Here is a 72,089-nt window from a genome sequence, read left to right as displayed (position 1 = left end):
TATTGGTCTAGCAAATGTTTTGTATGCTCTAGTTAGTAGTGTGATATTACCAGAGAAAAAGCTACGTAGGATTAGGTTAACAACTTTTAATGCCTTTTTGGCTATCTAGTTACAGTGGGCTCTAGCACTGAGATCATTAGAGATGAGTACTCCAAGGTCCTTGACAGAGTTTGGATCATCAACAAGGTCTTGACTATTCAGTTTGTATTTTATTTTCTTATATTTTTGCCAATATGTAAGACAGAGCATTTATTTGTTGAGATTTGAAGTTGCTATTTGTTTGACCATTCTGATACATAGTCGAGGTCTTTTTGATGGGTAGCTTCCCTTGCTTTCCCCACAGTTATGTTACCCAGGCTGTAGATCTTCCTCCTGCCTCCCAAAGACATTCCCACATACCATAATATTGGGAGACTGAATTCTAGTGTTGCATTATATTATAACTACGACCTGGATGACTGAAATTCTTTGTTACATTTAGTGTTGCATTAGGCACAAAGCCAGCTGGTGGATCTTGAGTCTTTCTCTCTCAATCCTAGGAAGAAGGCAATGGTAAAAATCATGTCAAGAAAAGTGCAAGAACTAGTCTTGGCAGTTACCATGTCTCAACACTGAATTGAAGGCACCAAAACAAAACAAAATTCGTAACCAGGAGATAAATTAAAAGTAAATGTTTTCCTGTCCAGTCGTTTCTGACTCTAAGGGGCAGTGCTCAGGTCTGTTTCTTAGCCGAGGGAACCATCAAAGTGGTATTTATCTATCTGCATTTACATGCTTTCTAACTGCTAGTAGGCCAGGAGCTGGGGCAAGTAAAGGGAGCTCACCAGTGGTCGGATTCAAAAAATTTTACTACCAATTCTGTGGGTGTGGCTTGGGTGGGCATAGCAGGGGAAGGATACTGTAAAATCTCCAGTCAGATGTGGTATTTGCCAGTTTTCTGGATTACTCAAAATTTCTTCTACCGGTTCTCCACAACTGGTGAAAACCTGCTGAATATTACCTCTGGAGCTCATCCCATTGCACTGTGCTTGGGTCTTGAACCCAGGCACAGTGTACTTTAATGCTGAGTCATTGCACTCCCTTATGTAGTTAGTGGCTATTAATTTGCATAGCTCTTAAGGGATATTGGATAAAATTTGGTGTCGGCAAATACCTCCCAAATATTAGCAGACTAACAAAGGTGAAAGACAACCATGGTTTCATTTCTTTAATTTCTAGAGAGGTTAAAGCCAAACTATCAAACTAAGAAGGGCCTTGGTTTAATTCAACAAGGTGATTTTTGTTTCTTTCATACTTCTCCAAACATGAAAAGGGCAAGGCTAGTTAGCCAGCCACATGTTGCCTTTTTAAAAAGGGACCTGTTTCAATATAATAGAAACAGTTATTAATTTCAACAAAAAATTAAAAGAAGCTGACTTTGGCAGTGACAGGCCTATTGCTTCTTATTCCCTATCATAGTGAAAAACTAAATTTTAAATGTTTCTCTGGAAAAAAAACTTTTTTATTTTCTTACCTCTATTCACATCTAATTTAAAATTGACTGTAGGTAAGGAGTTATAGAGGAACATTTTAAAAAGCTTTAAAATGCATTCCCTAATTCTACAAAGAGCTAGCATACATTTTATCAAACTGATATTCATTGAGTCATAAATATGCTCCATCCCCCCTAATTTCCAGCCTGTATGATTAAGAGCTGGTTAGAACATGAATCACATGAATTTCTAAATAACAAATTTGTCAGGTAAGCATTGTTCTTTTATTTATTACTTTTTCCGGAGCAAGAATAAAAATAAAAAATAAAAATAAAATAAATTGCTACATGTTACAAACAGTACTCAGAAATGCTATTCCTTTCCAGCATATTCAGTGTTATACTAAGCACAGAAAAATAGTATGAAGTCATGAATAAATGAAATTAAAGGAAGCTGAGGAGATAGAAAGAGATCAGATCTAATTAAATCTAGTTAAATGGGAGGGAGGAATCCAATTGCTAATAAAGAAGTCTGTGATAGTATCACAATTGAAAGAATACTTAACAGTTCTTGATTAATCAGGGAAGCAAGTTCTGAATTTCTTTTCATTAGTCAAGATAATCCTAGGTGTAGCCCAAAACCATTAAAAGATTTTTTAGTCTTTGTACTAAAGCAATGAATTGACCCTGTGTCTGTAGACTTCTTCAACATTCTTATTCTTGTCATTTCTTGTTGCAGTTATTTTTCCCAGCCAGGAACTAACTCATTATCTTATCTAAACTCTCACCATAATGATTTGACTTTTGTGAACCAACAGAATATTTGCTTTGTACTGGCATTAACTTCTGTTTCCAAAACCAAGTATTTCATTTCTTTGTTGACCTGCTTTTTTCCCTTCCTGTCTATATAAATGTTTTAAGTACTGAAACAAATTGCAGTTCCACTCCTCATGACATCACTTAGCTGTGGCTTCTTTTTTCAAATTCTTGGGGTCAGACCTAAAGCACATTCTTTGTTAAGTTTTTTAGCATTGAGATGAATGGATTTTAATGCTCACTGCTACAAATTATTGCTAGTAAGAATAAACTAATTGTGTCTTTTAACTATTTTAATCAAAATAAGGCTTTCAGGGAAGCATAATAACAATTTACCCTCCGCTGTGTACATTCAGTTAAATTAGGCTACGGGTTAGGGTTTCTCCAGGGTAAAACTGAATGCTGATTTTCCATGTTCTTTTGTTTCATTACATGTGCATAAAATACACTTATGTCATGCCCCTGACGGAGTCGAGAGGGAGGTCGAACAGCTGACAGGGAGTGGAGTGTGGCTCCATTGGCTGTGGAAGAAATTGGGGAAGGGCAAAGTCTGGCTGGGCAGAGCAGGGGAGAGGTAGAGCAAGGGAGATGGAATTCAGAGGAAGATCCAGGCCCACCCCCTCTTCATCCTAGGGCATGAACGGAGGAACGGAGAAGGCAGCAATGTGAGTTGTGTGACTTACGGGGGAGGAAAGGGCCCTGATTCCCTTCATTATCTGCAACTGGGAACACAGTGCTTAAAAAGGGAATCTGCACACAACAAACTGTTGGGAGCAAATCATGAATTTATCTGGTCTCATCATGGCTTATCTGTGTTCCTGGCATCTTCCCAATTGTGTGAGTTTTGCCGTGCTTTCAAGTTTGAAATTCCTTCTCCTGCCCTGTCAAGTTAATTACTGCAGCTTGGTTTGTTTGGATTTTTAGTTACAGTCTGTATGTATTTTGTTTTGGACTGAATTTTCTCTAGCCAAAGGTAACCTGGACAATGGGGTCAAAGTTGTAGATAATAAAGGGACTCTTCTTGCTTATTTGACTGTGTTGCCTTTGTCCCACATCCCTTTGTGCCATGACCCTGAGTCTGTAGGGTCATCACAACTTAATTCAGCTGAAATTTAACATTTGTCTGGATAAACTATTCCTCCATTGCTTGGGAGTGAAAGAAGAGCTGTTTCTCATTGTGTATAATCTGATCCAGCTGTAACAGCTGTGTTTCAGAAGTATTTTTGAAATAACAAAGCTAACAGTACATAAATATCATTAGCATATCACATTTTTAGCTAAAAGATGATATCGTAGTCATTGCTAAATCTCTATCAATAGTGAGATAATGGCAGTGGAAATCTGCTCTCTGATTGTTTCTATTGCAGTCCACAAGCTGAATGGTGAATGACTGCAGCAGACAGACACACCTACTTACAAAGGGTTATCATATAAATCATTTAACTTATTAATGCATTTTATTCAAATGATTGAAAAAATAAGAGGAAATACAAAACAGATTATAATCATTAGTTAAATAAGTGAAAGCATTTTAAATCCATAAATTTAATACATTCAGCACTCCAATGAATAGAAACTTTTCAACTCAACAACTCAATTAATATTAATGTATATTATATAATTAAATAAATTACTTTAATCATCAAAGATATTAAAGGTAACCAGATAATTCAATCCAAATTTCTAAAAAGTTTTCTAGTTCAGACTGTTGATAGTAGAATATTCATTCAAATATAAGAAGGTAAAATCTCAAATTCTTGTAAATGAATTAGCATCTATTTTGTTTGTAATATCTCTTTCTGTCTATGAAAGTATGCACTGTCCATTTCTATTTTTTCTTTTTAATAGATAGCATATATAGTTCAAAAGAACATAAAGAAATTCAAGCTAATCAGTGTTCCAAATAATTAATGCATGAAATAACTTCTCTTTGAGAAACCAACCGTATTGAACATGACCATATTGTACAACCAATATTACATTTTGCAAACCAAAAGCTAGCAATTAGGTAAACCACCAATTTCATCCTGAAATAGAATATATTAAATCTTCTGATGTAGAGGAACTTTAAGCACCAGAGTTCCTGGCCTAGATGTAAACACCAAAAGATATTTAAAGAAAAATATAGCCATTTTAATTTTTCAGTCACTTAATATTTATACTGCAATACCTCAAAAAGAAAAAAAACAAATGAACAAACAAAAATGCATGACTAAAGTCTAATATTAGCTTTAAGGTATATGTTTTATAATATACCCAAATTACCTAAGAAAGGGAAAATTGCTAAAGCTATAGTAATTATAGATTATTCTTGATAACATAGGATAATGAGCAATTGAACGAACACAAAATAGACCCAGAGATTACGGCATAATATAAGAGATATTTCCTCCTAAATAAGAAGAAAAATTATCAAAATTATCCACTCTCAACTGAAGTTAGCACCAGCTATTGGGTATTGGACTTACGGTATATCCACAGTATGTACAGTAAGGACTTGATATCTGTTTCTGAGATCAATTTCATATTAGTCATGAAGAGACTATTAGTATGGCTAATAAACTGCCTACATCATCATATATTCACTGTCTCACTCAGGTTAATACTGGTCATTTAAATAATCATTAATACTATTCCATAATAACTCAATAATAATATTAATTACAAATGATGTGAATCCACAAGTTTTTAAAATTATTATTTTATTGTATCATTTCAGTTTTACAAAATCTCTTGTGATTATTATAGCTGTTCTAGAGTAGACAGATAGCAACTTTATAATTCTAGGTGAAATCTATATTTCAGTGACAGAACTGGGAAAGCTTCAGTTAAATTTATGGTGTATAACTTCACAGTATATCTTACTGAATGATGCTGAACAAATGTGTATCTATATTTGCTACTCAGGGAATCCATCTCACTATTGACGGTATAATTTTACAACTCAGCTGTGAAATGCCTGCCTCTATAAGTCTTCCATCTTTTTTTAAATATATGCTTTTGAATAAAATTTTATTATCTTTAGTTAGTAAATAATGTGTGTATAATCTTCAAATTTCACTAACATCTCTCTGTGTGAACTTTGTGCAACATAAAAAGATCCCAAAATGTATATCATTTCTGCTTATGGAATTGAAGAGTGTCATATAGTTGAATTATTTGGAATAAGGAGACATCAGTGGGTAAAGGTACAAGAATATGCAACTCCAGCTTGCAGTGTTTGATAAACCTAATATGGCCCACTACAAATGACTTTTCGATTTCACAGAAAAGGAAAAATACAACAGTTCCAAAAGGCAGTATTTAGCAGTAGACAAAATGCAGATAACTTGGAGTGAAGCCAGGATTTAACTGTCAGGTCTTGAAATCAACAGATGGATATTCTACTCAATGCTCAGGTGTAATGCAAAGCAATATGCTTTTACTTGATTGGACTTCAAAAGACAATTCTCTAGTAAGAGCACTGATGGGGAAAAAATGACTTGGCCCCAACTCATTACGCTGATCAATAATCTATTAATGTTAACCTTGTTAATACTGAGAGTTAATATAATTTATAACTCAGTGTTCCTTTAATTATTTCTCTTTTCTCCTCCCAACAAAATAGAGTAGAATTAAAAGTTATGACAAATAGGAAATACATCAACAGACCCAAAAATAATCAGCCTTCTTTGTAAAAGTTCCTATTAACTTTTGTCTATCATTTTGGGGGGGGGGGGGGTGTTCCAATTCTGGAGATAGACAACATTAAATTTCTAAAGGCTCATCAAGTTGCTTTTCATTTGGTTCAGTATTGATTGTTAAGTAAAGCTGTGGGTAGAAAGAGTTGAAAAGAGTAGAGAAAAGCTGTTATCTTTAAACTAGAAAAGTTTTTTGATCATGCTTTTTCAAAGAATTTTAGGTTTAAACAGACTCATTAACTACTATGTCATATTGAACAAAAATTATATCTACAGTTACAGACTGAATCACAGAGGTACTATTTAACCATTTTGGAATCATAGCAAGTGCTGGCTTCTAAATACATAAAAACTTGATTGTGTTTCCAAAATTGAAGACAGATATATTTAAACAATACTAGAAAATAAATTAAAATCTGATTTTTGTTCTCATGAGAAAATTTGAAAAAAAAAACATTTATTTCAAAAAATGGCATTTTTAAAAAATGACCTAAAATGAGATGTGCCCCTTAGTCAGCTAAAGATAGTTTAGGAAACAGCCGTGAAGCAGGTATTAAGAAACAATTATGGAAATAAAGTGAACAGAAACATTCCTTAAGTCCTGAAAAGGAAGATCAGAAGATACTCAAGATCAGGGATATCCAATCTTGGCAACTTTAAGCCTTGGCAGACTTCAACTCACAGAATTCCTCAGTCAGCTTTGCTTCCAAGCAATTCTGGGAGTTCAAATCCGCCAAGGCTTAAAAGTTTATTTATTTATTTTATTTATTTAATTATTTTGTCAAACGCTTACAATATAATAGAAATAAGAATAAACATAAGTTTAAATACATCAAATAGGAACTCATAATTGGGGACAATAGGACAGGGTTGGTAGGCATGATTGTGCGCTTATGCCTGCCCTTTACAGACCTCTTAGGAATGGGTGAGGTTGATAGAGGTTAGTTTGAGTGTAAAAGAGTGGGGGTTTGAGCATGTGACAACAGAATCGGGTAGTAAGTTCCAGACATTGACCACTCTGTTGCTGAAGTTGCCAAAACTGAAGAACCCTGCTCAAGATGACTTCTTCCTGATTTATTGGGAGGGGAAGAGAAGCAAAGTCACAATTGCAAGATTCTATTATTGCATAGGTAGTCCTCATTCAGCAGCTCCCTTGTTCAGCAATCATTTGCAGTTATTACCATGCTGAACAAGCAACTATGCGACCAATCATTTCATTTATAACCTTGACAGAAACATAAAGGAAAGGAAGGCTGAAGATCATAAGCACGTCTACAGCTTAATTAGCAACTGTTTCACTTAAAGATCAAGTTGCTGGTTGTGATCACTAAACAAGGAATACCTGTAGATTCTTTCAATCAAGTTTAGCTCTGTTCTTTCTATGGAGTGTGTTTCCTGATCTGGTATGCTTCAAATGACTGATATCAGCTAATTACTTTCAAAAGCTGATAAAGAAACTTGCCAAAATAGTTGAGTGACAATATATTCAGCTAAAACATTTGTTGGATTCTTAGTTTGGACCTTGGATGTCTTGGAAATCACTATAAATCTATTAGATAAAGATTTCTAGAGGCAATAGCAACAATTAAGTTTCAGTGAGAATTCAAAAAGATATCCTTGACTTACAACCATTCATTTAGCAGTTATGTTGGCACTGAAAAAAATGACTTACAACTCATTTTCACACTTACAACCATCACAGCATCTCTGTGATCACCTGACCTGATTGAAATTCAGGTACATATTTACAAAGATGTAATATAAAGATGGTAATATCACACTACTAACTAGGGCATACAAAACATTTGTTAGACCAATATTCGAATACAGCTCATCAGTTTGGAACCCACATTACGTATCTTATATTAACACAGTTGAGAAAGTCTAGAAATATTTCACAAGAAGAGTTCTTCACTCCTCTACTCGTTGCAGAATACCTTATGCCAACAGACTTGAAATTCTAGACCTAGAAAACCTAGAACTATGCCACCTTCGGTCCGATCTAAGTATAAAAGTATAAAAATCATACATTGTATGATATCATACAATGTATACATTGTATGAAATCATACATTGCAATGTCCTACCTGTCAATGAATACTTCAGCTGCAACCATAACAATACAAGAGCAAACAATAGAGACAAATTCAAGGTTAATTGCACCAAAATTGATTGCAGGAAATACGACTTCAGCAACAGAGTGGTCAATGTCTGGAATACTCTACCTGACTCTGTGGTTTCTTCCCCAAACCCCAAAAACTTTAACCTTAGACTGTCTACTATTGACCTCACCCCTTTCCTACGTCTGTAGGGGGCGTACATAAGCACACCAATGTGCCTACCATCCCTGTCCTATTGTTTCTTTTTATTTTTCTTATATATATTAATTTCACGTATTCATAACTATGTTTATCCTTATACCTATTACCTTGTAAGCGATTGACAAATCAAATAAATAAATAAATAAAATGATAGATTAGTTTGATGAAACACATAAAGTTTTAGCTTTTGTCTATAGAAGTAAAATTTGGAAATATGATTTGTGTTGTCAAAAGTTACCTTTTTTTTACCATCTGAGGGATATCAATTTTCCTGCATATGTAATTAGTATTGCATAGAATTTCTATATGATACAATTTGAATAAGTTTGGGAAGGTTGTTTTATTTTTGAAAGAAATGTGTTTTCTTTTATTTGCATGCACATATTTTGCAGTATTTTAAAATGATTTTAAAAATAAAAAATGCAATTATAAATTCAATTATCCATGCAGTGTTCATAATAGTAAAAAAAATTCAATTCACATTTAATAGATGGTAGTCTTCTATTCATTTTGATCTGAGTATATCAAGACACCTTTTAACATAATTACATTAATTTTTCAGCTACATTGGATAAGATGAGATTTGTATGATAGAAGAGACAAAACATTTCATGCTAAAAGGACAAAAATCATTTAGAACAATAATTCAAAAAATAAAATTGGTACATCAAATAAAGCCATCTGCTACTTAACTAAGAAGACTGAAATAGCTGAACTTATTAAGTTGTTTGGGCAGGAGATAGAGTTTAAGTCTGGTTCTGGTATAGGCCTAGACCATTGGGGAAAAGAGTTCTAAACTCTAAGAAATTAAACCAAACTTTATACTTAAGCATCAGCTAAATTAGGTTTATTATATCTTTGCAAAAAATCCAAATATTTTGCTAGATGGTGCAAAAAGTTTTCTTTTTTTAACTTTAAAAATAAACTTTATTAAGCATTAAAAATATATATACATAATACAAAACATTTTGTAAAATACAAAACCAAAAAGCTGTACATAACCAATAAACATAAAAGCATAAACATTTCTAATTACTTAGACGGTGTATTCTTATCAAACAATTTTCCAATACTTATTTCCTATATCTGTTAAATACTTCTATCATAACCTCTTTAAATTTTCCCTTCCCTATCTGCTTACTAGATAGTATCTATCCTTTAACCAATTATACCAGTTTCCCCAAACTGTAAAATATTTTGAGTCTTCCTTATCTTTTAACTTTTGGATGAGTTTATCCATTTCCGCGCAGCCGGAGATATTCCGGATTATTAAATTATCTGTTGGCATCTAATCACCCTTTCAACATTGAGCTAATGCTATCCTTGCTGCAGTGATTACATGTAGAATTAAATATTTTATTTCTTTTGCAATATCACCTTTTATTATTCCCAATAAAAAAATTTCAGCCTTGAGTTCTAATTGAATCTTTGTGATTTCTCTTATTCATATTCATATTTTTTCCCAATACTTTTTACTCTTCAGCAAAGCCACCAAGCATGGAAAAAGGAACCCCTGTTTATTTACATTTCCAACAGAGGGGGCTTAAATTTGGATACATATTGGCCAATCTCGAAGGTTCCAGATACCACTGATAGCACATTTTATATTGGTTCTCTTTATAGACCACCAATTTCGTTAATTTATAGTGCAAAAAGTTTTCTATCATACTTTGCTCCCAACATGCTCTGAAAATCAAGGTAAACTCAACTTAAACTCAGCTAAACCTTTTGACACATGTTTGATCTTAGCCCTGCCAGACATTTAAGAAGACAGGGTATTAGCTTTTTTTTTCCTTTGGGTTTCAAGGACAGAATGACCAAAGTCACCAGTAGATAAAACTATAGAGAATTTCTAATTGTAATTTTATTATTTTAGTAGATTTTAATAACATTGAAATGATAGTTTTCTTCATCGTCTTCTTCCTTTGTACACCACATTTCCCAGAGTCACATGGCATAAATTGGGTGGATTAAATAAATAAATAAATTCTAGTACTGAATTAACCAGTATTTTATAGCACTGGTTTTTATTCTTTTCTTTCATTGAAACAGCTTAGGGATCTAATTAAGAGTGTCCAAATATGAAAATATAAAAATAAATTACTACTTGAGCTCTGTCTCCATTTTCAGTGAGAAGTTATTGGTTCTAAAAATGAGAAATTTAAATGGAGCAAAATAAGGTGACTTTATATTACATTAACGAGAAATAATTGCCAATGCTGTTTTTTAAATCACTAGAATTCCAACCAAGCAGTTTAAACTGGTTTGTGAAAAACAAGTGCTAGAGAAGATCAATTGTAATGGCTCATCAGATTCCCAACAGTAGAGGAACGAATAAAGGGGTGGAATTACACTTCCTGACATATTTGCAATAATAACAATTTTGTGCATTAGGAATTCTCAGGAAATAATTTTTAGAGACAGACATGAAGTGTGTCTTGATTGGATTTAGGACATAAGACTGGTGAGATGGAACAAGTTCTAGATGGCATTACAGCTGCTTTGAACATTTTCTGCTCATTGACAATTTCCTCAATATTATGTGGAAACTGTGGGTAATAACCGATAATGAAGCAATGACATATTATAATATTTTCAAGCCTACAGTTATGCATTTGTAAAGCACCTTGCATGACTGCCTCTCTAAGCACCAGTAATTCATTTGGAATACCTTGTTGAACTTCATTTTATTTTAGATTTTTTTCCCACTAAAATGCTTTTAGCTAAATAGTGATATTAATTGCCAACAGAACTCTTATTGTGAACCCAACATTGCTTCAGAATTATTCAGTGGCTGAGCGATGTTGAGTTCTAACATAACATAAATATAAATAACACCTTTGTTGGCAGTTAACTCAACTGTATAGCCTTTTGTGGATCATAGTTTACTCATCACTTTTTTGTGATTGTATTAAAAAAAATTAGAATCCTGTCTTAATGATTTGATGCAGTATCCTAGCTAATATGACCCAGAATGTAAATAAGATTATGGACAGGTGATAAAAAAAAAATCATGCTGCTCCACCATGTTTTCTTAAGGCTCATAAGAACATAGCCATGATGTGCTACCATACATAGTTTCACCATACAACAGTTAGGCCCAGCGATTTTCTGCTGTTGAAAATCTAACCCTTCCCAATATCACAAACCTTGGTAAAAGCCATACCAGTTACTGCATAGAACACAGATCAGTGTAGTATTTATAGTAACCAATAATTCTTTTTTTCCTGTTTTTTTACATAACATTTTACTTATCATCCTATATGAGATCAACATTTCTGCCAGCATAAATTAGACTAATGAAGTCCAGTATTATAATAGAAATCTGTAGTAATCCTATTAAATGTTTTCAAAGTTGCTGTCATCTAGATGTTATTGAAAATTGAAATAAAAAACAGGTTGGTAACCTACAATAATCTATATTATTGATGAAGTGAAATGTGTGTCATTTAGTCAATGTTGTCTTTTAGCAATTACCTGGATGAATCCCTTCAATTTTGTTGCCAATATTCAGGAATGGTTTGCCATTTCCTTCTTCCAAGAGCTGAGAGTGTGACTTGCCAACCATCATGCAACTGATCTTGGGTCTAAAGTGGGACTAGAGCTCAGCATTTTCTGGTTTCTAGTATGGTGCATTATTCACTGGTTCTTACTTGACACTTAGATCATAACAGTTATAACATCATTTCATAAGACCAGTGACGTAATCAGTATCAAAGTAAGGAAAGATCAGCATATCACCTCACATAAACAGTCCCAAAAAGTCTGTCCAAGTGATAGAGAGTGATGATCTGGAATACTTTTTAGATGTATTTTATTTTCAAAATCAATATGAAAGACTCATATTTGATATCCCACAAAATTGATATTACGTGTTCACCCATGCCCCCAAAATTAAACAGGCTACACAAGTTAGGTATTTGGTCACAGCCACGATACAGCTACAGATAAACTTGTGATTATGGAATAGAAGAATGAAATGTTTTTAAGGAACTAGAAGACCAAATTCAACAAAATATTATTTATAATATAAATTGAACAAATCAAAGCCTTATTATGGTTACAGAATTATAATGGAAATTCTGGACATTCCTTCTAAAACTGTGGCGATGACAGCAGCATCTTGAATGCTGCTATGCGTAACTAGTTATTTTGCTTCCTATCTTAGATGGATGATCTAATTGACAGCATCTTCTTTCTGTTACATTGACACTAAAAAAGTAAGAACCATACTAGTCTTGCATCAACAGTACCTTCTGCTACTCTCCGAATTTGGCTTCCCACTCAATCTTAACCAAATGGACCAACCATTACTATGTCACATTACCACTCAGGCATATCTTCAGTAGAAAATGATCCCAGATGGCAGTACTTCACATAACAGGCTCGGACCAGCTCAGCTATTCCATCAATTAAGGAACAAAGTCTGCTTTAAGTACTCTCATTTCAGTCCCACTATCTTACATCTGCATAGCAGAGTCTAGCAAGGGCCTTTCTTGCAGTGACAAGTGACTGAGCAGGCTATCCAAAAGGCTATTCTCTCTATCAAGTGACATATTAGCAAGATTGCATTCTATTTAAGTGGTCCTTATGCAAAGACTTTTGGTCAGCTTAATTTATTGACCTACAGGGAAGAAATGTGTATAGAATCCCAGATGGTCCAAATATTTGTTGTACTGTGAATTTTGATACAATGGTTGAAGATTACCCCTTTAGGAACAGTTCAGAATGGATGAACTTTGAAAGAGCAGTCTAAAAGCCCATTGGGAACACTGATTAGCAGCAGACTGAATGAAGGTCAAAATGAAATATGCATAGCAAAGTAACTCCAGTGGAACCGTTGGAAGTGCAGTAAGAATAAACTTGGCTAATGCAAGCTAATTCATAATTCAGTTTGGAGGTTATTCAGTTTATTTTAGTCTGGAGGCTATTTGAGAGGGGGGGAAATATTAGGATGGCAGATGGTTATGCATTTGCATCCAGGAGATAAGAAAACGAGGACAGAGGAAGGCTAGGTTTTTTTAAGGATCCTTTGAAACATAAAATGCTGTGTGTGACAAGTAGCCGTTCAAAGTTTAAAATAAGCCATTCCCCAAACTTTTCCAAGATTACTATATAATCCTTCCATCATTACTTAAACATATCCATATCTACTCTATACTATATCAAGTATGAAAACACTTACTGTTACAAATGGCTGGTATAAGAGTTAGGATAATAATTTTAATATGCCATCATTAGGTGGCAGAATGGAAAAAGGACAGCCAAAGTACTACTCAACACCAATGATGAGGAGGCACAGCATGCATGTTTTGTCCATCAACATAAGTGCAATAGTATAATCATGGTAATGTTACTGAAAACAGTGGTACTGTTAGCATGGGAATCATTGGTATAAAAGTGTTGATCCTAATCATATTTTGGCATTGCTTGTAGCACAGCGGTGAGCAATTTGTCTCATCTCTCTGTATCTCTTTTCAAATTAAGCTTGGTATAAATGGAAATATGTCGGGTGTTTTTGCTTATTAAATTGAAATTATTTTTGTTAAGACATAAAGAGCATTACATTCTGAAGGTTATTGTATATGGACATTGGCATGGATATCTTTGACTAAATGTTTCTTTAGCAGGACATATGAATACCAAGTGACATAATTATCACCAATTAGAGCATTATAATACCTACTGTACACTTCAGGATTATTGTTGTAGAGAAAAATGGAAGAGGAACAAAAGGGTCTACTGCTCTGCCCACTATCAAACTGCAGACTTTCCCCTTTTTTATCTAACTATTCCCTAGACAGCATCCTTTTGCCCTGGGTCCCAAGGTCTTTCCCACATATCATTGTATCCTCCTATTCAGACCTATCTTATGGAGCTGAGTTATTTTAATAGCATAGCACCTAGACTTATATACCACTTCACATTGCTTTGCAGCCCTCTCCAGGCTGTTTACAGTGTCAGCGTATTTTCCCCAATAATCTGGGTCCTCATTTTACTGACCTTGGAAGGGTGGAAGGCTGAGTCAACCTTGAACCAGTGAGCCCCAAACTGCTGGCAGCTGGTAGTCAGCACAATTAGTTGCAATACTGCATTCTAACCAAGGCACCACCACAGTAAATGTTCCTATTTTTCTGTCAGGATCCCCACTTGTTTATAGAACAGAAATAGCATTGGCCACTCTGGTCAATGACATCCATTAAGACCTTAATAGAAAGATGCCCCTCTCCTAATTTTATTAGATCCCTGGACAGCATTCACTACCATTGGTCATAGAATTCTTCTGTCTGAAGAGGTTGAGAGATGGGGGCACCATTTTATGAGCATTCCAGTCCTATCCCTGTGAACAATTCCAGTTGATGGTCATGGGAGGCAGTACTTGTGCACTTCAGAATTCCTATGTGGAGTTCTTCTGGATTCAGTGCTTTTTCCCATATAATTTAGTATCTATGTGAAACTTCTAGGGGAGTTATTCAGGGCTTGAGACAGAGATATTACTGAAGTTCTGAACTAGAGTCTGGAGGATGTAAAAATCTGAATGAAACAAAACAAGTTCAAATGAATCCTTCTAATTCAGAACCACTCAATTGCCTCAGTAAACATCAAGGCAATCCAATTCTTGATAGAGTCAGATTCTTCTGAAGTGGTTCACAATTTGTTGTCTCCTTTTTTCTAAGAAAAAGTGAAAATTCAGGAGACAATTAAAAACCGTTTCGTCCTTGACAGTTTGTGGGATCTTATTTTCAACCTTATTTTGTACCCTCTATACAATTACTCCTTGTGTGAATATGTATGTATGTATGTATGTATGTATGTATGTATGTATGTATGGTATTCAGCTTTGTTCGGGTATTTTCCCACATCATTATAGTTGTGCTTTTAAGTTGTGCTTTTAAGACCCACCTGATACCTCCAGCTCAAACACACCCCAACCAGGCACCCAGATAAAACCTAGCTTCCTAATAAATTTTAGCCATCTGTTTACTCGAAGCCAAGCCACACTAAAAGCCTCCAATACAGGAAACACAATGTTGCTAGCCTATCAAGACAAAAAAAAAACAGACAGAAGATATTAGAAACACCAATCATGCAGAACACAGCAAACTCCAAGACCAATAAACACAGACCAAGACTCCCAACCAATCAGGATGAAGAAAAAAACCATTCTAACACAGCAGTAAGCTAGCACCAAATTTAAAACAGAAACGGCTGTGAAAGCCTGACTCACTGACGAACACAATACAGAAGGCTGATGATGGCAGATGAGATTCTGCTGAAATATCGCTACAACTTTAAAAGCACAAGTATAATGATGTGGGAAAATGCCCGAACAAAGCTGAATACCATACATATAGATACCCACGAAAACTGAATATATATATATATATATATATATATATATATATATATATATATATATATGTATGTATGTATGTATATATGGCATTCAGCTTTGTTTTAGGCATATTTTCCCCCTCGCCTTAAACATAATAGTGGGGCTTTTAAAGTTGTAGCATATGGTGCTGCCTTTCAGTGCAGAATCTCATCTGCCATCATCAGGAATTTTGTATGTATGTATGTATGTATGTATGTATATATATATATATATATATATATATATATATATATATATATATATATATATATATATGTGTGTGTGTGTGTGTGTGTGTGTGTGTGTGTGTGTGTGTGTGTGTGTTTTCTTAAGTTTTCACAGGTACTTACATGTATGGCATTCAGCTTTGTTCGGGTATTTTCCCACGTCATTGTAATTGTGCTTTTAAAGTTGTAGCAACGTTTCGGCAGAATCTCATCTGCCATCATCAGGCTTCTGTATAAATTCTAAACATTGCTACAACTTTAAAAGCACAACTACAATGACGTGGGAAAATACCCGAACAAAGCTGAATGCCATATATATATATATATATATATATATATATATATATATATATATATATATATATATATATATATATATATATATATAGTCACACTACTACGATTATAACCTATTTTCTTTTGCCCTTTGTTGTTTACTCGATCTTTGTTCCATCCATTCGTATCAGCAGTTCCAGCTATCATAATACATTGATGTATCTTTTCCTTTTAATGCCAAAGTTAATCTGTCCATCTCTGCACAGTTTGCTATTTTTTGAATAATCATTTCCTCTGATGAGGTTGCTTCCAACATTGTGCAAAGGCCAGTCTGGCCGCTGTCGAAATATGTATTGTTGTGTACTTCACTTTTTTTGAGAGTTGTTTATTAAAAATCCCTAATAAAAAGAATTCTGGTTTAAATTCGATCTGTTCTATTGTCATTTCCTCCAACTATTTTCTAATTTTCTGCCAATATGTTTGAGCCTCTATGCAAGACCACCACATATGGAAGAAAGTTCCCTCCTTTTTTTTACATTTCCAGCAATTCGGACTGATGTTGGGGCACATTTTCACTAATCTTGAGGGGGGAAGGTGCCATCTGTATAACATCTTGTAGGCATTTTCCTTGTAAGCTGCCAATTTTGTAATTTTGTTGTTTCTACTCCAGACTTTTTCCCATTCTATTAAGGTAATACTGCATCCTATATTCCTACTCCAGGATATCATATTTCCTTTGACAATTTATTCCTCTAATTCTGCCTCTAGTAAATAATTATAAAATTTTATTATATTTTTTTTTATCTGGGCCTAATAGAATTTTATCTAGTTGCTGGAGTTTATTATTGATTCCAAATTCTTTCTTATCCTGTTTATATCTACTCTGAATTTGAAGATATAACCATCTATCAATTTGTACTTCCTTATCTTGAAGATCTTGACACAGTTTCAAATTTCCTTGCGCATCCAATAAGTCTTTATATTTAATCATCTTAGTAATATCCAAATTATTTGGGTGGATCATTGCTTCCATTGTTGAAATCCAGATTGGTATCTTTAAATAATGTTTTCTCATTATTTTCTTCCAGTTGGTCAGTAATGCATCTCTAATTAACTGTCTGTGAAAGTATTTCTGAGTGGTTTTCCTGATATCCCATAAAAAAGCATGCCATCCCCTCTATAAGTAAGTGGCCTTCTAAAGCTAATGTTATATTGTTTGTTAAATTCACCCATTCCTTCAACCATACTAAGGAGGCCGCACTATAGTACAACTCCCAGTTTGGAAGGGCCATCCCCCCACCCCGCTCTTCATATCTTGCATTGCCTTTAAATTTATTCTCAGTTTTTTCTTTTGCCAAATGAATTTTGTGGTTATTTTGTTAAGTTCTTCAAAATACTTTTTGTGTACTTTAATTGGTATCGTCTGAAATATATACAGAAATTTTGGGAGAATAGACATTTTAATCGTAGTAATCCTACTTAATAATGAGAGTTGCAGTTTCTAAATCCTTCTTTACCTTTTGCAATAGTTTGTCATAATTATTTTCCTTTAGTGTTTTGCAATGTACTGTCAGCCATATTCCCAAGTATTTAACTTTCTTTATCACTTGAAATCCCATGACCTTTTCTAATTCTAACTTCTGTTTTCCTGTTAAATTTTTAGTCATTAATTTCATTTTTTTCTATTAATTTTTAATCCTGCAACTACTCCAAATTGTTCTAATTCTTTCATCAGTTTTTGTCCTTTTCAATTGGCTCTTCGATAAAAAAAAACCATGTCATCTGCAAACGCTTGCAGCTTATATTCTTCTTTCTTAACCTTTAATCCTTTTATGTCTGAATTTTGTCTAATATATGTTAGTAATGTTTCCAATGATAATATGAAGAGCAGGGGTGAGAGTAGGCAACCCTGTCTGACTCCTTTCTCTATTTTAATTGGGCGGGTATATTCCCCATTTATTGTGATGTTCGCCTGTTGTGTATCATAAATAGTAGTTATAATATTTTTGAATTTGGTGCCTAAATTCATATTATAAATTCTTTGGATTAAAATTGCCAATTCAGGTTATGGAAGGCCTTCTGTGCATCTAAAAACATAAGGGCTATTTGTTTTTTGGGGTGGGCTTCATAAAATTCAGGACATCTAGTACTATTGTTAAATTATTTGTCTGTTCAGGAGAAATCCATTTTGGTCTTGATGAATAAAATCATTAAAATTATTTATAATCTGTTTGCAACAATAGAAGCGAATATTTTATAATCCGTATTTAACAAGGAAATTGGCCTATAGCTTTGTATATATCAGGGGTCCAAATCTTCCTTCGGGATCAACAAAATCAATGCACCCCTCCATGAGTCCAGCATTCTGGCTGCCAATAAGACATCGTTAAAAACTTCCACCATAAGGAGTCCTATTAGTTCACCTATTGCCTTATATAATTCCCCTGGAATCCTATCTGGTCCCAGAGATTTACTATTTTTCTGGTTCTCTATTTCTGTTTTCAATTCAGACCAAGTAATATCTTTGTTTAATAATTCTTTCATCTCTTCCCCAATTACTTTATCTTTCATTTTATCTAAATAGCTTCTTATCCTATCCTCATTGACCTCTTCCTTTTTATATAAGTCTTCAAAGTACTTGTGGGCAATTTCTTTTTTCTGTTCTATCCCCTGTTGTATATCTCCATTTCCATCTATTAATTGGTAAATCAATCTTTTTTCTTTCCCTTTTTTAAGTCTATAGGACAACCATCTCCCTGGCTTATTAGTGTGCTCAAAATAAGTTTGTCTAGTTGAATTCAAATTTATAATCATTCTTTCTTGTTCAACTAAATTCAATTTGTGTTTAGTTATTGTCATCTGATTTTGCAATCTTGAATCCTTTGGGGTATTTTGTAATTGAATTTCTAATTCTTTAATTTTTTGTTGTAGTTTATTTTTCTGGGTGTATTTTTCTTTATTCCTCTTGGCATTATCAGAGATTGTTATACCTCTTATTACTGCCTTCATTGTGTCCCAAATATTTTGTTTCGTAGTTACTCCATTGTTATTTTCTTTTAAGAAATAATTTAATTCCTCCTTAAGTTTGTTCATATATTCTTTTTCTCTAATTAACTGCGTATTTAGTGTCCACCTTTTCCTGGGTTTTTTTCTACCTTTCCAAATTATCTGAATTGGATTGTGGTCTGCCCATTCATTAGATAAAATTTCAATCTCTTATTTCATTTGCTATTTTCCAATTCATCCATGCCATGTCAATTCGTGTCCATATTTGGTGGGGATTTGAATAAAATGTAAACTGTTTTTTCTCAGGGTTTAATCTTCTCCATATATCAATCAAATTTAACTCCCTCATCATTTCCATACATGTTTTTGGAAGCTCTCTTTTTTTTTCTGTTCCTCCGCCCAATACTGTGGTCTTTTTGATAATTAGCAATAGCATTAAAATCCCCTATGATACAAATATTTCTTTTTTCCATTCCTACTATTTTTTCATGCAAAAACTTAAACTCTTTTTGCTCTCCATTCGGGGCATAGATTACCACTAAAATGATTGGGATAGCATTAATCCAGATCTGCAAAACCAGAGTTCTTCCATCAGGGTCCGACCATATTAGCTCTACTTTCATATCCTCTTTCACATACGCTGCAATCCCTTTCTTTTTCCCAGCATCTGCCAGTGCAGCAAATAGTTTCTCTAATTTCGGTCATTCTAAATATTTTTCATCAGATTTCTTTATATGAGTTTCTTGTAGGCATACTATGTCAGCGTTTTGCTTCATTAGTTTAGCTATTGTCCTTTTCCTTTTTATCATAGAGTTTAAACCATTTATGTTAATTGACAATATTTTCCTTTCTTCTTCCATTATTTAGTTTTGTTTCGCTCTTTGTCTTGTAACTACTCTGGTTTCTCTTTGTGCCTGAGAGTGTATCCTATCTTCTTCTCTCTCCTGGCATGATTGACTGTTTCCTTGATTTCCTAAGGCTCAATATCTATTCTTATGTTGATCTTGATCTTCTTGGGATTTCGATACCAATTCATCCTTACTGCTCTGTTCTTCCAGGCCTACCAACCATTCATAAAATTCCTGGGCCTTTTCCATAGTATCTATTTTAATTTTCCTTTCCTCCCATGAAACTATGTTGTCTCCTTCTTTAGCAGCAGGTAAGGCTCTGTTAGTTAAGCCTTTGCCCACTTTCAGAAAAGTTATCAGTTGTAACTCCACCTGAAATGTGGTTAGGCAACATTACTTCATGTTTTAATCACACGGTGTTGGACTAATTACAATGGGCAGAAGGAAGAACCTTCAGGAGCTGCCACAGCCAAGACAAGCTGATGTGGTTTAAAAAAAACTGACAGAAATTTGAGAAAACATGTCAGACATGACCCTCTTTAATTGTCCTGAAGATAAAGGGATGAGAAGTGAATCCAGACTTGCAAGGTGTGGGAGGTGTTTTACTAGGGTTTATGTTTGCTGGGTTGGATGTGAGTTTTTTGCTTTTGCTTGGGTTTTTTGTTGTTTGCTTTTGCTGTGTTCAAGTCAGTTTTGATTCCTGGCAACTGTGTAAACTAGTTTCAGCAGTTTTCTTGGCAGGTTTTTTTGGGAAGTATTACAGTTTTGTTCAGAATTCAGATTTCTTTTATCTTACCATTGCTTTGGTAGCAGCTCTTTTTCCTTTGCCTGGAGGTCATTCTCTTCTCCCACTATACCTATGAGATTATTGACTATTTACTGGGTTATTTAATAAATATATGATGTATTCTGTATGTATGCGCATGCCTGTGCAAGGTTGTTGTACTCTGCACATTTCTTGTGGATTGGATAGCCTACTGTATAAAAAAGTAAAAGCACAAAAAGTCCAAGATCAAAAAAAAACACAACCCAGTGCTTTTAATATGGAAAAAAATCAAGAAGTATAGATATGCAATATTGAAAATTTTAAATAAATCATGTTGAAATAAATCTACAAATAAAAACGATGTTATTTAATAATAAAATGCATTTGAATCTGAAATAGTTTAAGGACATTCACTTCATTAAGCAATGAAGAATTAAATCTTCAATGCAGGTATAAGAGATTTAAGCCTATTATACTAAATATGAATTGTTCAAGAGCTAAAATATAAACAGAAGGTGTATTTATTCAAGGTTATCAAACTCAAAGCACACAAAAATCAGATGATTGTTGAAGTAAATCACTATAGATGAAATATGAACAATATGCCACATGAAGTTCCAGGCCTTTGAAATGAAATATTTACTAAGGCTTGAAAATTTGGGAAAGGGTAAATGCAACACCTCTCTGCCTTTCACTAAAATAACATGACTTCCTCATAAGCCTTAAAGAAATATCACTATTTTAAGAATTACATTAACAGTAGTGTGTGTATTTCATAATGTATCAGTATTCTTTAACCAGGCACAGGAGAAAACCTGTAAAATGCCAGGCAAAACAAAAACTGGAAAGATGCAGCCCTAGCTGATGTCCAATACACTTTTCCAAATCATTTTTAAGAATGAGTGTTGACCTCATATTCATCCTTCCCTTGGTGGATGTCTTTGGGACGTATAGAGAAGAAAAAGAACAAGGAAGAAACTCTTACCCAATCCTACCGTTCTGTGGTTCTAACTCCTTCCACTATCTATTCTTCTAATATATTACCCTCGAAGAAAGCAGTCCTTAGTTGAAAAATTGCTTTATTTCTACTGTCTAGGAACAATGCTGTTCTAGCCAAACCATTCATCATTTTGGCCCCAGTGCACAATTGAGATGAGATAATGGACTCACCATGAGGCCAATACCATCATGCTGAAAACTAAAGAACCTGTAACATGTCCAGATTATATTTTTGAATCCTAGTATTTTTATTTTTTAAATGGCTGAAATCTCATGTGCTGACGAATTTTGAAAACATTTAAGTAAACAAAAAAAAAAGATAAAGTACAATTTTTTAAAAAAGTTCATAAGTTCTGGGGCATGACTTCTGATAGTGAAATAGTTATAATTTAAGCTACTTATCTTTATCCTATAATTAGTGAACCATAGAAAAAAACTTTTATTAACCATGCATATCTTGGAATACTTCATACAATCCCATTGTCATCTGGACTAAAGGCTGGATTTGACTATTTCTTTTGGAAGCCTCCTATTTCCTTTGAGTTCTTATAAAGCAATCAAAGTTCTTAGCAATGCTCTACCTCTCAAATTAAAATTTTATTTCATTTATAAGGATATAAGGCCATGCAAATTATAGGGGAGGGGGAAATGTCAGGTTAATTACATGAAAGCAGAGGTTCATATTTTAATTAAGCTTTAAGTGGAGTTCCTTAATTGCTGTTTGATTTTTGCCTTCAGATATGATGATATCAAGCTGTTTAAAGGATACCTTTACTGATTAAATAATAACAATAGCAGCTTAGCAATGATTCAAGAGCCAGAGAAGCTTAATGATGTGCACATCTTTCTCCTTCAGAATAGGTTTTAGTAGACTCAATTTCATCATCTTATTCAGTAGTATTTATGTGCAGGAACAACCCAATACCTCTGCTGCCATAGGTGCAAATTTGCATGACAGCGCAGTCCATGAATAGTTCACCAATTGCTTTTTCATTAGTAGTAAATTATCAGAGTGACCATGAGATGGGAGATCAGAGGTTGAAGAAAAGTTTGAGATTTTAATTGAGGAACCACTAATTTGCCATTCACCTTCTTAACCACATCAGGCCAATCAAAGGGAATTGACTCTAGTTAAGCAGAGCAGCAAACAGTTTAAGAAAAAATCTGTTTTGGATTTCCAAGAGATGTACTGTATTTCATTCATTGTTCTGTTTCTTTCCTGCAGTATTATCATTTTTCATCCTTATCCTGTTTTGTAATATAGAAATTTCTGAAGGTACTTGGGCAAGATTTTGTTATTTGTATTGTGTAACAATCAATTAAAAAAGCAAAAAAGCAGATTGCTTAATAAAAACTTACCATTGAACAGTTGAATCCTTAACATTTACATCATTAATGTTATTCATCTTCTAATGCCATTCATATATTTAATATTTTATTTTTCTCACAAAATGTTTGTCATTTTCCATGATTTTCAAATCTTGATTAAATATCAGCTGATATTTATACAGATACAATATCAAAATGCACTATATCATGAGATTGTGTTCCCAAGACGAATAGGGTTCAGTGCTTCTGGGACATAAATGAGATATATTCCTCAATTTACAACAGTTCATTTAGTGACCATTCAAAAAAAAATTCAACCAAAAAGATAGTACTTAGTGAATTTGCTATGAATAAAGATTGATACAGGTAGCTTACAACAGTTAGTGTCTGTTCAAAGTTATAATGGCACTGAAAAAGTGACTTATAAAAATGCTTAATAAAAGTTATTTTTTAAAAAGTGACTTATGACCATTAGTTACACTTACGACCTTTGTAGGATCTCCATGATCATGTGATCAAAATTCAGAAGCTTGGCAACTGGTCCATACTAATGACTGTTGCTGTGTCCATAGTCATGTGATCACCTTTTGCAACCTTTTGCAACCTTTTGACAAGCAAAATCAATAGGGAAGCAAATTCGTGTAACAATCGTGTGACTAAATTAACAAATACAGTGATTCACTTAACAAGTGTGGCAAGAAAGAACTTAAAATGGGGCAAAACTCACTTAACAAATGTCTCACTTAGCAACATAAATTTTGGGCTCAATTGTGATCATAAATTGAGGAGCACCTGAATTCTTATATTTATTAAGTTATGAATAGTCAAAGCTCAGTATGTAGTTATGAGTTTGTATGAGTATCATTCTTCAGTCATCTCTCCAAGAGCATGTACTGTGGTCTCCCTTCTTTCTTGATTTCAATTTAATCCAAAGAGAAAATATCCAAAAAAATCTTCTCTTATGGAACTTTTTCAGATCAGGAGCCCAAAGGGAAATCCAAGCGCAATTAAAAAATATGTAGCAGAAAACAACACAAGCAATAGCACCTCCTACAACTTCCAACAATAAAATAAATCAAAATAAAAAAGTGTTATCACTTTGAAAACATGGTAGAAAAATATATCAGATGATTTAGAAACAAAAACATTGGAAGTCACATTCTTTAATGAAATTAAAGTAAAACTTACTGCTGCTGGGAGGATGTCCTTCTCACAATGTGCACTTTGCATGGAAATATTCATTAATGTGTGCTATGCACATTTATAAATACAAATATAACAATTATGCCTCCTTGATATCCTTAAAAATTATATTTCTGCCCATTTTGTTTGGGTGTGAAAACTGTATCACCTTCCGAGGTTCACTTACATTTATTGAGCAAAATACAGATCAAATTGGATTGCTGTAGCACAAAGTGAATAACAAAGACCTTTTCAAATTAGAAAACCTGTATTGTATAATCACTAGGCTTTTGTGGAGGTTTGGGCTTTGGAAGATAGCAGAATGGTAGAAACTGTTACCGGAGAAAAAACAATTTATATTGCTTTTGTGTTTGTAAAACCTCTAAAATAGAGACCAGAGGAAGGTCTACAATTCCCAGACCGTGTGTGTGTGTGTGTGTGTGTGTGTGTGTGTGTGTGTGTGTGTGTGTGAGAGAGAGAGAGAGAGAGAGAGAGAGAGAGAGAGAGAGAGAGAGAAGAGAAGAAAGAAAGAAGAAGAAGAAAGAAGAAAGAAAGAAAGAAAGAAAGAAAGAAAGAAAGAAAGAAAGAAAGAAAGAAAGAAAGAAAGAAAGAAAGAAAGAAAGAAAGAAAGAAAGAAAGAAAGAAAGAAAGAAAGAAAGAAAGAAAGAAAGAAAGAGGAATGGAGAGAACGGAAGAAAGAGCAAGAAAGAAAGTATCTGGGAGAGCACTGCATGGTTGCTTAGCTAGCCAGCCAAATCCTGGGACAGTAGGGAGGAGCAGCTAGGTAGGTGCCAGCCAGCACTGTGGGGAAGCCAGTGGGGGAGCCAGCTAGCCAACCCCAGGGATGGTAGGGGGGGCAGGTAAGTAGGCCCCAGCCATCTCCGCCGGCAGGATGGGGCTGCACCAGTGGGGAAGCCAGCCAGCTGAACCTGTGGATGGTAGAGGCAGGTAGGTAGGCCCCAGCCAGTGCCATCGGCAGTATGGGGCCATGCCGGTGGGGAAGCCAGCTGAGCCCAGGAATGGTGAGGAATTGCTTCCTATATGGATGTGAATCCTGGGTTTTGTATCAAAGCCACATCAAACAATGGGAAACATTTCACACGCAAACTTTCCATTCCATCCTTGGCATTCTTTGACAAGAGTGCATCTCCAACCTGGAGGTCTTGGCCATGTAGAGTCCATAAATAATGAGTCTCTGATTATCAGAGCCCAAATGAAATTGATGAGACATGTCATCAGAATTGATGACCGCTCTATGCTTCATTAGTTGCTGTATAGTATAGTGGAATCTGGGAAGAAACCTCAAGGTTGAAAAAGTTGACTACAAAGACACTGTAAAAGTGTCTTATGCCAGTATGACATCCATCTAATGAAAATAGAACCTGCAGCTACTGACAGAACCCGCTGGTGTTCCCAGTACATGAAGCCTCCACCAGCTAACAGTGGACCACTAGTGCCCCTGCTGTGCTTCCAGATTGGAATTGCAAAGCCATCTCCATGTCCACAGATGAACTGCACAACAGAGTGTCTTCTTTGAACCTGGATGACTACCATATTAAAATATATTTTTTAATGTTCACCTCAATCCCATTTATATTGAGCTATTTTGTAAATTGCACCCAGACTAAATCCCTTAGTCACTATGTGGTCCTAAAAGTAACCATTTGCTGAATTTTCCTGTGGCACAGAATTTACAGTAAAGTGTGAATGTTGTCTTGTGTTGTGTTTTTTTACGGAACATGTTCACTTATATCCCCCTGCTTGTTTGTATATTTTTTTAGATAGTGGTTAAGTTGAATTGATTTTGTCATATTCTTCTGCACAGTTTCTTGGGAGAAAACAAAATTAGAGGGAAAAAAGAATTTGCCACCAGTATTGTCACAGCATTGCTTTTGTACCAAGTCTTGGCATTATATACTACCTTACACCCAGAGGCTGGCATGTACTGAAATTCTTTGTAAAAGATTAGCCAAAGGTAAGAACTGCCATGACTATGTGAGTTTATTTTTATTACGTTGTGTCTGATAATGACTGCTAGCATTAGTCAGAAAAGATACCATACTACTTAGTGACTTCTGGTTCTTTTCCATTATTATAGACTTTTTTCTAATAATTTTTAGGGTTCTTTTATTATAATTTTTAGGTTCTAATATTTTAGGGTTCTAATAATTTTCCTTCTCAGTTCCCATTATAGACTTTTCTTTTTAGGGTTCTAATAATTTTTAGGGTTCTAATAATTTTTCCCTACAATGTCAGTCATACTTTTATGCCTGATAATATCATAATAAATTAAAATCAGTGACAGTGGTGGGATTCAAAAATTTTACTACCAGTTCTGTGGGCATGACTTGGCTTGGTGGGCGTGGTTTGGTGGGCATGGCAGGGGAAGGATACTGCAAAATCTTCTTTCCCTCCCCACCCCCTAACCTGCTTTCCAGTTTCATTCTCCTGTGCAGGGCAACAAAAGAAGACCCAGATGATCAGCTGAGACTCGGGACGCAGACAATAGATGGGGGCAGGGCCAGTCGGAGGTGGTATTCCAAACTACTCAAAATTTCTGCTATGGTTCTCTGAACTACTCAAAATTTCTGTTACCGGTTCTCCAGAACCTGTCAGAACCTGCTGAATACCATCTCTGGTAAGTGAAACAAGAAATTAAAGTGTTCTGCAGGTTCTTTCCCAAGCAGGTTCTTTCATACAACCCAAGTACTTTTAAATTGAGACTCTGCTGTATTTTTAGACTATTACCAAAATAAGTTAGCTAATAAGCCTGTACTCTAGGAGATCCTCTTCCACAGCAAACAGAGTAAATCTGACCCCAGCAAATCCAGCAGAAATTCTGATCACAAGAAAACAGAATCGATAAAAGTGCATCGCATACATAAAATCAAAACAGATTTACTTACCAAGATCTGGATTTGTGGTATTCCATCTTATTTTTTTTAATTAATTTAGACTAATTTAATTTCTTGCAAAGAACTGCTGTATTTTATCTGATTCTCACTTTTAAAATCTTAGAACGACCTCATGTGATTTGATAAAATTAGTCAAATGGGAGAGGCATTTTTCAAGAATCTGCCAACATTTAATACGGGATGATTGTATCTAGACAACTTAATTATCTAACTCTACACATTGTTCATCTAGTGGTTCTAAATAAAATTATACATCAAGATGAAATGAATATCAATTGTTTGCTATCTTCATATTTCAGCAACCTTCAGCTCATTTAGGATTTCAGAGTTGCCCAGTATCATGTCAATGTTAGCAAAAACATTTACAAAAATAATGGTATGTTGTTATGAAAATCTATAGCAGTCTTGCTTCTGGAAGTGTGAAGGGTATATACAAACAGAAAAGGATGTTTATATTTTATTTATATTTTTTGCACAATAACCTGTAATGAATTTCAAAGGCCTTGTGTGAAAAAAATAGCAGAATTACCTATTCAAAATCAGAATGCATCATCATCATTATCTCTTCAAAGAATAATCCTACTAAATTGATTTTAAATTTATCCCAATCTATTTGTGTATTGCCCTGATGAAATCAAACATAATCTCCAAGTTTTGGGGGTTTTCTTCAAGATTTTCTTTGGTAGGAGAAAAAAAAGTAAACTGAGCTAAAATATGCAAACAGAAGAGACCTTGTAAGCCTCTTAGTCTGTCATCTTGGAAGTATCATTAAATGCAGGGATACAGGATTTCTTACATTTAGAGACATAACCAGTCTCTACTTGAAAATATCCATAGACACGGTGCACCAATACCCTAGTATTGCAAACTCAGGTTTGCATATTCTAGAGTAATGTACTGTATACCTTAAGAACAAAATCAGATTTTGAGCAGTCTTATCTTTACCCTTGTAATTATTCTTAGGAAGGCAGCATTCACTTTGCTTTACAGTCAAAAAAATAAGAAAGCCTCGGGGGAAATAAAAAATTATCAATAATGTTCCTCCTTTACTTCTGACATACAGGCATGCCCACCCAAAGTTCACCTTCGCTTATTCTTTCAGCTTCTTCTTTCAGTGAATAAGTAAATGAGAACATTTTGTTGTTTATCTGCTAGATTGCTCTTGGGATGCTTCCAAACAAAAGAGATACTGAAAAGCACGAGATACCAATGGTGTAACAATTAGACTCTTATACCGGAAAATTAGGAAACCAAAGTTTAAATTCCCACAAAAGAATTTACATCCAACCCTCTCATAAAACTCATTGCAAAACTAAAAATGGAAGGTCATACAATTTGCTCTGCTTAGAACAATAAATATAAGATATTGAAGAATATAGAATAATTCTCAGGAGAATTGAAAATGGAACCTATTATCATCTGTACATTTGATAAAATGTTGTAAGGCAGAATAATTGCAAAGAAAAAGAATCCTTCTCTAAAAGAGCTCTTAGTTTCAAAGAAAAATCAAAAGCACTAGTATATGAACAACAATTTGGAAATTCAACCTTGCAATCACTATGTCAAGTAAACTGTGCCCCAATTATTTTCTCAATGATTTGTAGAACAACAAAATAAAAATTTCTTTATTACACAGAGAGAGTGAGATCCTATGCCAGATTCTAGTACACAAATAAGTAAGCAAAATAAGCTTCAAGTCTGTCTGCTCTAGTATACATCACATAAAAACTTATTCTAAATTAACTACTCAATAACGTCTCTCTACACCTTCTCTTATGCTGCACTTACGCAGTATTTCCATTTCTGAGCTCCAGAAATTTAGATGGTCAATTAGATCACTGCAAATAAACTGAAAAATATTTTTCACTGTTGTTTTATAGCTTTTGTGACCCAAATCAGATTGCCCTATATTTACCAGCTATTCGTATTTTGTTTACAATATGATAATGGAAACCAGTGAATATATCATATCAATCACTTATTTCACTTATTTCATTGAGAACTGGGCTTAACACCTGCAAATTTATATACACTTGTGTTTTTTCATGGGCTCCTAATCATCTGATATTGTTTGATGAATGGCTTGATTAGAGGGTTTCATCATCATCATCATCATCATCATCTCTGCCCTTCACTAAAGCCACCAAAAATGAAACTTTAAAGATATGGATACCACACAGATATTTCTATATATTTCTATGGAAAAGAGTTCCACCATTGAAGACTTTATAGCAGTGGAGATCCCCACTCCATTCTCTCAGTGGGTTAAAATCAGCCATCAGCAATGTTCTTGTGAAAGTGGTTAACATAAGACTGAAAAACAGGAATCCTGGGGGAGAAATAGATACAGTTCAAGTCTGGCAGCAGCTCCAATCGAAAGCTGACATAACACATTCCCATTGCCACTATCACCATTACTTTCAGTTTACAATATAGGAAACTGCTGTGCTGAAAATCCCAGCAAAATACCACACAGAGAGAGACCTTCTGTCAAGTTGAGCATGCACCAGCAATTCTTAGGACGTGCTATTCCACAGCTGTCCATAGTAACTCATAGTACTATTTCTAAAGTGAGGATATCATCTTACATTTCAAGTATTCTGAGGTTTTAATAGTAGTATTGCTGGGTAGAGAAATTGGCAGTTATAGGAGTTTTCTGGGCATAATCAAAATGTCAAAAACTTGTCACAAAGTGACTTTGCAAAAAGGATGAAAGTTTGCCTATCTACAAAATAGCTGCTATGGATATTCACAAAACATTCAACCCTCTAGCTCAGTGATCCCCAACCTTTTTTACGCCGTGGCCCGGTACCGGCATCAGCTGGGCGCCGCGGCCCGGTACCAGCATCAGCTGGGCGCCGCCATCTTTTTGATGAAAAAGTGCTTCCGGTCCCGGAAGCACTTTTCATCAAGATGGCGCGCGCTCGTGAGCTTTTCCGGTAGAAATGGCTTTCTACCCGGAAAAGCTCACCGGAAGCGCTGGCGCCGCCATCTTTTTGATGAAAACGTGCTTCGGTGAGCTTTCTACCCGAAAAGCTCACGGAGCGCTGGCGCCGCCATCTTTTTTGATGAAACGTGTTTCGGTGAGCTTTCTACCCGGAAAAGCTCACCGGAAGCACTTTTTCATCAAAAAAAGATGGCGGCGCCCAGCAAGCCAGCGGCCCGGTAGGACTTGTTCCGCGGACCGGTACCGGTCCACGGACCGGTGGTTGGGGACCCCTGCTCTAGCTAACAGCTCAAGCTTTATCCTTTGTTTTCAGGACAAATAAAGAGACTTCCAAACAAAATACTGAGCTCTAACTACCCCCTACATATTGTTCTAGAACATATACTGCCCTAACTTTACTTATAAAATTGGAAGAAATCTTCCTTGATCTATCACCACCACCACCAAAAAATCCTTGGGATTTAAATTAGGAAGATTTGGAAGCATTCTTGGAAATAAACAATACTTTACTTGGATGGCACCTTTTTCTGAAGTAAATATCCTTTTTCCTATCCTTTTTCTTAATTTAAAAAAAATATTATAAAATAAAATAAAACTAAGATAAACCAAAGGGCTTAAATGAGATGTCTGCAAGTTGGTTTCCCTTTGGTTTCCATTGTACATTTGTCCCATATGCAATATAAATTGCATTTTGATAATTATAAAACTTTAAGATGTCTAATAAGTATTGTATATATTATTTGTTTGTTATATTTAAAGCCAGTCTTTTTTTCCAGGTGGTATACATAGCATTTTCCACCCACTCACAATAGCCCACCTGTGAGATAGATTTGAGTTGAAAGAATGATTCATTGAAAGTCATCCAGTGAATTTCCATGCCAAAAGGTGACTTAAACTTGGGACTCCTCAATCCTAGTTATATTTTAATCATAATACTCTCATCTACAATGTGTTCTTCTTCCCATACCACAGTATTTATACAGTTCCTCTTGTTGTTAGGCTTATTATATAACTGAGAAATAAGTAATGTAGATGCTTCCATTTAAAAAAATTAAACTAGTTTTTAAACAAAGTTTGTAAGAAAGTTTTCAAATTATATCTTTATCTTTCTGCCATTCAAAAGTGTCAAACTCTTAATAATTTTTTTAATTGGTTGTCAATATTGCACCTGTAACACAGACTCCTCTGTCAAACACTGTTAAAATTGTCTTCTATCTGTTGAAAATAATCAGCAAATTGTCACCCTTTCTATGCTTGGAAAATGCTAAGTAATCAATTTTGAAAAAAGATCAGATGTAAGATAGAAAGGTGTGAATCAGTCTGTCTGTTCAAATGTACAGAAAAAAATATCACACTGGAAGAATATTGGTTGAACAAATCAGATAAACTATTCAGCTTCTTCAATAAGGTAGAGGGAGTTGCAGTAATGGCATCAGAAAACAATGGGTATGATTGAAGTAAGTTAAACATTTTCATGTGGCATTGATTTTAGAGAAGCTAGTTAACTACAGTATGTCTTATATTTTTCCAAGGAAAATCAATGAAATGAAAAAGTATTAACTTTGGCTCAATCTTATTAATGTTTCTTTTCCCAGCTTTACTTAATGTTACCCATAAAAATTCACATACCCATCAGGAAATGCAGGTGCAATCCTCATAAAATATCTGCCTTTGTAGAGACTGCTGCCTTTTAAAAAAAAATGTAGATAATGTATGATATAACACAATATATCCAGCTCTTCTACCAAGAAATTTTGGTATAAATCCAGGAGTGTGATTCAACCGGTGTAACAGTTTGGAGCATTTGCTACTGACCTTTTCCTGCAATCCCTGTGTGTTAACAGCTGATGTGCAGCAATCCACTGTGCCCCGTGAATCAGCTGAGCTTGGAAATTAGGATATAAATCACAGACTAAAGCCAGAGCGGGAAAGTGGGCCCAACAGGTGATCGTTGGAGTGAACCTACCTGATCCTCAGAGCTACCAGTTCATCCAAACCTGTAGAATCTCACCCCTTTATAAATCCTATGAACTATAGTGATCAGTCATAGGTTTCTATAGATTCTATAGATTTCCAAAACCTGCCTTCTTTAAATTTGATGACTCAACAAGTGGAATTCGGTGTTCTATTGCTGTACAGACAGAAACACTCCAGATAAAAAGTAGAAATATGATTTATTCTCACAGCTTTTTTTATGCAAGACTGGCTTGTGAAGAATTAATTTTTCATACAATGTGATTGTTTTAATTTCCTGTCAACTACAAATAAAATGTTTTCTTCTTTACACCTTGTAATTATAAAATATTTTTGTTCTATTTTTTTTCTTTCAGTGCTTAACATTTGGACCAACAAATTCCTCATTTTATTTTCAAGTTTGTTATTGGTTCATAACCAGATAATTCCTATTTTTTTTCAGAGAAATGTCAGCAAGAAAACTCATATTTGATCCTCCCTAACATTACTCAATCATAAATGTAATGTGATCCTTTACAAGTCATTAATGGCTTTTATCCTGCCTTGTGGCAGTCTAATTGTTTTAAACAAATATATAAAAAAGAAAGTGGAAGAAGATCATATAAGCAATTTCATGACTGAAATGCCAGCTTCCTAAAATAGGAATGCTTTTTTTAATGGATGAATGAAGATATTACACCAACTTACCTTTTTGGTAAGTGAGCAAGGAGAATTATTTCTATGGATCTAGAAATTTTACTGTTCAGGATTTGGGATTTTTTGAGTGGGAAAAGAAAACCAGTTTATTCCAGATGCACCTCTTTATTCCAGATGAAGATGCAACTTTAAAGCTTATGTGTGTTATATTTGCTTTGGTCCTAAGAAAATTATTATTTATTAGATAACTCATGCCCTGTAATCATTTCAGAGTTATTTCCCCATCTAAAGAGAGAAACAGAATGACTGAGGGTGGGCAATATAGTAATAGGAGCAAAAGTTCAGACTATATTCCGGCTTTCCCATTTAGACTACAAACTGGCTTCCAGCTTTCCCATTTAGTTTCATTGTGGAAATCTTACAGGGAGCATCTGAAATCTAACTTCTTCCTGTTTCTTCCTTTCTCCCTTTCCTCCTCTTTCCTCCTCTTTCCTCCTCTTTCTTCCCTTTCCTTCCATTTCCAGCAGGCAAGAAAGTGGCTACCACTAAGAGGAGAAGGGAGCAAAGGATTGCGAGATTGGCAGGGAAAATGTCACAGAAGATTGAAAATGAAGATAACATGATCCCAGCAATAAATAGCAGCCAACTTTCTCAAAGTTCATTCCCTCAGGAATCATGGTTCTTGGATCTGGAACACCTTCTGTAAATTAGCCCAATTGAGGTACCTTGGTTCAAAAATGTTTGCCCTATGATGCTCTGTTTTGTGCATCATAGGGCAAAATGCTAAATGTCATGACAATGAAACTTTTAGTGGTATATAGATCTATAAAATCTCTATCCAGTGGTGTGATTCAACTGATGTAACAACCAGTTTGGTGATCACGCGCTTTGCATGCATGCACACCATTTAGAAAAGCCCATTTTCAGCTACAATACTTACTTTTTATTGCAGCCCCGGTAAGTTAAACAGCTGAGGTACGTCAAAACAACGAAAGCACAGGAAAGACCAGGGATGGGGGGGGCAGGGCCAAATGATTACTGGAACTACCGGTTTGCCTGAACCGGTCCAAACCTGTAGAATCCCACCCCTGCCTCTATCCAAATTATTGTGTTTCCAAGAAAGGAATTGTCTTAAATGTGGATCTTTTACTTTTTAGCAATCTCTTTTGTCACGAGTCCCCTAAAAGAATAGGTTTGTCAATATACTTTTAAAAATTACGCTTTATTATATTGCCAGCAATCAATTACTATATAAACCTGTAATTTGTCATTACAAGTTTTGTCAATAAATGTATACATAAGTGGTTTTCTGTCTATATCCAATATTCATTTTCAAAACTTTGAGAGTACTCGTCAAGTATACTTAATGATCACAAGCCATGAATTATCCATGTTCTGCCTGCATGTATCTGTCAACTATCCACACAGCAAAATAGGTAATTGTAGTATCTGGGAGGAAAAACCCCATTTTACTGCATGTTTAAGGAATAGAAACCTGTTGACAGAACTTGCAGCTACAGCTGCTCTGTTAAGATCAATAGAGACTGACACTGAGTATATTTCAGCTGGGAAAAGTATTCAGAATGAAATGTTGAAAAATGCAAGAATTCATAGTCACTTCTAATAGTTTTCTTAGGAAAGGGACAAAATAACTTCATATCGATTTTTGACATAATTTCCAGATAAATGTGAAACTCAGAAGAGTAACTTACCATTGAGCCCATTGTTATAATTGCTGGCTTTCTTACATACGGACTTTTGAGTATGCTCATTGATTATACACTCTAATCTTCTCTTTTTCACTAGTATAAAGCAAAAGACTATTAATAACAATGATAAGCCACAGCAGTTCTAACTAAACAATTACAATAAATTATAGATATCCAACGGGATTTCTTTTGAAGAGTGTTAAATAATCCATAAACTACTATTTCTATGTGGTTCAGCATTAATATGTCTAAAAATAACCTGTAATTCTTCAACTGTACAATTTTTCCATTTCTATTTTCCCTTTCTCCTTTTTTCAGTGGCTAATTCAAAGAAAAGATAAAAGAAAGTTATGGATAGCTACCTTAATTAATAAATAATGTATAAAGCTAATAGGTAAATATACACATTCATACAGTTTTTAATAAATGAATTTTGACATGTTGTTATGGGCATACTTTGTGTGAAGTATTTATATAAGCATATCTATGTAGAATAGTCTCATTTCACAGATAGATTTCTTTCTTATGGAAGTTTGGCTATATGAAAAAGCAATTGTTTTTACTTGCAGTGCAGTTATATTTCAATGAGTTATTAAATATTTTGGATATGGTAGTGATTCCAAGATCCCCAAGAAATTAAATGGATAGATTCTTCTAGCATTTGGAATCAATTGTTCAATTATTTCACCAATGGCTTGATTCACCTTAACTTGGCATGAAAAGTTTTAAAAGGAATAGTAAACACATAGTATTTTTATATTACCCATTCGTCAGACTTAGGGTGGTATACAGAAACATGAAGTCAAACCATAGAGGGGAAAAACATCATATTCTCTCCAAGTCAAAATAAAATAACTTTCCCCAAAAGTCCCCAAAACTAAACATATATAAAAGAAACAGTACTATACAATTACCATCATTCTTTGAAGTTCTCTGTAAATAATAATTTCATAGCTGTACTGAATGCCAGTAACGAGGGGCCAAGTAAAGTATTACAAAGCACTGGAACTATCACAAACAAGGACTACCTTCTCGTCCATGACCTTTACTTCCAAGGACTTGGAAGAGCAGAATCGTTTTGGAAGATGTAGTTCCAGAGCTATATTTTACAGATGATAGCATGATTTAAGAAAAATCAAGGCTTTGGCAATCTGAATACCAGACCATTTAAGGTTATTTTTATCTCTACAATAATGGAGTTCTAGTTATTTCCTTGTCACAGGCTTGTGGACAATAAGGAAGATGACTTTCACAGAGTTTTGCCAGATCTGTTAAAAAGTGATAAGGAGAAAATTACATGATTCAAAACAGGTAGAAAATATGTATGAATGGCTTTGAGTGATATCTTCTTACTACAGATCGGTATAAGAAGGTAAAGAGACATCGCACAAGTTTCTGTCATTATAGCTATTCTCAATAAAAGAAAACATAGCCTTCCTGTTGAATTGATGCAGCTGCAGCTGAACTATTTAGTGGAGCTAACAAAATTCCATGCATAAAAAGAATAATTCATCATAACTTGTTATTATAAAATCATATCATATTATTTTACAATCCTACTGTATTTTATTTTTTCTTATAGAGATATTACTTAAAGGTTAATAGAAGCAAACATGCCACCCACATGTCTCTGCCAATCATCTAATTTGGAAAGTGCAATCAACAGTGCAATATCTGCTAAGCAGGTACAGTTATCATGGGACATTTATTCTTACAGACTTCAAAAACTTTTTGCTATATTTATTTGCAGAGCTAAAATTGTACCTGTTTTAAGCCTAGCTTTTTAAAAGGTTAACTTCATTTGTAATTGAATGAATTAGATATTAATAAATATAACAGAGTTGTGTTTTCATTGTCACACAGAGCTATGATTTTATTTAATTACATATTTGCAAGGTATTAAGTTGGTTTTATTTTGCAAGTCTTTTAGCAATTGCTTTACTTGATAAATGTGATTATTCCCAAGACGATTTCACAGTGAGGTAAGCAATCAGTGCTATCATTAAAAAATATCTCATATGGCTAAGTCAAAACAAAAGCATGGATATTGTGGGGGGGTGTCCCAAAAAAGGCTTCCACCTGGCCTTGCAGTGGATAACAAAGATCAGAATTATTATAGATTCTGTATGTACAGGTTCATTTTTATAGCTGAAAACACCACAGTAGGAGAAACATTTTCTGTATTCTAAGGAATGATTATTTCAATATAATGACTGAAATGAAAAGCCTGAATCTTATAAACTAAAAACAGACAGAGCAAGAAATAAATTGGGTACACAGCAGAATTGGGTACACAGCAGAAATTCCTAAGCCTCTATTTTATGGCATTGTGCCTTGTAGGTTACATTGAATAATTAGCTACACTCTCAAAATGCCCTTACTTTTAGAAACGATTGCCTTCCTTTAAATTACATCCATTATTGTATGTTCTATATTTCTGTGTGATATTCTTTCAAGTGTGTTGAAATCACAAAACCATAAGGTTCAGATAGAACACAACAGGTCAATACCTTTAAAGATCATGAAGTTATTGTAGTAGAATTGCAGATGGTAAAGACTTAGTGGAATCTTTTGCATTTCCTGTGTGCATATTTTTTTTCTTTGTTAAAAAAAAATCCCTTTACATTGGCTTTAACCAGTAGCTGATGTGTTATTTTGTGTGCCTTTGTTTATGGGGCATGATATCAGTATAGCACGATGTGCTTATCTCAGATCCTTAAACTAATATGAACTATACTTTAACAAGTTTGGATGACCAATTTTAATGCTCTTCATCTGCAAACAGATGGATTCAGGTAGTGTCCTTAAGACTCTGGACAGTTTGTTGCTGTTCTTTTTGTTGTTTTTGTTGTTGTTACAGCCAAAAGTTGTGCCAAAGCCCTAGTCTTGACATAATCACTCACAAATATTCTCAATAAAACAATAGAACTGTATCTAGATTTTGGTACTCTAAGAAAATGAAAGGTGACGGCAGCTGAGAAAAAAAATAACCATAAGTGTATTTGTGTGAGTACACAAGCTTACAGTTTGCCAGAAGAGCTCTTTTGAGTGGTGAATTGTGCTGTCTGAAACATCAAGAGAGCTAATGGAGGCTTGAAGTCTCATTTTGATAAATTTACATTACATTTTACAAACACAATCAGTCATATTCATTCCAACTTGGATGTTACTATTTTGGAATTTAATAATGATGAGACTCACCACTTCTTCTTTGGAGCTGTCCTTCATGGATACTAACAGCTGCCAATACTGGTTTTAACATCTGATAATAAGTAATTAATGCTTCTTTGGTGGAGTATATGGTTTCTACAGCACGTAAACATCAAATGACTTCTTTTTTCACATTTTCTTGCAATTAATGTAATTAAAAATATTTTATATCTTACATTTACAGTTATAATCTATGGGAGTCTCAGCAGTTGTCAGTAAATAAGAGCATCAACAACAGCAGATATGATAAACAGCAAAAATAAAATTACCAAACATATAAAAACATAAAACAATAATGTTGCTAATAATTAATCAGGGGCACCATAGTCTCCTTAAGTCCTGTACAATAATTTCATTTTAGTACATATTTAGAGGGTAAACAAGGTGTGACATGTTTAATTTATAAGGGGACATTATTCTATAGCTCCAATGAGCCTTAGCTCCCATAATTTGTGAAAGCAATGGATTACAAGCAGTTTCTCCCAGGCACACAGATAAAGTATGTTTATTCTGCCTGGAAAAAACAGCCCTGCCAGTAGCTCAGTGCCATATTATATAGCAGTGGTAGTCAACCTGGTCCCTACCGCCCACTAGTGGGCATTCCAGCTGTCATGGTGGGTGGTAGGGGTTTTATCCCCTACTTTATAAATCACCATTACTGTGGAACCGGTGTGCAGTTAGAAAATTTTACTACTAACAGAGATACAAAAGTGGGCGGTAGGTATAAAAAGGTTGACTACCCCTATTATATAGCAAATCCACATATTTTTTTTAAAAAAAGAATGATTGTAAAACACCCTTTCCCAGTGTTCACATGCAATCCAGAAGTCTACCATTATAGATAATATGAAAGGCCACCCAAAAATCTAAAGGGACCAGAAGGAGTGCACTAACTCCAATCAAATTCTTGATGAAGTTCTTCAACAAGGATAACCATTCTGTGCCAAGATCTAAATCATGCCTGAAAAAGGGTCCAGATGATCTGCAACCTCTTTGGTGCTCCACAGTTGTCCAATGATCACCATTCATTTAACTTCCTTAAACTAAAATTAGTCATGGATAAAAGTTGTCAAGAAGGATAGGGTCCAAGAAGTGCATCTTGATGCTAGAAAAAGATAAGACATTCAGTTCCATTTTTATCTAACATTATCAACAAATTGAATTCATTCCAACATTTTTAACCTTGGTTTTGGAGAGAAATATTGTTGGGACTGATAATCAACTCACAAATAAATGTAATGTAAGTTTGTTAATTTTCTTGGCTATTTTAGCAACCACAAGTACCACCAGCCAGAATATTTTTCTAGACTAAGTTAAAAAAGGACTGACGGGCACTACTTTCTAGAGAAATATTCTAAGTTGTTGAGCTTTGTCCTGCAGTTTATATTATTGTGAGTAAATGAACAAATTCAGATGTTAATTTTAATCAGATGGATGTGTATCATCTTGACTCTTTTTTCAGCTTCTTGACAGTGGCCTAAAATGCCATCACTTGCAATTTTGCTTTACTTCCTCAGATTTCTTCAAGCATAAGTATTTCATTAATATAATTCTGACCAAAATTTCTAATATTGCCTGCTAGATTCTAAAATCTAAAATATAATGTAAGAGCTTCTTAATGGGTATATGCATTGCATGCATCCATATTTCACATTAGTATCCTTGTTCTTATGATATGACTAACCAATGGAGAAACTCGTTTTTTGTCTGTCAAACAGTTATTGGTTTACAACCTGAAATAAAGCGTCTATAAAAGAATTAAAATTAATTATAAGGCAAATGAAATTAGGACAATGTTAATAGTTTTGATCATTATTTTAAAAAACTTTCATCAGTTTCTTCATCTTTCATACATCAGATGTCAGACACAGAGTATTAATAAAAATTATGATATAATTAATAAGATTTGTATTGAAAACATCAGATAAACCACACAAAAACATTGTATCTTCTTCTGTATGAATCCCTGCTGATGAATTATTTGAAGTAGCGTAGCCTTTGGCTGTCCATTGCCCTCACTTGGTCTGAAACAGCTACAGAGATACAGTAGAGCTGACAGAAGTTAATGGGCAGTGATAAGAGAATACAAAATCTATTCTGGAATGGAAGAAATGATGCCAAATGTAAAGAGATGCAATCAAATACAGGACTCGGATAGGTACAAAACCTTCAAACAATTTTCACGAAAGCAAACTTCAGACCTGAACTGAGCTTAAATATAGATAGAACCTGATAGTTACCTTTATCTTGGAGTTTAACCCTCCAATTTTCTTTTGATGGACTATTTGCTTTATTAAGTTAGAAACAACTATAAGTTTGAGGTTTTCAATTACTGACAAAAATCACCTTTTGACAGTTGTATTGTGGGCTTGAGTTCCATTCTGAACTACAGTTTCTCAGCTCTACCATCAGTCATATTAATGTCACTCAGTCAATGTCATTTTACACAGATAAGGATCACATTGTCTTCCACCAGTTTTTCTGTTTCACTGTTTTGAGCTATGAAATTCCCACAATGCTTTCTATAACGTATTACATTCTGTCCAAATGTAAACTATTTTGTATCTATTCTAATAATTTTTTCCAGTTGAGAAGAAGCCAGCCAGCCATATCCCTGGAGCTTCTTTACTATTTCCAGGATATGCTATTATAGTATAATTCCATTTTATGAGACTAAACACCATGGCAGCACAATGCCCACTGAATTTCCCATCACATAGACCTCATTATTTTTACATCTTTCTGGATCGTGGTGATTAAAAGAAGCAGCAGACAGGGATCTGCTGACACCTTCTCTGGGACTTCCATCTCTCCATGACTTCTGTTATCACTTGGGATGCAGGTAGCTATTGCATCCTAACTAAAGAACTAAGCAGCCTAGAACTAAGGATAAACTTGCTAACAGTGAGAACAATTTACCAATGGAATGACTTGCCACTTTCTGGAATAGTATAGAGCAGGAGTCTGCAACCTAAACACTCAAAGAGCCATTTGGAAAAGAAAAGAAAAGAAAAGAAAACACCGAGAGCCAATAATTTGACAACCGGTGTGACTGGGTGAGCATGGCCAACTCGAAATCACTCACTCCTACTCAGTCATCTCCTGCTCTGGAATATGGGGTGAGTCTCCATCCCCTGCCATTACCCTTACCTTCTCAGGCCAGGCGAGGGGGGATGGGGAGGAGCCAGCCAGTAGTGGGATCAGCTGACAGCTGATGAGCCACAGATCAATTGGCCTGTGAAGAAGAACAAGAAGATAATCCACTTTGGAGATAAAACAAACTTTAAAGCTTCAATAAACGACGAACTGTTTTGCAGTCATTAAGCTCTGATTTCTAAGTCATTTTCTTTTCCTTTTCAATCTTCCTGTTCTTTTTCTTCTGTGTTATGCCTTTTTAGAGTGAAAAATTGTAGGAGACAAAGAAATGAACTACAGAAACTGCTTGGAAAATCTTGCACTGTTAACATAAATCGATCCCCAGAACATTTTTGGTTTGCTTTACATACTTTTTTATGTATTCAGTTATTTGACTTCAACATGGATGGAATATTTTATTTTTCTATCTCAGCGGCTAAGTGATTAACATTGTGATGTATATATTAGAAGCATCAACAGCTCTAAAATTAATTTAGAAATCATCATATTTGGTCTCATTGAGCTATGAATATAAAATATATATATAATGGAAACAGATGTACAAATTGAAGCACTGAGCAATTTGTATAGTTGGTAAACATGCAAAAGTTCACCTTCATTTATTATCAAGAGATCATTGTTCCAAAATAAGTTCATCCTTCTAATATTTATTCCCTCAGTCTGAGAGCCAATTTCCACATTAATTGCAGCAAACATAGATATGCCGGTAAAGTCAAGAAGTAGCTAATTCTGTATGATGTACATGTTCTACATACACTGATATATCTTTTAGAGAGTAGTGCAGTTTTTTCCAAAATTCAGCTACAAATTGATCAGCTGAACAGCAGGAAGACATTGACCAATTCAACCACGTAAAAAGAAATAAAATCATTTTCTATCAATGTTTAAAATGACAAAAAAGAAGAATAACAATATATAGTCCCTAACTTTTCAGTGTTATTCATTCTCTGGAGACTCTATAACTACAGATATTCACTGATTGGATAATGTATGTGTATGTCTGTGTGTGTGTGTGTGTGTGTGTGTGTGTGTATGTATAACAAAATTAATAAACCTAATATAAAAGAAAACCAGATGTGCTGAACACTGTAAAACACATAAACAATAGACTATCTCAGATCTACATGTTTCTTAGAAACTTTTTGTGTGCACTAAAAGACACAGTTTTCTTTTGACAATGAAAGAAAAGTTTGATCTGAATCTCAAATAAAACCTAGAATTTAAGTTTTTTTTTTAATTGACTATGAAGTTTTGAATGCTGCCAATTAAACAAAGGAAAAACACATCCCAGCTAATGTTTATTGTTAATTTTTTTACAACCATAAATGATAAATAAAGCAAGAAAGTTATTATCACAATCATGCTTCCAAATGAATGTTTCTCATGTAAAGTTCACAGCTTTTAACCTGATGGAGGCTTACTTTTAAGCTACTGACTAAACACTTTAATCTGGTTTTCCCCAGTTGTAATGAACTGATGATTTCTCAAGGTGAAAGAGAATATGAGCAGGAGGAGACATGTTATTCTGTTCCCAAAAGGAGAGCATGAATTAGCAGTGATACCCTGCCTGTGCAGTCAATATGTCATTCCATGATAAATGGAAGCCCAATCTCTCAACAGCTTTCTGAACTGACTTTTGCTCTTTATGGAGGAAACCAGCTCTGTTATCTATTTACAGCAGCTCTTTCCTTGCACATTGTTTTAATTGTTGAAACAGAATGAGCACTGGTGTAGAAAACAGCAGGAACAAATTGCCATCTTTTGTCATATCACTGTGTACCAGGTATTATGGATAGAATGGAGCATATCCATCTGCTTTACGGGAACTCCTTTTTGAATGCATATATGATAAAGAAAATGTATTCCTAGTTAAGAGAGCTTACTTACCTTCACTAAATAACTCATTCTTAGTATGTTCATTATTTATGCTTAGTATGTTCACAAGTACTAAGTGTGAAGATACTTAATATGTTCATTACTGTATATTTTTTGGGATCTGGAAAAATATTTAGTTATAGTGGCTGGGTTCCAATGCACAGGATCAAGAGAAGAGCTTGTGGAATTTTTGACTTTGCTCATAAAGTCACTTGTGCAAAGTTTGTGACTTTGCATCTCCTTTACTATGCATTCTCTCATCTTGGCACCAAAAGATGAAATCATGCCATTGTAAATATTACTACTCCCACAGTTACCAAACACTCAGAACCGATCTGTCCATACAGTTTAATTGCAGCATTCTAAGGAGTGTGATTGGTTGGTTCCTCTAACTCAAACTGCAACATACAACATCATTTAGCACATGAAAAGCCTTTTCTAGTTGTCATGTGCAACATTGGTAATTCTATACATTGCATTGTTTTCTTTTTTCTTTTCCACTGTATCATCAACTAATTGATTTTTTAAAATTCCTTGAAATAATTGATCAAGCAATTAAATAATAGGTGATCCAAAGAGACTTTTTATCTCCTGAATGCTATTTGTAATCATGCAGCTATGATAACTCCTGTTTGGAGAGAAGGAATAAGCAAAAAGATATAGCTGTGATAATTGTGTGGGTCACAAGGAATAAAAAGTCCTTTCCTTGGAAGCAGAAGTTCCTTGCCCTACTGACTAAAAAAATACAAGTGCCAAGTCCTTCAATTATATTTTCAGCAATATGTTAAGTGAGGCATGGGATGGTCAATTTCAAGGCTTGTACTGTTTTAATACATATGAAAATACTGGATGTTCTATTATTTTTGTAATTATAAACAAACTTAAGAATTGCCAAAGAGATCAGAACCAGACTAAACGGGTTGGCCTCATAAAAAATGACAGAACTAGTTAGAAGAGGGATGTCAAACTGGATTTCTTCAAGGGCCGGATCAGCATTGTAGTTGTCCTCTGTGGACCAGCCAGAGGAGAGAGGCAGGACAGATAGCAGATGGGATGAAGGGCTCCTGCAGCACCCTAATGGCCAAAACATTTTTGGCCTGAACGGCCTCCATTTTCCCCATTTTGGCACTGCAAGCCAGTCCTTTGCTTTTTCCAGGCTGCCCCATGGGTCAGGTCTAAGCACCCTGCGGGCTGGATCCAGCCTGCAGGCCTTGAGTTTGATACCCCTGAGTTAGAACTACTGTACAAAATATCATGGAGTATGTCATTTCAAGCTGTCTCCCTGAAACAATGTTAGTGTTCCCTACGTTACTTGCAGTGGTGGGATTCAAATTTTGTTATTACCGGTTCTTGATGGGTGTGATAGGGGAAGGATAAAAAATCTCCAGTCAGAGGTGGTATTTGCCGATTCTCTGAACTACTCAAAAATTCTGCTACTGGTTCTCCAGAACTGGTCAGGACCTGCTGATATATCACTTCTGGATATTTGCATACAGTATCTTGTTGCTAGAAATTACAGAAAACTGCACTTCCACAGCCCAGAAAATTAAGTCATCTTTGGCCAGTCTCAGCAACCAGAGAACATTGATATAGAAAAGGAGGCAAATAAAGATGTGGTCAGGTAACTTTCAGTTTGCTATCCGGAGAACAAGGAAGCTATGTGTATTTGAACTTTCTCTTCTTTTTTGGAACAATATGCCCTAATCTAACATTGACTGCTTTCGAAACTATGCTGCATTTCAAGCCTGTTTGCTATGTAGTCTAGGAATATACATATTAGTGTAAATAAAAATTCTACTTTCTAATATATAGAGGAGATTTGCACTCTGACAGATTTATGCCTATAATTTTTTGAATATCCAAACATAATTCACTACTCTATTTACAAACTGAAGGATATTCTTACTTTTGGAAATGTATTATGTAGCCAAGAATATTGTAGGTTTTTTTTTTTCTTTCGTTCCATGGTAAAAATTCTCCATATATTTGTACTATATAGACATCTCCTTTTGTCTTTCCAGAAAGTTCTGCAGAGACGAATTACTCATTTCAGATAACTGCAGTGGTATGAAGCCATAAGGACGATTTTACAGATAAAGGAAACAGGAAAGGGTAAGATGAGATGAGAATTTCTAAAGAAGTATAAACACTAGCCAGCTTTAATGTTTAGTTTTATTAAGATTTTTGGCAAGATCCATGTTTGTGAAGGAGAAAGAATTAAAGGCCAATGCATTTCTAAAACAGGTTCATTGGAGTCTGACTTTATTTATCCATAAAAAAATATTGTTGATATTCTAATAACAAATCACAATGCTAATAAATAGGAGTAATTAGCTGAAAAAAAAACATTAATGGGGGGTCATTCATCTTTCTGTTTCAGGAATGCAATAATATATAAGGTTCTCCTAAAGGTGCTTTTTCAAGAGGCAACTGGACTTTCTGGTTTTTCTTTGAAGATTTTCTGGTTTTTCTTTTTTTTTCAGCTGAGAGCTGAAGAAACTTCTTGGATGAGAAGTGAAATGTCTTCAAAGAAAAAATAGAAAGTCCAGGTGCCTCTTGACAACCATGCTGTGGATGACTGAGAATCTCCACAGACATTCAACATATGGGGTTGTTTCAACATTTTCAGTTTCCACTAATCAGTTTCAGAAAAAATTGGCTTCCTCACCACTACACTAAGATGGTTTCACACAATGCAGAAACTGGAAGGAAAAGTACCTGGTTAACAAAATACTGCTCACACAACTGCTATTTTTCCTTGGCAATAGAGTATAATAGGGATTATTTGCACATAAGATGAAGCAGAAAGAGAGAAGAAGATGGAGAACATTTGTTTTGGGTCTTCTGCTGACTGTTCTCTATTGTCACAAAATAATCAGTAGGACTGGCACCAGTAGGACACTCTGCCATTTCTCTTATCCATTATTTATTATCTCTTTGCAGGTAGATTTCTTGCCACCTGAGGCAAAAGAGGTATAGAGAGAATGGTGGAAGCAAGATTGGAAAGCTAGCACCAAACTGCCATTCTTCCAATTTCTTGTGAAGCAGAGAAGAAGGGGATAATTTTCATACCAGTTATCTTGACATGCAAATATGTGCTTTTTCCCACAGCTGGAGTCTTTACTCCACTTTCATTTTCACAGAGAAGGGATATAGAATGAGATGGCTTTGTAGACAGAGCTCCACTGGGAAGCCAAGGGCAACTTTATCACAAGCCTGTTGGCTGCAAGATCACAGTGCTTTCTCCATCACTGGAGTCACAGACAGTGTCACCATCATTTTGCCACCCATAAGATCACTTTCACCCCGTCCAGATTTAATTTGCCCTTTGGTAACTTAAACTAAATTAAAGCTTTAGTCTGCAACACTGTCTTCAGAGCTAAAGCTTTTCTGACAACAGACCTTTGACAGATTTGTCTATAGCAAGGGTGTCAAACTCATGTTGTCTCGGCGCATCATGTGATGTATTGAGACTTTTTCTCCTTCGCTAAACTGGACGTGACGTGGCCAGCACATGACACATCTGGCCCTCGGGCCAGGAGTTTGACAGCCCTAGACTTTAGCTTCTCTGTGACATTGCAGTCAGCAACAACCACAGTCAAACGGCCTAAGACTATTGCATAGAAACAAAGAACATTGCTCTGCCTTTTTTGTATATCCTAGCATGAGCCAGCTGTAATTGCATGCCTAAGATTTGGATAAGCAGGTTCTTATTTGTCCAACAATAATAAGTAGATCAGTGAAAAGAGTTGGAATTTTTTTACTTCCATTACCATCAGTCTTTAGCCTTTAAGGGGGATATTCTTTTTAACCAGTTTGAGTAAAAAGGATAAGTAGTAGTTATCATAAAAGTGAAATGAAATTGAGTACATTTGTTGCTAGGAGAACTTTTAGCTGTGCCATTCATAATGTGCAAATAAAAATATATGTCTTTTTTTAAAAAAAGAGAGATTAAGCTTTCTGTTTTACCAAAATAGTTGGCTAGAAATGAAAATTATTACAATGAGCCCTGCTGAATCTACAGGTGACCCTTGGAGCCAACATCATAGATCCTTGATTTCCAGAAGGACAGTGTACCAATGTAGTGTGGAACATAAGGAATTAGGGTTGGCTCTGAACTAGGAAATATAAAGCCTTTGTTGCTCTGTTTGATATACCTCTCTTGTGAGGAGAAAGTTGCTCCTATAATATATTTTTATGAATAACTGTAGTCCCCACTGTGCACACTCTGTCTTGACTGGCTTTGCCTTTTCATGCTGTTTATGTCAGAAGCTTGCCAAATGTTATGCCTTGCTGGCTGTATGAGACAATGTTTAGGTTTCCCACAAAACAGACTCACATACCCCAGCAAATACACACTTATACAGACACATCCACACAAAATCTTTCTTCTGTTGATAATGCAAAGTATTATCTTTACATTCTTGGTGGGGAAACTATCAAGGAGATAAATGTTGTATGATCCCCTGGTAATTCATTGTAAGAATAGAATTGTTAGCTTCTCTTACTGGGGAAAAACATGTCCACAAAAAGGGTCTTCTATAATCTGCCACCAAGGTGATAAACCACTTATCTGAATTGCGGTATTTAGGACACGGGTAGGTAACTCAGGGTCTTTATGTGCACTATGGACATAGTCTACTTGTTATATGGACTGCTTAACTAATTCGCTTCACAGACTTCTTTTGCTTTACACTACACCTTTGGAATATTTATTCCACTGAAACTTAGAAACTTGCGTTATTTTTCCAACCAAACTTCTGGTAAGTAATTAGAACTGCTAATAAAGTTGAAGTAACATTTATGTTTCAGATCAAATGACTAACGCTTATAGTGAATCATGCTACTAAAGCCTCCAAAAGAGGTACCACATAAGGGAAGTGTTCTTCATGCCCAAAAGACACTGTTCACGATACAGGAAAACATTCATGTGTGCATTTTCTAATTTCAGCCAAAACACTACTAGGAATAACTGAAGGTTGAAGCATCTGGAAAACCCGAATCTGCAGTGCTTCAGACTAATATAACAAGTCTGTTGTCTATTAATTTTCTGTCAGCTTATTTTTAGTGACATCATATTAGGTTCAATATGAAAAGAAAAGAAAATGATTCAGGTCATGGACAATACAGTAATCAAGTACATTTTGATAGACATTTTGATGATTGCATCTATCTACTTTGCTGGGTACAGATGATATGGGTCATTTAAACATTTAATGAGAAACTGATTCATGGAATTGCACTTGTGCAGATATAGTCTAGAAAGTAACTGACTGCGAAAATTTCTTTCTTCACTGCAAAGTGTGATTTGTGAGAACCCCTATCAAGGAAAAATAGTTCTGAAAGTGGTATTGCAAAATTTATAGGCATTCTTTTCAGAAAATAACCATGGACATAAACTCAAAGGAATCATTTTATGCACATTGTCTTTAATATTAGCATTAAAGTACACATATGTCTATAGTGTTGCTCATTTCCTGACTTTACCTTTTTTGTTTGTTCGTAATATTGTACCTTTTTTTAAACTTTTTTGTTTGTTTGTAATATTAATAGAAGTAAAAGAGAGAGAGAGAGAGAGAGAGAGAGCAGCACATAACTTATCAGCTTTTAACATTTCTATAAAACAAAAATCCTGAGTATGTATCAGTACATTTTGTATTCTTGCGGGTTGGAAGACTAAAGACAATAATAAGTAAGCTAATCGTTAAATTTAAGAACTTAGCTTAATGTGAGCATGCTCAGAGTAAAACTGCCATAGTGCCCCAAAATGATTGGCATTCTCTTTACTATAAGCGGACTGCACGAGGCATTGGTTTAACATATTATTCTCTATATTATTAAAAAGTAGAATTTAGATGTCTGTGGAGATGGCCTTTAAGGAGGAATGCAAGAACTGTTAAGTAAGTGGCAACTTGATTCTCAAAAGGAAGAAGGAATAAGAAAGAAATTATATTCTTTTATTTTGTTTCTTTTATAATTTTATGTATTCAGATTTGGGTATGCCAGATATTGCCATCAAAGGCACAGTAGAGTTCTTCCTAATCTCAGAAACCTCTTAAAATATTTTATTTAGGACAATCTGTTTCCTTTTTATATTTGTTTAAAGAAGTAAGACGTTTTTAAGAAGAAGTTGCTCTTCCTCCAATAACATCATTTAATCTAAATTTATTTATTTCTTCATTCATTCAATCAATTTATGTTGTTGCCCTATGTGTGATTCTGGACAGTATGCAGAATTAAATCAACATAATATTTTAAAATGTTAAACTTTAAAGCATAATAAAATAGACGTAAGTCCATACAAACAAAAATAATCAAGGACCATTCAAAGATGACATTCAAATTTCTGACACAAGAATTGGCTGTTGGGAGGAATTCTGTTTCATAATTCAGGCATAATAATAGAAAAGGTGCATTTCCTGAGGCCCACCAAATGACAATATTTAAATTATGAAAGATGACCATCTGTCCAATCTTACTGGATGGAGAAAAATAATATGAGGCAGAGGGCTCTTCAAATAACTGAGCTCTGAGGCATGAAAAGCATTAGAGGTAATAACTAGCTGCATAAATTATGTGTAGAACTTGCTGGTAACCAGTACAGCTCATAAAGCAGTAATTTACATATACTGGGGGGAATACTAAGCTGTGTCCAAAACTAGTTGTGAACTGGCCAAAACCTCTGAGTGATCTTCAAGGCAATCCTCTATACAGTGTATTGCAGTAATCCAGAGGCATGAAATTGGGCCATCCCAGAAATGTGCAAAATTGGCTCATAAGATGTGATTTATGAAGAGGACTTCTGAACCAGAGCTATCATCTGCTGTTTAGTCAAGAACCATGATTTCAAGAGGACCCGCCAAATTGTGCATCAGGCTTGTCTGAGGTTATCTTTTAACATCAAAGATAAAAACTCTCTGAATCCAGAGGGCACCAAATCTAGAGTCACTCAGTCATATCAGAGTTGAATCTGAGCATGTCCTCCCCAATCAAATGATGGCAAGCCTATATTTTGTATAGATTTTGTTTTTAATATGATGATTTAGGAGTAACAAGTATCTAGTACTGCCTTTTCAGAAATAATATTGAGAAAGCTATCAAGGACACTCTATTGTTCACAAGTGGCAATACCTACAGAAATATTTCCTACAGAAATAACAAAGATAGTTTTTTTCACAATGTATAATCATACAAGAATATATTAAATATATAGTTACACCAATCTGATTAATTAAACATCTACTAAAATTTATTTGGATACAGCATATATTAGCTAGGTAGTCAGTGCTAAAAAAAATTAATAGCAATAGCAATAATACATATATGGTAAGATGCTGGGCCTGTGCACCGCTGAGCCAGCAGCTCAACAGCTCTATTCCCATGAGAGAATAGTGACAAGAAAGGACTCTCCCCCGATTGCCTACTGGCATTCAGCCATCCCATGGGTAAAGATAATACCACCCCAAAAAAATCCTTTCACAAAGGCAGCCAGCCATCTCGATGATCCCTGGCAAACATGTGCTGTACACTAAATAAATAAACCACTTCATAATGTTTTACAGCTCTCTATAAGCAATTTACAGAATCAGCATATTGCCCCCAATAATCTGGGTCCTCATTTTATTGTCCTCAGAAGGATGGAAGGCTAAGTCAACCTTGAGCCGTTGAGAATCAAACTGCTGGCAGTCAGCAGAGTTAGCCTGCAGTACTACATTCTAACCACTGCCCCACCATCATGGCTCTTACAATGTCACTTTTGCTATTTTATGTATGGTCACTTGATTTATGAGAGCTGTATGAAATAATAATTTTTTTAATTTTTAAAATGCTTTAGTATGTATTGTGATTTTTTGCTTCAAAGACTAACATGGATATCTCATATACCACACACACACACACACACACACACACACATATATATATATGTGTGTGTGTGTGTGTGTGTGTGTGTTTTCTGAGGTTCTCGCGGGTATTTGTATGTGGATCTTTGGTTATTCGGGTTTTCTCCCGCGTAAGATTCAAAGTATCTAGGCAACGTTTCGGCGAGGTCCCACTCGCCATCTTCAGGCTGGTGCTTTCGGCTTAGTGCCAGTGCAAGCAGTGTGTGACCGGAGCTGCCATCTCTCTATATATACAAGTGGTGGGGGATGGTGTGCTGGGCTGGTTGGCTGTGCTGCAGCCTCTTGATTGGTTGATGGAGTTGATGTTGGTATAATGGGCTGTGTAATGGCCTTTTGTTGTAGAGATATCCTGGATCTTGTGCTGTCATCTCCTGGGTCGTTAGCCTCTTGTGTTTTAACGGCTTGGGTAATGGGTTGTGTGATGGGCTTGTGACTGCACTACGTAACCTGAAAGAAGACACCAGCATAATAATCCTACCAGCAGACAAGGGCAACGCGACAGTGGTTATGAACACATCTGACTACCAAACCAAGTTAACCAACCTACTCCTAGACCCCACATACAAACCCCTAAAGACAGACCCCACCACCTACCTAGAAAAAACCACCAGATCCAAAATAAAAGCCTCCCCCATCAGTGAAGAAATCCAGCAAAGAATCATACCCAGAGAGAAATCATCCAGATGCCCTAAGCTTTATGGTCTCCCCAAGATACACAAAGAAGGAACTCCACTTAGACCAATAGTCAGCTCCATAGGCTCACCTCTACAAAACCTAGCCAAATTTCTCGCCAAACAACTACAGCCCTATGCAGAATCCATCAACTCACATGTAAGAAACTCATTCCAGTTCATCGAGATCATAAAGAAACAAAACTTACAACCCAGCGACCTACTAGTTAACTTCGATGTCATATCCCTCTTCACCCAAGTGCCAATAAAAGAAGCCTTGACAGCCATCCAAAACAAATACAACCCCCCAAGCACATCCTAGATCTGACCAACCACTGTCTATCCAATACATACTTCACCTACAATGGACAAAAATACAAACAAATAGAAGGAGGACCCATGGGATCACCCCTCTCACCTGTCATCGCAAACCTCTACATGGAACACTTTGAAACACAAGCTCTAGAAAAATATGATCACAAACCCAAACTCTGGCTCAGATACGTAGATGACACCTTCATAATCTGGCCACACGGGAAAGAAAAACTGAACAACTTCCTCACACACCTCAACAGCCTACACCCCAAAATACAATTCACCATGGAAACAGAAGCTAACAATCAACTTCCTTCCTAGATGTCTTGGTATACAAAAAACCCAATGGCTCCCTAGGACACACCATCTACCAAAAGAAAACACATACAAACCGCTATCTACACGCACCCTCACACCACCACCCAGCACAGATCAATTCCGTAGCTGAGACGCTCATCTCCAGAACTAAATGCTTAGCTGATGAACAACACCTAAAAACCGAACTAAACACTCTCACCAACGTACTAACAGCCAATGGATTTCAAAGAAAGAAGATCACCCACCTAATCCAAAAAGAAACCCCAACCAAAATCCAAGACAGAGAACAAGAGAACGGCAAAGCCCTCCTCCCATATATAAAAGGCACTACAGACAAAATCAACAAGATCCTCCAAAAACACAACATTAAAACAGCATTCTGCACAAACAGAAAAATATCCACCATCCTAAGAAACCCTAAAGACAAAATCGAGTTAGAAAACCAAGGAGTATATGAAATCCCCTGCACTGCCTGCCTCACCACATACATTGGACAAACTAACAGAAGAATAAGTGCACGCGTTGAAGAACATAAGAACTCAATCAAAAAGAAGAACCAACCTCTTCCCTGGTCCAACACCTCAAAGCCACAGGACATGAGATTGACTTTAAAAATACCAGAACTATCGCCAAAACTGAACACCACAGCAGCAGAATAATCAGAGAAGCCATAGAGATAGAAAAACGCCCACACAGCATGAATAAAAGAGATGACACCTCCCGCTTACCAGCCATTTGGAAACCCGCCCTCATGAACAGACGAGTACCCAACATGATAAATGACACCAGACCCACACCCATGAGGGCCACACAAGATGCCACCACCACACTTCCACGTAAAAATCAGACTCACACCCACACAGAACATGAGACACGACCACAGACCAGAAGCCGCACTGCAGCTGCATCACTACCCACTTCAAACTCCTCTGAACCATACATGAAGCGAACTGACCCCCACCATGAAGATGTGGCACGACCACGAACTCGAAGCCAAACGAACACAGACCCAGACCCCAAACTCAAAGCCATATTAAAAACCCAAAATGCTACATCACAGCCACCCGCTCAGGACATCACATCAGAAAACTCAAGAAATTACACCTCAAGAACTCAAGAAGTCACAACACAGCAAATGACCCAGGATATCACAGCACAAGACCAAGGATACCACAGCAATAAATCTCACAAGGTCATCACACAACCCATTACCCAAGCTGTTACTACACAGGAGGCTAATCGAAAAGAGATCAAAACACAAACGACCCAGGAGATTACAACACAATACCCAGGATACCACAACAAAAGAACTCACAAGCCCATCACACAACCCATTACCCAAGCCGTTAAAACACAAGAGGCTAACGACCCAGGAGAGATGACAGCACAAGATCCAGGATATCTCTACAACAAAAGGCCATTACACAGCCCATTATACCAACATCAACTCCATCAACCAATCAAGAGGCTGCAGCACAGCCAACCAGCCCAGCACACCATCCCCCACCACTTGTATATATAGAGAGATGGCAGCTCCGGTCACACACTGCTTGCACTGGCACTAAGCCGAAAGCACCAGCCTGAAGATGGCGAGTGGGACCTCGCCGAAACGTTGCCTAGATACTTTGAATCTTACGCGGGAGAAAACCCGAATAACCAAAGATCCACATATATATATATATATATATATATATATATATATATATATATGGTATTCAGCTTTGTTCGGGTATTTTCCCACGTCATTATAGTTGTGCTTTTAAAGCACAACTATAAAAGCACAACTATAATAACGTGGGAAAATACCTGAACAAAGCTGAATACCATACATATAAATACCTGTGAAAACTTAAGAAAACCAAGGCATATATGAAGTCCCCTATGCATCATGCCCAGCCACATACATTGGACAGACCAATAGAAGAATAAGTACCCGCCTGGATGAACATAAAAATGCAGTAAAAAAGCTGGAACACAAAAGTGTGTAGAATGGGTTGCGATGAGATGTGATACGATGCAATGGGATGGGATGGGTAAGGTAGGACAGCATAGGGTAGGGTAGGGTAAACTAACATATAAGTTTCTCTGAGTCCAAATGGGATGCACTTGCTGGTAACTATATGCAAAGCTGCAGAACAAATCAACCAGTTGGCATTTCAGAAGGACATCTGGAAGTGAAAGGGGCTAATGGTTATGAATTAAGAGATTATGAAGCAAAGAACTTTATGAGCAAAGAACGCTTTAGAATCACATCCATTTGTACTTTTATCCATTTCTTCTATTTCTTCTTGAAATAAACCATATAATACAGGATGAATGGATAGATATTATATTTTCTTGTAATGGTTTAGATTTTATTTTATTTATTTATTTATTTATTTGATTTGCCAATTGTTTACAAGATAATAAGTATAAGCGTATACATAGTTGTGAATACATGAAATGGGTACATATAAGAAAAATAAAAGAATAAGAGAAACAATAGGACAGGGACGGTAGGCACGTTGGTGCGCTTATGCACGCCCCTACAGACCTCTTAGGAAGGGGTGAGGTCAATAGTAGACAGACTAAGGTTAAAGTTTTTGGGGTTTGGGGAAGAGACTACAGAGTCGGGTAGAGTATTCCAGACGTTGACCACTCTGTTGCTGAAGTCGTATTTCCTGCAATCAAGTTTGGTGCAGTTTACTTTGAGTTTGTATCTATTGTGTGCTCTTGTGTTGTTATGGTTGAAGCTGAAGTATTCATTGACAGGTAGGACATTGCAATGTATGATGTTATATACCATGCTTAAGTCAGACCGAATTTTTATGAATTATAAATTAGGACTGTGCAAAGCTTCAAAGGAGTGTTTTATTTCAGTGAAACTTTGTAAGAACTTTTGAGGCTGCTTCATAAAACAGTACTCAAGTAGTTCTAACAATAAAGCAGCATTGTTTCTTTATTTTAATGACTCATCTGACATTTGTAACAGCCAGAAGAAACTTCTACATATGAGCAACAGATGCTAGTGGAACTTACACAGGGGCTTCAAAACTTCATAAAGTATTTCATGGAGAAGGAACACAGCACCTCATAAGACTTGCACAGCTTGAAGCACTTCAAGGCAAAGCCAGACCCTTCCACATAGGCTTAAAAGTATATATTCCCTATCTAACCACATCCCTGTAAACGTACTATCCCATTGTGATATACATTTTTCCATGCATTCTGGTAGGGTGAATTTTGTTCAGTTAAGGAACGAAAACTAAAATCTTCCTTCAAGACAGTGTAAATTATTTTATTTTATTATACAAGAGCTTCATTTATGATTTATCAGAAACATTAAACACAAAACAAATATAGCCCTGATTTAAAAAATAAAATAAAAGTTTCACAGCATGTACTATAAGATCCTATTTGTTCATTGTATTCGTATAGCCATTGATGTCACATCTGTGATTCTGAGTAGCATAGACATATTTTAAAAAGTAGGAATAATCAGAACCATTAAAACCATTAAAATCAATTAGAACAATTAAAGCTATAAATATAAAGCAAAAACACGAGTACATTTGGAATCCTACATACAATACACCCATTTTGCAGACCCTCTATTTCCATGGAATTCCCAATTTCACTGAAAGAATCAAGTTTGAAGGAACTTCTGGAATGTCAATAGGATTGGGGCCAATTTCAACTCAGAGGAAATGATTCAAAGGGCATGTGTCACAGAGAAAGCTTTGTGCCTGGTTTACATCAAATAGAACTCCAAAGCGGATGGAACCATAAAATGCCTCTACTGTCAACCCTGATGGGATGGGATGATGTAACCAGGGAAAGGTAGACCATCAAATAACTTAGGTTTGTATGGCTTTAAAGATTGTAACTGTACTCCGAATTGAAGTCAGAAACTGACTGATAACCAAAGCAATTCATACAATAGAGCTATAAAGTATGCAGCCCTAAGTCCATATGTACAAAATTGCCTGTACATATTTTGCACCAGTTGAAGCTTCTGAATGCTCCTTAAGTGCAGCTTCAGGTATGCTGCATTAGAGTAGTCCTTATGAGAAGTGATAATGGCATGCGTAAGAATAGAGCCTTTAGAATAGGTGCAACTGGCACACAGCCCAAAGTTGTACAAAGGCCTCCTGGACCTAGACAAGTGAGTAAATAATTTCATGATCTGAATATGGAATGAATAATTATAAGGGGATTCCTTTGGAAATAGCATCATAATCATGTAGTCCTTGACTTAACAACAGTTTGTTTAGTGATTGTTTGAAATTACAATTACAAAAGAATTGAAAGAAAGGATTTATGACACTTGCAACTGTTGCTTCATCCCCTCGGTCATGTGATCAAAATTCAGATGCTTGGCAACTGACTCATATTTATGATGGTTGCAGTGTCCGGAGCTTATGTGATCACCTTTTGCAACCTTCTGACAAGCAAAGTCCATGGGGAAGCCAGATTAGTAACTCTGTTACCAATTTTACAACTACAGTGATTTACTGAACAACTGTGGCAAGAAAGGCCATAAAATGGGACAAAATTCACCTAACAACTGTCTCACTTAGCAACAGAAATGTTGGGCTTAATTGTAGTTATACGTTGAGGACTATCTGTAAACACCGGTATTTTTCCCCTTCATAAGATTCTGGCACTTCTTGGTCTCCATAAGAAAATAGAAACCATGTTTATCCTTACAAATACAGTCTAAAGGTCTTATATACTGTATGTTTTATTTTGTCTGTGAACTTTTTCTGTCCCCCTCCCTTCAATTTTTGTAGATAAGTGATGAACATGATTCCACATGTTTCTTAGGCTGGATAACTACTTAGCTGTTGAGATGCTGAAAGAAAGCTTATCAAAATTATTCACATTTCTTGTCTTGGCAATGCTTTTTTGACAGGTCTAAGTTATCATATATGTTATTACAGCTGTAGCATATCAGAATGACCTTCTCACTAATCTTTGATCTGTTATTTGGTTGAGCTATTTAGTTATTTAGATTTTTTTTCCTTTGGGAGCAAATTTTTATCCTTGAAGTGCAGAAAAGCAATTTTTGAACTCGTTCTATCTCTTCAACAAATGGCCTGATCAGCATGCTAGTTAAACAAAGTGTCTAATGAAATTTAATATTGCTGCATATTTGTTTTATTATTAATAATCTCACTTCTACTCAAAACAATAAAAATTGCTGAAGAAGTAGCCATCCTTGCTTAATCTTTATGTTACTTAAAGCAGCTTAAATACAGTTTGGTTAAACCCCTTTTTTTGTTGTTTTGTTCTTATCATTGCTGCTGTTGTTATTTTGCTTTGCTTTTTGTTTTTGTGTAGCCTTAATGAGGACAGATTCAACATTCTGTCCAAGTATTTTCTCTGAGAAACATTTAGCTTGCAAGAGTATTTTTCTCACTAAATCCTTGGTGTTGTCTGACTAATTGATTTCGGCTAATGGTCCAGTGGCTTGTTTTGTAGCTTCTCCTTGGTTAAATGAAGAAGCCCTAGAGCATCAGGCCATCTTCCACAATGGAAAAGTATAAAAGTAAACATGCATTTCAGATTTAGCCATCTGTAAAGAACAATTAATTCTCAGGGAAAAGAGTTTTAAGAAACTTTAAATGCTGATTTTAACCCTCAACAGATACCTATACTTTAATATGATAAAATATATGAAGTGCAGCATTGATAAAAGATAACATTTATAACTCAGAGTTGAAATATGGAATCTTTGTTGTTCTTTGAGCTTCATTGTTTTCTTGCAGACATTACCAAACTAGATCACATTATCAATGACAATAACAAATAGGGTTTGGTCTCATTTTATATTCTAGTGGCTTGAACCACCAGTGTTGGTGAACATGAACTTGATCGTTCCTTGATTGGACAGTTGTGCTAAATGTTTCTCAGATAAAATACTTAGAAAAAATGCTGAATCTGTTGTCATTAAGGCAAGAGATTGGACAGGCATTTGTCCAAAATGTTATAGGATCTCCTGCTTGAACAGAGGGTTGGATTAGAAGACCACTAAGATCCCTTCCAATTCTGTTGTATTGTATTTTGTATGTCTTCAGACTGTTGATTGGCATTCATGGATGCATTCTGCTAGTTTTATTTCTATTTATCCTACATAATGGTTGTCTTTACACTGTATGTTGTACATGACTTTTTTTTGATAGATAGAGGAAGCCGCTGGTCTTTGGGTTCTATTTATCCTACATAATGGTTGTCTTTACACTGTATGTTGTACATGACTTTTTTTGATAGATCAGAGGAGGCCGCTGGTCTTTTGGTTCTATTTATCCTACATAATGATTGTCTTTACACTGTATGTTGTACATGATTTTTTTGATAGATAGAGGAGGCCGCTGGTCTTTTGGTTCTATTTATCCTACATAATGGTTGTCTTTACACTGTATGTTGTACATGACATTTTTTGATAGATTAGAGGAGGCCACTGGTCTTTTGCTTCTATTTATCCTACATAATGGTTGTCTTTACACTGTATGTTGTACATGACTTTTTTTGATAGATTAGAGGAGGCCGCTGGTCTTTTGCTTCTATTTATCCTACATAATGGTTGTCTTTACACTGTATGTTGTACATGACTTTTTTTGATAGATAGAGGAGGCCGCTGGTCTTTTGGTTCTATTTATCCTACATAATGGTTGTCTTTACACTGTATGTTGTACATGACTTTTTTTGATAGATTAGAGGAGGACACTGGTCTTTTGGTTCTATTTATCCTACATAATGGTTGTCTTTACACTGTATGTTGTACATGACTTTTTTTGATAGATAGAGGAAGCTGCTGGTCTTTTGGTTCTATTTATCCTACATAATGGTTGTCTTTACACTGTATGTTGTACATGACTTTTTTTGATAGATAGAGGAGGCCGCTGGTCTTTTGGTTCTATTTATCCTACATAATGGTTGTCTTTACACTGTATGTTGTACATGACTTTTTTGATAGATAGAGGAGGCCGCTGGTCTTTTGGTTCTATTTATCCTACATAATGGTTGTCTTTACACTGTATGTTGTACATGACTTTTTTGATAGATAGAGGAGGCCGCTGGTCTTTTGGTTCATTTAGCATATTTTAAAGGTTCTAGATGGTTTGTGTGTGATGGGGATGTGGTTGTTGGTAGTTTCTGAAATGTTTTTGATATATGATCGTGTTGTCTTCTTCATAGGTAGTTTGGCAATGAAACATCTGCAGGAAAACAACCAATTCAGAAAGCACCAAGGACTCTGAAATACAGTATATTAAATCCATTTTAAAATATTATTTTACTATTTATTTAATCTGTGCACCAGGGATACAAAACATATGACCTCAATGCTGTATCTGGTCTCTTCAGAGCCCACCCAAAAATTTATGATGTATTGTAATTTTTATTGTGAAAGAGGGAGTACGTTATTATATATTATACATAGAGAATAATTGTATTAGCTATAATTCATTAGTTTTAATTTTCACTAAATGAAATTTGAATTAGACTCATGGAGTTCATAGAATTCAATCTTCTGCACAGTGTAAAAATCTCAATTAAGGATCCCAGACAAATGACTCTTCAGCTCTGTTGGAAGATATCAAATAAAGGGGAACCCATGATCACTCTGGGTAATTGGCTAGCTGTTGAGACATTTTTTTAACATCTGCTTTACTATCATTTAAATTCATTTTTCTGTTTCCTGCAACCTGAAGCAAGAAAAAAAAAAAGGTTTCTACTTTTTTCTACATATAATGTATTTTTAGGTATTTGAAGAATGCTATAATACCCTCCCCCAATTTTCTTTTAATTAAACATATCTAGCTCTTTCAATTGCTCATCATAGGACTTAGTTTTTAGTCTCCTGATTGTTTTTGTTGCAATTATTTGAACCTATTGTAATTTCTCTGAATTCTTCTTAAAATATAGAACTGAAAAATGAACACAGAACTCAAACTGGGATCTGATTAGAAAAAACAGAGTGGAACAATATGTTATATTGATGCAGCCTAATACTGCATTTGCTTTTTTCCCCCCAGACATCAGATGTCAGGCTATATTTAGTTTTGAATCAAATGGTGTTTCAATATCTTTTTCACAAGGAAAATTACCAAGTCAGGTTTCTCTTACCTTTTTAACATTAAATTTATATTTAATATTTGTTATTAAATTAGTAACTTTGCCCTTGTCACTGTTAAATTTAATTCTCTGACTTTTATTCCATGTCTCCATTCCACTGAAATTGTTTTTAATTTTATTTTTGCCTTTCATAGTTTAGGTTGTCCACTCTATTTTGTATTGTCCGCAGAATTGTTAAATGTTCTCTTAGCCTCTCTTCTTCTAAATCATTAATGAAAATATCCAAAGTACGGAAATGAGGACTAGTCCTTGCAGTAACCCACTTGATACAGCTCTTTAGGGTAATGAGTAGCCATTGATTATCACTCTTTGAGTATGATTTTTTGAGCCAACTATGTACCCACTTAATCAATCCCTCAGCTAAATAATTTACTAAATAGCAGCTCATGAGCTATTTAGCCAGATGCCATGATGAAATCAAGGTACATGAGGTCTTCAGAATTCTCATAGTTTATGAAAAAAATAGTCTGATGATAACATGAAATAAGCTTCATGTGACAAGATTTATTCTTACAACTCTATGCTAAAATAGGTCATTGCTCCATTGTTTTTTATTGTTTGTAAGCTGCATAGAGTCTCCTCTAGACAAGATGGGCAATATGAAAGTCTAGTAAATAAATTGTTTTCTAGGGTTTTACATACAAATCTCTTTATTATTCAGTCTGTAATATTCCCAGGTATTAGACAGATTGACAGATTGATAATGGAACTTGGAATCACTTCAGATTTAACTTGCTTTTAAATTAGTTAAACCATCCTAATCAGTTTCCTGATGCACATAGTTATTATTGCTGTTTTAATTAGAAAAGATTGAAGCAAAATATCTCAAAATATTAAGGAGCTGTCTTTTCTTTATTACCCATAAGCTTTTTGCTTCTGAATTTTCAATATTGCTGTACAGATATTACTTAAAATCAGGGGTGGGATACGACAGGGTTAACTACCAGTTCAGGATTTACGAGCTTCCCTGCACACTGTGAGCCGCGCACCTGTAAATCGTCATCAGTATGCTGTATGCAGAGATGCAGCCTTTGAAACAGCCCTCTTTTCCTGCTTTTTTAACTGCAGCTGTGCCTCGTTCGGCAGCTGAAGTTGAAAAATCAGGAAATAAAGATCAGGTAAGAGCCCAGGTGGGTGGGTGGGCAAAAACATCAGCAGACATAGAACCGGTTCTATGTCTGCTGCTCTTCAGAGCTACTGGTTCTACTGAGGTGGACAGAACCGGTAGAAACCCATCCCTGCTTAAAATGTTATCTGTTCTCCACATAAGTCCTAAAGACTAAAGAGAATTCAGTTAACATGTGTCGAATACATTATACATGTTCCTTTATTCACAAACTTTTAAGCACTATTGTAACTGATACATGGATTATTTTTCCCCTTTTAAGTCTGTTGGTGGAGGTACTGTTAGCATTTTTTGCTAATAACAATTCAGTATGAATTTCTCCTTTCTTGCCACCAGCTCTATGTATCTGGAGCACCTGTCTCCACTCTTATTTGCGACCTGCTTCTCTTTCTATTGGTTACAGCAATCTTAGATTCCATGTGTCTTGATTTTTCCTTGATTAAATGACTGGGTGTTCATGGGGATCTATGTTCAAAACTGAGAATAAAGTCCTGCATGTCTGCTCAAAAATTAATTACTCATTACCATTAACTCCTTGATGGTTGCAGCCTTAAAACAATGACATTCTGTAGTTTTTACTCTAGCATTTTAATCCCTTTTATATAGAATGAAATGTAGTAACAAACAAACTTTAAAATTGCAACCTTCTTTTAGAATTGTTATCTTGTCTCTCCATTCAGTTGCTCCTTTCCTAAAGGGGCTTACACAAGATAGAGAAAGGAAGAAGAAAAAGAAATTAAATTGTTGAGTGTAAAAATAGAAAAATAACACAGAACTTTCCTCAAGTGAAGCAACTGAAAGTTGTAAAATAAGATAGGATGTGCAAGGAACAAATGGGGCCTGACAGGCTTATCTAAGACTGAATACAGAGTGGACCTTTCAGAAGATTTTGCTATTACTTAGTACAATGGAAGAGAACGAGATTCTTATCAGCTTTGCCACATAGCTACACTATTATCAAGTGGTGAGGAGCTGGAAGGTAGTTACATTCTAGAATATATGTTTAATATCATATGTAAGATAAAAATCAATGCCCAAAAACAATATAGACAAACTTGTTTAACCTATTTATTTCTATCTTGGAAGAAAAGTAGCTATGGAGCTAAGTTAGCATATAACCTGAAGAACTACTTACAAGAAGAATAGGTAAGATCTCTTCTGTTGAAGGCCACTTTTCCTCAGGAGTAATATGATGGGGCCCACCTAGTAGACAGGATTGAAACAAGCAGAGTAAAGCAAAAGAAAAATCATTGTTTTATATGAAATCAGTCACTGGGCTGCATGTAGTTGTACTGCAAAATTTTAACGTCCATGCTCTGAATTCCAGGAAAGCTCAGGCGTTCATTACCCCCATGACAATCACAGGATTATGCCAATTAAATATCTTATCTGAGACACACAAGAAGACTTATTTAGGCCTAGCCTTTACTTTGGAGTAGCTAATGTATCTTCTGTATATAGAAGACATTAGACTCTTTGTTGTATCAGATTACTTCCTGATCCTGACTAAATTTGTTGCTGCTATTCCTTCCCCAATTTAGAACAATCTATTAGGACAGTCCAGAGTGCAGGAAACTATTAAAAAGGCATTAAATGGTTTATGAAGGCTGCTTGGAAAGTTTCCCAATGATCCTGACAGGCAGCTTATTGAACATCTGGCTGGAATTGGGAAGCAGCAGGTTGGCTGACATAATAACTCTCACATATTTTCCTACTATTAGCCAAAGTTAAGGACATTGTCTGGTTTACTGAGGACTGTCAGGAGAAGCAGCAGAAGTGACCCCTGGAGAACTGGTGGAAGTAGACAAAATGTTGTTCTGATTAAGCACAGTATGAGTTCATATTAAAGCTTTTATCTCTAATGACTAACTAGGAACTGCAGTTGGTCCAAACTCCAGCAACCTATGTACTGCCAAAGCAGACTGATTATTGCCATATGACATTTGTTTGGCAGTAACTGCACTGATTGCCAATAAGTTTCTAAGTGCAACTGAAAATGCTGGTCTTAACCTGTAAATTCTATAAAACTTGGTACCTGACTATGTTGAACGTTGCCCCCTACTCAGTTTAGAAGGCCTGTTCAAATACCCTCCATTAAAAATAAAATCTATGTCTAGCTCAGAGATTGGGTTTATATTTCCTGCTAAATCATCATTTTAATTAATGGGTCATAGAGTAAGCATCAATGGCAAAATTTTCACATTGTATTAAGCTATAAATTATGATTTATACAATCCAATGACTGGACAACTCAAAAGTAAATAAGCTAAATTTTGCCTTAGTCTAATGTGTAACCAAAAAAAAATGTATAGTACTGCATAATCAATTTCTTAATATTGTATAATATAAAGATGGGAGCATAGTTTCAAGTGAATCAAATGAATTTTTTAAAAGAATGGGAGTACTTGAAGGCTTTTCAAATTTACTTGAAATTTCATATCATTCTAGTTGGGTCCGATTGTAGAAAACTTTCCTTACTTATTTTGAAAGTTAATTATTGCATCTGTCACAAAATAATTCTGGTGTAGTCCTGATACAAACTCTAACCCTCTAATCTATTTTCTTAGTTCTTCATTTAATTGTGTTGCATCTCTGAGCATGCTTCACAACTGGAAGAATAGATGAATTAAGGGAATTGAGTACATCTCATTAACGTTCCTTAATATGAACCATTCATCTACATACTTTAACTTTTATTGTGTGCCAGATTATGGCTAAAGCTACATTAAAAATCAGAGGCTATATGGAAAAACGTATTTGGCTAAATGTTAAACCTAACCAGGAAATTTAAAGTTTCAAGTATCTACTTCAACATTCAGCTAATTGAATTTAAGTGCCAAATGCTGTGCTATATTGAAGGATAAGACCAAAATCAAATTGGAGTTATGATGAGCCTGCTCTCTTGATGGCTGTTCATGTATCCATGCAGAAATTCAAAGTAAACAGTTTTGATAAGGGACTAAGAGTAAATTTTATTTTCTATTGTCATACATTGTTTGGTAGAAAAATAGGCAGGTATCAATATCAGATGCCATTCTAGACCTGGAGATGGATTTTTATACAGTCCAGGAGGACTATGGAAACAAGAAGCTTAAAAAAGGTCAAAGCTTGAAAATGATGTGATGTCTGGCAGCTAAAATAATGAAAATTGACAGCTTGATTGGCAGTTGAAAATGGCCTATTGGCTTCAAACCAGAGAAAGGATGACTAGTGAGCCTAAAATGGACTACGTGGTATTTACACTGTTAAAGACTTTCTACCTAATTAGAAAGATTGGTTTGGAATTTGAAATAATGTGCATGTATGTTATGTTTGTATCAATTCTGTACATATATACATGCTTAGAATTCACTAGAGTTGAGTTCAAGGGAAAATGCACTGTTCAAATATCTAAAGAAAGAGAAGGAGATTGTCTTCACAGGTATGCAAAGCAATTAGAAGCCACAAATTGTGCATGCAAAGCTTTATACTGAGTAAACAAAACTGCTTTTGCTATGTTTTATAACTAGGTTGAATAAACATTAGAAAAAATACTATAATGATGTTTCACACTGTGTCTTTCAATCAAATTCTTCAAACCCTTAAACATATGCCATGGCAGGAGGTTCCTGGTTCCATGAATTTTCTGTCATATCCCTAAAGCCTTCTACTAGGACAGCCCACATGTACAAATTTACTCTACAGCAGTGATTTTAATAGCTTACATCCTAAATCTAATGCATTTTATTATTGCTATTGTTAATTATGAATTCATGATCTTCTGAACTATGAAACTTCTCATCTTCTGCTAATCATGTAAAAGAGAGTTAGTGGCATACCAAAGCTTGCTTGTCTCTATGCCTTTTCAAAAAATAGGATGAATGTATTAACATTATTATTAGATAAGCATTTCACCTTTTTTGTATAATCAAGAGTATATATGTACTATCCTACCCCATATTTTACCCACAACAATCTTGTGAGGTGGGTTGGATTGAGAGAAAAGTCATTCAGCAAGTTTTCATGCCTAAGAAAGGACAAGAACTCAGAGTTTCATGCTTTCTAATATAATATCTTATCTTTCTCTCTAGCAATGACCTACTCTGTTCTTTAGCAGACCTACTAAATTGGTCCATAATTCTTCCCTTTTATAGATACTACAGTTCCACCTTCCATTTGTTGCTCAGCCAGTACTACTCAGTTCAGTCTGCATTCAGTTCAAGAAATTAAAATAGATGGCCTACCACACTCTACTTTGCATGTTTTTGTTTTAATCTGTACTCTTTTGAATACATTATGCAATAACTTTTTGTTTTGATCCTCAAAGGCAAATACAATGAACCTAGCCACTTTTGAACATGCTTCATAATTGGGGAGGAGGGGGCTGTTAACAAGCAAAAAAGTGGCATTTGGTATATTTAGGAGTTCAATCTATATGTAAATTTCAGCCACATCCTCAAATGAAAAATAATTCACAACAATTTATGCACCCAGTTTATCATGCAATTCCTTTTGTCATTAATTAATGTTCACACAATAGCAATGCCATATTTTATAATACAACATCAAAGCATTTCAGAGGAACCACAGAAAGTGAGCTTAGTCCTGCATAAATAAATAAGAACCCGATCAAACCTTTATACATAGGGGAGGGTAGTGTTAGATTACAGGCTTTTCAGTCATTCACAGGAAGGTCATATTAATGAAAGTAAAGGCTCAAAAGTCACCAATTCCAGAGTCGCATCTGTCTAGCATAAGGAGACCTTTCTTCTGGGGCTCCAAGCTATGGAACATTCTCCTATAATTGCCAAACATTGGTTTCTCCAAGGTGAATTGCCAATCGCTTCTAAAAACAGCCAGAGAACTATGAATTCTTAGACTTTATTGCCATAAGTATTTTTATACTTACAGTGGCTCTCATATCTTTCATTTCAGGGGTGGTATTCAGCCAGTTCGGACCAGTTCTGGAAAACTGGCAGCAGAAATTTTGAGTAGTTCGGACAACCGGCAAATCCCACCTCTGACTGGCCCTGCCCCCATCTCTTCTCTGCCTCCCATTGAGTCCCAGCTGATCGGCTGGGTCTTCTTTGGTTGCCCTGCACAGGAGAACAGAGCTGGAAAGCAGGTTAGTGGGGTGGGGAAGGAATGGGAGTTTACAATAACCTTCCCCCAGGAGTGAAGAGGGAGTGGGGATTTTGCACATCTACCAAGGATTTCCCCTGCCACATCTACCAAGCCACACCCACCAAGCCACACCACACCCACCAAGCCACGCCCATAGAACAGGTAGTAAAAAAATTTGAATCCCACCACTGTTTCATTTGTCAAGTTAAGTAAACCCTAATTCTTGTCTAAATAAGCTGCTTACTAATTCTTTCAAAGATAAGAGACCACATGCTTTTAAAGCTTGCTTTTTCTGCAATCACCAATCCCGGGCCACAAAGTTCCCACCAATATAGGGATGCTGCCAATGAATATGTAGTTACTGATGTATTTATAAAACTATGTGCTGCATTTCACTAAGTGATCTAATCATTAAAATGCTTTAGGCAATATATTCTGACAGTGCAGTGTTCGTTGGAAAAGAGGGAATGAAGGAAAATGGAAATAAAATCTTAATTTCATTATTGACTTAAAGCTAATACGTTAGAGTTAATTTTCACAAACAATTCCATATTTACATAACAAGTTCAATAGTTTATTTACAATCAAATTCATAAACAGGCTTCTTTAAAGGCTAGGAGTAGGTAACCAGATATATAAGAACAGCTGATAAATTCTGAATGTTCATATTTAATTTCTATTCATATTTTTCGCTATAATCCAACAGCTTAAAACAATAGTGCAGAGATATTCAGACCAGTATTTAAATGCAAAATGTATTTTCTGAAAAATCATACTTCATGTGGTGTATTCGCATTAAAAGCATATTGTTCTGCATGCATAAAAGCTGTTCTTACAAATGTGGCTTATTTTCCAAGTTCAGCAAGAAACATAGCTGTCTGAGAAATTACGGTTTTCATTTTCAGACTTCATTTGATTGTTCTTCTTCTATAGGGGAGATGAAAACATATGAATTATATTCTAATTTTGAAGGAACCTGGAGGACTTTGAATACATTCAGATTACCAGGTACACTTTAAGGTCTTGATATTAAAATTTATCATCTATCCAAGGATGGAAATGCTCCCTAATTATCAAGGTTTGTCTATAAATAGTTGGTAATTCAAGAACACATTTCTCACCTATTGCCTTTACATCTGTTAGACCAGTTTCCAGTCTCCAGCTCATACATGTTGACTGAAAAACCTGAAAGTCATAATCCAACCTACCTGGAAGGCTCTAGGTCAGGGGTGTCCAACCTTGGCAACTTTAAGACTTGTGGACTTCAACTCCCAGAGTTCCTCAGCCAGCAAAGCAAAACAACAAAAGCAAAATAGAAAGACTCTCCCTAAATCTTTTTTTAAAATGACAGATGAATTAACCTGAAAGCCATTAAATTTGAACGGGTATATTAACTAGAAGAAGTTCTGATATTTTCAGAGAAAAGAAAACAATGAAAAGGGGGCGGAATATTTAGCATGAATCTTGATTGCAGAAACAGATTTATTTAAAAGTGAATGTTCTTTATGTAATCAGAAAGTTAAAATTACTGCAAAGCATTGTGGGATAACCCTCCTACTGCACCAGTAAGAAAAATAAAAAATCAAAGTCATATTTTAAATTTATTATATTGCAAACTACCATTCAAAAATGTAACTGGGGAATATTTAGATCTGTTTTAAATCAGTCCTGTGTCTTGAACATCTTACAGTTGATAAATTCCTTAGGGATTTCACATTACTGCAGTTGATATTTTGCATTAGCCACATGGAAACATAGGCTCCAAACAACACTTTATGCAGAAAATTTATCCTGTCTGTACAGAACATTGAATTACTGACAAACATTTTGCTCTATTGTAATTCCTCGAGTCTAGAGATACTTGGAGCAAATTGCTAACACCCTTCATAATCCCTAAATGCCTTTTATGTGAAGCTCCCCTTGGCAAACAATGACCCCCAAATAACACTATCAGTCACATTTATAGTTTCCAGAGCTCTCTATACATTAATCTGGCATTGATTAGTGGGTGTATTAAGTTGCTATTGTTTATATAACTTTAGTATATGGTATTTTATTTTTATTTTGATGCTCTACTAGATCTTTGGTGGGTTATAAAGAATGCAGTCAAATTATTTATTAGAGTTGATAAAGAATGCTGACCATGAGACAATGGATTTTCAGAAAGGACTGTCTTTTTCGTAAATCTAATGTGTAAGACAAGCATTCCATCAAGCATAGGGCTTCAAATAAATAACAAAATAATAAATAACAATTTCAACAATGGCTGAAAATAGGACAGTTTGAAATGGTGTTATAAAATTGTATAATAAAATAAAATAAAATCACATCCACATCTTGTTTAATTGAGATGGTCTACTTCGTCAAATGCCTTATTGAAGTCAATGTATACTCTATTCACAGTATTTCCCTGATCCATTAATTTAATCACTTTATCAAAGAAGACAATAAGGTTTGTGATGCCTCTTGTGTCAGTGAAAGAAAGTTAATTTCATCTACCAAAGCACATAATGCTCTAAGGACAGAGAAATCTGGAGTAGAATCCTCCTGTGAAAGTGTCCTTGGTTAAAACAGCATCCTAGGATACTGTGAGAAAAAAGAGAAAAAACACTCAATAACCAGTGTTTGTAAGGATACACAATTTTTATTAGTTGCAGCAAATCAACTTCACTTTTAGAATTTTTTTTAATTAAAAGAGGGATAGAAACATTGTTAATAAATTACATTGTCCTCAAACTGTAACTGTGCCCTTCTGACAGCTAATGGCCAAGGTACAGTCCCAGTTTACTAGTTCCTTTTTTTTCTAGATCAGAAACTTCCCTCTTTACCATACAGTTCACTCCTGCTTGACTGATTAAATCTCATGGTCTTGCAGCCCACTGTCTTTCCAACACAGGTCAAATAGCCTCTTTTCAACAGATGAAACAAACCATCTAAAAGCATTGATTCCTGATAAGACAGCAGTTCTTATATCATGGCATACTATAGAACTGTCTAAAGAAATGACTTCATAGGATCAATACTGTGAAATAGATACAAGATTTGAACTAAGGCATTGTGCAGTGGGGGGAGGGGGAACACATTGTCAAAGCTTTTATTGCTGTTTCTGCAATTTAGAGAAAGCATCTCAGATGTACTTAACTGGCTCAGGAAAATGAAAGGACCCAAACAGCTGTAAAAATGCAGTTTTGAACTCTCCAAACTCTTCATTAATACATGACCTCCTTTTATCTTTAGTGACCGTAATTATCCTCACAGGCACTTAATTGTTGATGCCTGAACTCAAGAGAGCCTGAAATGCTTAGGGTACACACTGTTACCATTAAAACTAGAATGCCTAATGGTCAACTAATATTAATAAAACTGTTTACCTTATATCTAAATGTAGGAAGCATTCAGTCACTTCATTACAACGCTTTAGAGCTGCATCTAAATTAGGATTATTGTTGCTGGGCTGAAAAACTCTGGATAAGCACTAAATCGTGTTAATTTTCAATATTTCTTTTATGTCTTTGGGGGATCATTTGAGGTTTTAGCAGCTCTAATCTAATTTTTTTAATGCCAGAACTGTTTGAAGTCTTTGTTTAAAATTTTGGGACCTGAACAACATAATTTTGATTTAAGTCCAAGATTTAGCTGATAAAATAGGCTGGCTTTATCTTTGAATTTTGTCCAGAGCACGCTTCTCTGTAGAGAGGGAGAAGGAAGGATATGTAATGTCAATTTACTCAGCCTAGAATTTTTGCTTCAAATTCTTTGTCCAGCAATTGCAAATACAAACTTCTGTGGTATTCTAGAAGGGGGTGGTGGTGTTTCTAGGCTCTATTAAGTAATCTAAATAGGAGATTAATAAGAAGATTAAAAGTTTAGAAGCTGAGCTTTCTACTATGTAATAGTTTCCTTTGAATAAGAAATACCTGAAATGAAATACCTTACAAACAATACAGGAAAAAGAGAAAACTCTATTATATCACATCTACTCTTATTACACCTTATGAATTACTTCCAACATTCAGTTTCAGGTGTTTTTTTTTTTCATCTTTTATAACAGGAAGTCACTCCAAAACATATGAATCCAGCCAATTCTCTAGTATTATGTTTCTCTTTTGAATCTCATATTCATATACAGACAGGCAACACACCTACCACGCATGAATGCTCCTCTCAGATTGAAACGTCTGCTAGAAGGGTGAATAGGTCTGCTTACTGTCAAACTAAATACACTACATGACTTCAGAAATTGCTTCTGCCTTGTAATCTCCCATCGGCAGGAGTAATCAGCAGTGAAAGTGCAGGAAAGAAGGTAGTGTTTTAGCCACCTGCAGCTTGAAATGGCATTGCTCATATGTGCATTTGACAGGCATCTTCAAACTCATATTTGTGAAGATACCTGCATTAGAAAATTTGGAAAGAGGGATCATCTCAAAGGTAATTGTTTTATGATCTATGTATTAAATTGGAGTAATGCACAGTTTGATGGAAGCCAACTCAACAATGCAAAGCAAACGCAATAACATTTCCTATTACCATCAACTTTTTCCTCTTTAAACTAACTGAGTCATTGGAATACTAATTTTTTGTTTGTTTCTCTGTATTTCTTTTGTAATTTTACTAATACAATAGGACCTTTTCCAATCAAAGTCTTTTTGTCTTAAATTACTGATTAATAAGGGAAAAGAACTAGCAATGCTGACATGAACTTGCTGCAGCATACTCCAGTGACAATTAACTGGAAAATACATTGCAAAGTCACTCTGATCTGATTAGACAGTTTAAATCTTTGATATTCAACTGTATAATGAGATCAGAGAGACTTTTGCTATGCTTAAAAATCCCTTTTGTCATGTTTACTTTTACTAAAGCATCTGAAAATATGAATGAATCATAATTACTAGTTATAAAACTTCTGAAAAAAATTAAATATGATTAATCAATGTAATTAGAAATCTTTCCCTAATTACCTAAATGGTTATTACAGAATCAAAGCAGGGAAATTAGATGCTTCATGTCATATGTAAAATCAAAGTCTAGAGATATCTAACAAATTTGTTCAATGTTTTCTTGAACAAATGCAGCATTTCCAGATGTTGTGGCATGCACAAAGAAGATCTAGGCATTTCATTTTAACAAAGCTGCTCTTAGAGCAGAAAATGACTAGTGCCACTGGTTTCAGAGCCACACCTGGATATTCATGACATACTGAAGACCGCAATCTAAAACTGTGTTTTGCAAGGACCTGAAGGTGCAGATTTCTTCAGTTATGATTAGTTAAGTTGACACCATCTCAAACTGCAAGGAAGAAGGATCTCTTAGATCAGTCCACGTCCAATGACAGATGACCTAGACTGTGCCCCTGCAACCTCTTCTTTATTCTAAATCCCATTGTTCTCCATGGCTTACAGAACAGCTGAGAAAATAAAATGGTAGAGAAGACAGTTAGAGCACTTCTGTTGATCAACAAAGGATGAACCTGAAACATAGGAGAAAGGCACTATTAAGCTGAGGTGGTATTCACCAGTTCGCACCTACTCGGGAGAACCGGTAGTGATAATTTGGCATGGGTCGCCGAACAGGTAGCAACTTCTGGCTGGCCACACCCCCGAACCGGTTCCCGGTCGCAGCTTGCTCACTTGCCCCACCCTACGCTCGCCCCGCCCAGTCACTCCTCACTCCACACTGGGTGCTTGGCCCTATGCTCCAACTGAGCAGCTCTGATCTTCCTGCTGAAAGGTAAGCCTGCGAGTCACGCTAGCCCCCCGTGTCCCGGAGCTTGCCTTCCCCTACCTTCAAGCCTCCGTTGCCCTTTTCCTCCTTCCTCC

General features: G+C 35.4%; 1 long non-coding RNA gene across 1 annotated transcript; it reads right to left on the bottom strand.

Moving 5' to 3' along the window:
* Positions 1–40,970: 40,970 nt before the first annotated feature.
* LOC148130882 (uncharacterized) lies at positions 40,971–62,369 on the bottom strand. The gene is made up of 3 exons (XR_015749111.1): positions 62,303–62,369; positions 61,798–61,867; positions 40,971–41,077 (listed from the first exon to the last, which is right to left on the bottom strand). It is a non-coding gene; the product is annotated as an uncharacterized LOC148130882 (long non-coding RNA).
* Positions 62,370–72,089: the final 9,720 nt, after the last annotated feature.

The sequence above is a fragment of the Notechis scutatus genome, chromosome 4 (assembly GCF_049901735.1).
Source record: "Notechis scutatus isolate UNSWTSFEM ecotype Mainland chromosome 4, rNotScu1.2, whole genome shotgun sequence".
Taxonomy (NCBI): Eukaryota; Metazoa; Chordata; class Lepidosauria; order Squamata; family Elapidae; genus Notechis; species Notechis scutatus.
Note: the sequence above shows the minus strand (reverse complement) of the source record. Positions and strands in the feature narration are given on the sequence as shown.